At 38.8% G+C, this 72,089-nt stretch overlaps 2 protein-coding genes across 2 annotated transcripts in view; both read left to right on the top strand.

Annotated features, from left to right (window-relative positions):
- LOC139721805 (lipoxygenase homology domain-containing protein 1-like) overlaps window positions 1-16,146 on the top strand; it is a 63,193-nt gene extending 47,047 nt beyond the window's left edge. Inside the window, exons 37-48 of the mRNA XM_071633128.1 lie at window positions 533-636; window positions 2,246-2,429; window positions 2,986-3,146; window positions 3,781-3,867; window positions 7,879-8,011; window positions 8,671-8,898; window positions 9,558-9,731; window positions 10,737-10,875; window positions 11,602-11,769; window positions 13,254-13,360; window positions 15,196-15,348; window positions 15,892-16,146. Coding sequence (XP_071489229.1) covers window positions 533-636; window positions 2,246-2,429; window positions 2,986-3,146; window positions 3,781-3,867; window positions 7,879-8,011; window positions 8,671-8,898; window positions 9,558-9,731; window positions 10,737-10,875; window positions 11,602-11,769; window positions 13,254-13,360; window positions 15,196-15,348; window positions 15,892-16,115 — 1,862 coding nt within the window. The 3' untranslated portion in view covers window positions 16,116-16,146. The remainder of the gene's footprint in view (window positions 1-532; window positions 637-2,245; window positions 2,430-2,985; window positions 3,147-3,780; window positions 3,868-7,878; window positions 8,012-8,670; window positions 8,899-9,557; window positions 9,732-10,736; window positions 10,876-11,601; window positions 11,770-13,253; window positions 13,361-15,195; window positions 15,349-15,891) is intronic.
- A 39,851-nt stretch (window positions 16,147-55,997) lies between these two features.
- Window positions 55,998-70,286, top strand: LOC139721780 (b(0,+)-type amino acid transporter 1-like). The gene is made up of 11 exons (XM_071633103.1): window positions 55,998-56,217; window positions 56,810-57,055; window positions 60,150-60,275; window positions 62,385-62,490; window positions 62,928-62,972; window positions 63,757-63,880; window positions 64,452-64,555; window positions 66,456-66,552; window positions 67,434-67,583; window positions 69,101-69,269; window positions 69,991-70,286. Exons 1-11 carry the CDS (start codon window positions 55,998-56,000, stop codon window positions 70,077-70,079), a joined length of 1,476 nt encoding a protein of 491 aa, XP_071489204.1. The 3' UTR covers window positions 70,080-70,286.
- The last annotated feature ends 1,803 nt before the right edge of the window (window positions 70,287-72,089 follow it).

The following is a 72,089-nucleotide window of genomic DNA, read 5'->3' as shown; positions in this document are numbered from 1 at the left end:
AATGAATGCCTTTCTTCTGTGGAATTAAAAACATACAAAATTCGGCTAACTTGGACAAGCGCGAAAAATTACTTGTGCAAAAAATCCACTGTTGCAGTATTAAAGGGGCATTGATTCTCCAGTTTGAAAAATAATATGTGGGGCATCTAGAGGAGGATTAAATTCTGTTGCACTGTCAGGCAGCCAGTAGTCAAATCTTTAATCTTTCTGAGAGCTACATGTAAGTGTCGTAGATCCACTGACTTGAATGATGACCCAAGATTTTGTTTTGGGAAAGAGTGAGATTTGGTGTTACAACTTTCCCAGAGCTGTGAATCAATATTTTAGTGCAGAATAAATGCAAGCCAAAGCATGATATACCCATGATCCCTCACCAACCCCCATCAGATGCAGAAATGATGATTATTCTTATGACATGTTATTTGGCAAAGATGCAGTTTGACCATTGTCCTGTACCTTTTTCTGAAGATATGAGTGATAGCACTAGCACCGAACTTGAAATCACTCCCTGTATATTCTCTGATTTTTACAGGCAAGCTTCCCCTTCAGCTGGTTGGCAAGAAGTCTCTGGAGCCCTCATCAGTTGAAACTTTCTCCGTCGAGGCTCCTGATGTCGGCGATGTCCACAAAGTAGAGGTCAGTTTCCTTTGAGCATGAACTATTCCATGCAGTGTTCTCTAATAATGTGAAAGATTGTAGCTCCTTGTGTATTGATTTATTACCTCTGCCTAGGGAGGAGGTTATGTTGTCATTACCGTTTGTTTGTTTGTTTGTCCGTTGTGCACAGATTTGGATGAAACTTGCGGGAAAGGTTGAGAATGATACAAGGAACAGATGATTAGAGTTTGGAAGTGATCCAGAATTTTTTAATGGATTTTATGAAGGATTTTTGATATTTTGGCAGGTACATATTTAGGGTCAATGACCTTGGGAGTTCAAGCTGCACATTTTTGAGGTTTATAAACTTGTTCCTGTTGATATGGTTGGGTTTATGCATCTGATATTTTTTTTTTCTTCTTCTTCTTCTGGAAACTTATGTGTTTCACTTTTTATACCCCCGCCAAACGAAGTTTGAAGGGGGTATATAGGAATCAGCGGACGGTCGGTCGGGCGGTCGGTCGGGCGGTCGGGCGGTCTGTCGGGCGGTCGGGCGGTCGGTCGGGCGGGCGGTCCGTTGCAAATCTTGCGTCGCGAACTACTTCCTCAGTTTTCAACCGATTCCCATAAAACTTGGCACAGATGTGTGCCTTGGGTTGTAGATGTGCAAGACATATTTTTTGACAGTACCCAAAAGTACGTTGCCATGGTAACGGCATATTATGGGCAAAAATGGGTTCAAATCTTGCGTCGCGAACTCCTCCCACAGTTTTTGATCAATTTTTATGAAATTAGGTACAGATGTTCATCTGAATATGTTAATGTGCAAGACACATATTTCCGCAGTGGCAAAAAGTGCGTTGCCATGGTAACGGCATGTTATTGGTAAAATATAGGGCAAAATGCTTCATGGCAAAACTGCGTCATCAGTGTTCTTCCAATTCTCATAGAATTCATATTGAATGTTTGTCTTAGGATATAGGTCAGCATGACACATTTCTTGACAGTGACAAAAAGTATGTTGCCATGGTAACAGCTCACATATTATGAGCCAAAATGATGGAAAATTTTGTGTTGCAAACTACTTCCTCAGTTTTTGCCCAATTTCCATGAAACTTGGTACAGATGTGTGCCTTTGGTTGTAGATGTGCAAGACGCATTTTTCGACAGTACCCGAAAGTACGTTGCCATGGTAACGGCATATTAATGGCAGAAGATCAAGGAAAGATCTTTCGGATTTAACTACTTCCTCAGTTTTTTGACCAAAGCTTATGAAATGTTGTTTTGACCAAAGCTTATGAAATGTTGTTTGGTGGGGGTATAACCAGTCGCTGTAGCGACATTTCTAGTCTTTTTGTTGTGGAGGGGGTTGGTAAGGGAGAGCTAGATATCATATTGCACAATAAAAGCTGAGGAAGATCAAGGCATAGTTAGGAAACAATGTTCAAAAATAATCCAGATAGTGCTACAATTACCATCAATACAATATACAGTTGTAGGTCAGTAGTCCATCTATGGCAAACTCCAAACAAAGTTCAGACATTGTTGAGGCTTAATCCAGACTTGTTTGTTATAGGCCAATACTGGAATGACCTGCTAAAGAATCCCATCTTTAATGGATTATTCTCATTGTCTGTACCACTTTCAGATCGGCCATGATGGTGTCACTCCCCAGGAAGGCTGGTACCTGGAACAGGTGGAAATAGACACGCCCACCCTGGGCAAGCACTACCTGTTGCCATGCCAACGCTGGTTGTCCCGGGACAAGGACGATGGACAGACTTCTCGGGTGCTGATCGTCGAGGACGGCCAGAAGATGGAATACAAGCCCAGTGAGTGTCCAATGCATAGACAGCTCTGCTCATCCCAGGACAGATGATTGTATTCCATCCACTGAATGCTCCTTAAAAGTAATACTGTGTATCAGTAGCTGAATGGATGCCTTATCTGTTGCATTTCCACTTGTTCTAATAAAGACTGTATATAGCAGTTAAAATCCAAGAGATGTTACTCGTCTCTTCGCTCAAGTACTCCTTTATCATTATTACAAGTAAAGGTAATTATATTAATGAGGTCCCCCATAAACGTCCCCTGCTAGCAACTTAGTGTTCGATTGTATGTCACGGATTGTAGACCACTGTAGTAATATTAAAGTTATCTGGATTTCATTTATCTGCTTCATGTTTGCTATTGTGATTTTGGTGCTTGTAGTGCTTTTGATTGGATCAATTTGATGGGCTGTTGCAGGCAAATTTTGATAGCTTAACTATCATGTCTTGTCTTGTATGAGGTCATGCTGTATCTGATTTCTTTGTAGAGTGGCAAAGGTCAGGTTATTCAAAGAGATTCGCACTAAAAAATCATCATTTTCCTTTTTTTGTCTACTAGAAATCCCATATGAAATGACTGTCTTCACTGGCGATGTCCAGAATGCGGGGACGGACGCGGTCATCTCGCTTACCGTGTACGGCACCAACGGCTACAGTAACGAGATTGTCCTGGACAAGAATGGTGACCGGTTCGAGCGAGGCAGAGAGGACCTTATCAAGGTATAGACAAATGAACACGATTTCAGTCAAATTTCGTGTCATCCAAAGAAAGAAGATGAGCAGTTTACCAATCCCCCATGCTTAATAAAATTATTTTCGAGTCATGTGGTACTCATTTACACATACTGTATATTCAAATTTAGCAAGGAAAAAATTAAGCAAATACATATCCATTTACACTAGCACTGAAGCATAATAGTTGTGGGTATTTTTTTTTCTTCATATTGTTGTGTTTTTAAGAGTTTTTTCTAGAACATTATCAGCCACTTTGTGTGCTTTATTCACTGAATGGTGACCATGCTGGATTATTTTCTTCGTTGATCAGCACAAATGCCTGGAATCTTCTGCAGGACTGTCTAATGTAAAGAAATGAAATTATTAACCCGTTATTATAAAGGACAGACTGATTTTGCTACAACACGCATTTCCCATAGATGCTTGCCCAAGTATACATGGGTCTCGTCCTCAACGGGTTAATTAATTCCCCTGATCCCCTGAGTGGCTTTGCCAATCTGCCACTAGTTCAAATTTGCATTTATTACTGAACGCAGATGAGAAAGTTGGCAAACTAAGCTCAGTGTCTGAGTTTAAAAAGAGTTCAATTTAAGTGTATGAATCTTTGTTATCTGTGCAGTTGGAACTCGAGGACATCGCACCACTGAAGAAGATTCGAATCGGACACAATGGGAAAGGTAGCAGAACAGACTGGTTCCTTGACAAGGTGAGAATTAAAATTCTTAGTGTGTGTGTTGTATGTGTGTGTATGATTATAACATACATTTTACACATTTATCTACTTGTATTAATCCATCTGAGAGGTACAGAGAACTATGCATGTAACTGTTACCTTTATTCTGTCATGTTTGGTGGTTGTGAATTACAGATTTAAGGAAAAAAAAAAAATGGTTTCCCGCAAATCAATTTTCCATTCCGTAAATCCATAACAGGTTCCTTGGGTTGCCTCTGTAGTAACAAGGAAATAGTCAACATTCCTCTAAAGACATCTACAGCCGCAAAAAACAGACACATACATTTTTGAAGATACAATATGTACACAATAACTCAATTTCCCATGTATGAAGTGCTGTGCTGAATATTAACCCTAACTAGGCCGGGCTATTTAGGTAGATCATAGAGTCAGGGGGGCCTCCAAGGCCCCCCCTCCAGATCTCGGCCGTCGACCCGTGATCACGACGAAAATGACGTAATCTATGGTACCGCAAAGTTAAATTCTAAAAAAATTATTATTTATGCTAATTTATACATAATGATGCATGAAATCAGTCAATTTGGTATAAATCACTAAATAAAGCTCAAAATGGGCACATTTTTTGTGTAAGTATTCTTTTTAGTGTCCTGAGCAAATATAAGAGAAAAAAATTGCAGCGTCAGAAAAAATTTCCGAAGTATTTTATTGTTTTTTTAATGTTTTATGTATTTCTTTGTTTTTTCGACTTTATGTTTTTCATTGTTTTTTCGATGAAACTTGTCCGCGACATTGTTCCGAACAAGAAAATATGCTATTAATTGATTTTAATCAATAAAACCCCCAAATAATCATGCTTTTATGAAATTTGCCTGTAAGCACAGTTTGCATTGATATTGTACACAAATTCACGTTTTTGTGCAAATTTTGGTCTGACATGCACGTACATATTTATGTGCAACTTCAGAACCACGCGCCCGGGCATCGCAAATTTAGTGTCAAAAGATGCGGTAGACTCAAAAGAAAAAAGTCATGAAACATCGCGGCGATAGCTTTTTGCGTTAGCGATACATCGCGCGGAACGTCGAGGGGGGGGGGCTCAGAGCCCCCCCCCCCCCCCCCCCCCCCCCCCCCGGCCTCGTTAGGGTTGAGATTCTTTTTTATGCCTCCGCCACGAAGTGGTGCCGGAGGCATTATGTTTTCGGGTTGTCCGTCCGTCCGTCCGTCCGTCCGTCCGTCTTTCCGTCCGTCCGTCCGTCCTTCCGTCCGTCCGTCCGTCCGTCCGTCCTTCCGTCCGTCCGTAATGAATTTTGTGGACAGGGTAACTACCAAAACCGTTTGAGGTATCCTAATGAAACTTGGCATGTATGTGTATTAGGGGGTGAAGTTGTGCCTATCAACTTTTGGGTGCACATGCTCAAGGTCAAAGGTCAAAAGGTCAAGGTCAAATGCTTAAACTTTTACTATTTCCCCCATATCTATGCAATGCCTGAAGATATTTTCTTGAAACTGAGTGTATACATGTACTACCCAATTAAGATTCTCTGGTGAAAGTTTGGGGTCATGAGGTCAAAAGGTCAAAGGTCAAAAGGTCAAGTAAAATGTTAAAATTTCACTTTTTCCTCTGTATCTTGGAAATTGTTCAAGGTATCTTCATGGAACATAGTATATATATGCATCTACTGACTGGCAGTGGTTATCTAGGGAATTTAGGGTTCATGGGGTCAAAGGTCAGGGGTCAAAGGTCAAGGGCAATACTTCAAAATTTTACTATTTTCCTTATATTTATGCAATGCCAGCAGGACTTTTTTTTTAAAACTTGATGTATGCATGTATAACCCAATAGAGATTCTCTGGGATTTTTTTTTTTGCCAAGAAGGTCAAAGGTCAAAAGGTCAAAGATCAAGTGAAAGTGCTGAACTTAATTCTTTCTCCATATCTCGGAAGTGGCTCAAGTTATCTTGAAACTTAGTACCGTAAAGTTCCGTGTATAAGACGCACTATTTTTTCGTCGAAAAACGTTGAAAATCGGGGGTGCGTCGTATACACGGGTACAGTCGAATCACGGAAAAAAATCCGTCATGTACACTCAATTTTATAAGGCTAACTTGGGGCCATGTATGCCCATCGACGTTTGGAAGGTAAGCAATCACTAAAACTTACGGATAAAAGAGCGATCTTTCAATCTGGACACACACAAAAGCTGCAAATACGAGATAAACTTACATTGGCCTTGTGCAGTAACGATATGTCAATCTGGCCATAGACAACAGCTGTAACAGCACTGCTGTATGCTACCGATGTCAGTCTACCAAGCTACCAACAGCCAACCTAGTAGCTGGAATACGCGATGTACAGGTATCATTACTAAATTACCGATACCGTAAAACTTATCAATGTACTAGTATCAATATGGCCATAGACAAAAGCTGTAAAATACGGAGTAGGATCGACACTCTGTCACCGTAAATATGAACGATGTGTGAAGCATGCATGCATATCCATGTCGTTCGTTTGCTCTTCATTTCACGAGTGCGAGGCCAGCTAGGATAGCATAGCTACACTGTAGCTAGCTACTAGCTAGTTAGCAAGCCTTTGGCAAAGGCAGCAGCTGCAGAGAGGCTTTTTTGCAATGGACTCGCGTGCACACAGCGATCGGATCGAAGCGCGCTTGCCCGTTGCGCGCTGTGTGTGCAAGTCCATTGCTCTCTGTGTGCGTGTGCTGAAATTATAGCGGGCTGCCTTTTGCAAAAGGCTAGCACTGTGCATACAAGCATGGTACAAGAGACCAAGGAGTGTGTTTGAAGCTCCTTGAAGAGACACACATGTTACTGGTAACAGTGCATGAGTGTAATTACCGTACGCACCGTACGTCTTGCCGTATGATCCCTCTGCTACACTTGTTGATGTTTTTCTTATTTTTCGTTATGAACCTTCCAGTCTGACATGTGTCAATATGCGAGACACCCTCTGCTATGTATGACAGCAAAGATCGTACTGTACACTCATGAGTACGATATGCATGACACATGTACCACGATTGAAAGGCGAAACAATAGCAAGTGAGTACCGAGACAAGTCTCGCATTTTGCGTCTTCCATATTTTGTTGATGTCCGATGAATACCGTTAAAAGAAAATATAAAAGGAAACGAAAAATAGAGCAAATACATGCTACATTCTAGGGAAATTTTGAGCTGAAATAGTATGTATGACACACGCAATATTTGCGTGGACATTTTGGTGGTTTTTTTTTTTTTTAATTCTAGGTCCGAAATTAGGGGTGCGTCTTATACACGGGTGCGTCTTATACACGGGTGCGTCTTATACACGGAACTTTACGGTACATGCTGAATTTATGCATGTTCTGCCTGACAGTGATTCTCTTATAAATCAAAGGCCAGATGAAAATGATAACAATTTACTGTTCAATACAGAAATTGCACTTTTTCTCCATACCTTGAAAATTACTCAGTGCATAAACTTATGAAACGGTCAAAGTCAAGTTAAAGTTCTTAAATCCCCAAATATATGCTCTCCTATTCATCCTTGAATTAAACATAGGTCAAGGAAGGTAAACATTCAATACATTTGTGACAAACATGTCATTTTAATATTTTGCCAATTTTGTGAAAATGTAATCACACATTGTCCAAATGTACTATAGACCTATTAGGAAAATCATGCATTATGGCGGAGGCATACCAGTCGCCATAGCGACATTTCTAGTTTTTTTCTGTGTGCCAGAATAATTTTCTTAAACTAGGAGATGGATGGGTATTATCACCATTCCTGAACGACAGATCAAAGTGTTGCACATGACAGTAGCTTCTGCAAAATACATGCAATCTGTTATTCTGTAGAACAAGATACAATGTACCACTCCATTACTGACAGTGGTCTTGTAGGAATGCACACTGACAACCCTATGTAATCTGAGGAGAATTGTGTGATTGAGACGGCGCCCTCGCCAGTTCTTGACCGAACAGGAAGATTGCCATTAATGAGACTGGTACCATTTCTCACAGGTAACTCTGAGGAACATGGAGACTGGTGACCTGACCACATTCAAGTGTGAGAGCTGGCTGTCCAAGACCCTGGGTGACAAGAAGACGATCAGGGAGCTAGCTGCCATTGTGAAGGGGAAAGCCCAAGTCAAGAGTGAGCTGGATTTGAGTTTTGAGCACATTTTCATTTTGTGCCAAATGTGAAGTAATGAGTTTGGCTCCATGCATTGAATGACAGGCCAACATGAAATATTGTTTTGTAATATACATGTAATAGGTGTTGATATCTAGCTCACATCAGAGTGACTGAAGATATTTCCCAATTTGACATATGGTTTATTTTAGTGTAAGTTTGAGACTTTCCCAGTTTTAAATTACACTCAGCCGTTTGTTAGGTGACACCTACCGATTGGAAAATATTTTTTAGCCCTACATAAGTTCAAATGAAGCCATAGGGAAAATGTATTTGGCATGCATTGTAATATTGGCTAAAGTTCACCCCAGTTGAAAATAGCCTGGTATGAGTTTTAGAGCCACCCCACTGGAAAATATTTTCAGCCTTTATCACATGTTAAGATCTAGCTCAATGGAAGATATTTTTTAAGCATGATGCTATTGTAGATTAACCTCATTTGGAAATGGTAAGCCCAATATGAGTGGAGATTGAACCCCTTTGGCAAGTAGATGTATTCTCTTTTGAGTGTGAGATTGAGCCCAGTGGGATTAATGTCAATGATGTGCACAGTGTTGTTTTCCATCTACACCCTTTATTGTAACTTTCTTCAATCCTTCTGACTTTCGTCTTCCTTTCAGCATCCAACTACAAGATCATCGTCAAGACGTCGGACAAGCGCGGTGGGGGCACCGACGCCAATGTCTCCGTCATACTCTTCGGCCAGAACGGCTCGTCCGACGAGCTGAAGCTGAAGGAGTCGCAGACGCATCGCGACAAGTTTGAGCGCAACCAGGAGGACGTCTTCATCTTCTCCATGCTCAACCTGGGGGACCTCGTCAAGCTGCGCATCTGGCATGACAACGCTGGTCAGTGTTTACTGCTATTATCTGTAATATTATCCATATTCTGTGACAATTTCTTTCTGACTCTTCTTTTCTCCTTTGCTTCCTTGTCTGGCTTCACCACCTCTCTCTCCACTTTTTTCTTTTCTCCCACTCTCCCCTTCTCTCTCTTCTCTCTTTTCTCTATCTCTCTCTTCTTTCTTTTCTCTTCTCTTTTTCTCGCGCTTCTCTCTATCTCTATCTCTCTCTCTTTTTCACTCTCTTTCTCTCTGTCTCTCTCTGTTCAGTACAATTTAAGAGTTTTATTGCAAAACAAGCTAACTCCATTCTTGTAAAGTTGAGATATTTGTGATTAAAGATACCCCCAAAAAGAAAAAAAATAATGAGAAAATACAGGGTATTTTTAATCATTATTTCTAGAATATTCCTTGCTATGTTACAAGTGAGGTATTACTGGAAAGGTTACATTTTGCTGATGATGGACTCACTTTGAAATGTTTAAAAATGGCGCTTAGACCATCTTGCAATGGAACTCTTCAATTTATGAAGGATGGACCACCAAATGCTCTCCTAATTAGAAGAAAGGTTATTTTGCTTGAAAGCTAATTTCAGCAAGTTATAATTATTTATGGTTTGACTGGGATTATTGTATTTTTATACTCTTTTGATCCCACTCACGGCAGGCCTGAAGGCCGGCTGGCACCTAGACGAGGTGAAGGTAGTGGACGAGACGGCGGGCAAGGACTACACCTTCCCCTGTCAGCGCTGGCTGGCTAGGGACGAGGAGGATGGCCAGATTATGAGGGAGCTGCTGTGTGCCAACGCCCTCACCCCTAGAGATGACAAGGAGAAAGTCAGTGAGTATCACACCCTCCCCTCCGATTCACTAGGAGCACGCTGGATCACTGGCAATAAACACTTAACATGCTAAGCCACACTACGAGCAGAAGAGATTTTGCACTCAGCGGGCATTTGCAGAGACTCCAACCCAAAGCACCTTCTGATCTGGAGATTCTCCCGCCCGAAACCCCTAGCAAACGGGAGACTCCAAGTTGATGTGTGCGAAGCGCGAAGTTCCTAGGGTTCTATAGATGCTCTCTGGTGCTATTTAAGGCTTATTTTTTTCAACATACAATAGCAATAAGTGAGAAATCCTTTCCAACGGGAGACACAGAGCCAGGGCGGGAGAAATTAAATCTCAAGCGGGAGAACGGGAGATTTTGCAAAAATGGGTTTTCGGCGGGAGATCTCCCGTCAAAAACGGGAGAGTTGGAGTCTCTGCATTTGTACACTTTGCAAGAAATGGCTTAGCATGCATCCAGTAAGTTATCACTGTATGGTTTGCATCTGTGGCAAGCCAAAAGGAAATGCATCCACAAATTTGTCAAGCATGAGTAATTTGAAGCGAAAATAAGAAGAACAGTATAGATTTGCTTCAGAAATTTGGCCTCCATTCTATAAAGCAGATGGCCCACATGTCTTTTTGTGCATCAATGGGAAAAGTGTGCATAAGGGTGTAACCGACGGTATGAAATTGTTAAACCCAGGAGGTGCAAAATTGGAGATACTGGAGATGCTAATTGACAATCTCCACTGTGATTATTATGATTTCCTTTTGAATACACTTAGCAATTTGTCATAATGATAACCAAAAATCCCCCCCCCCCCCCCCCCGCAAATGGAAAAGTTTATTGTTTTATGTCCATTTGCATGCTGAGATGTCCTAAGTTGTGATGGGACTATTAAAATGAAGTAATTGTTTATGATAGATACATGGTATCGGGTAGCTAGCGAGAATGAAGGGTATTTCTATATGTGTCCAGTTTCAATTCTCCATCTCCATGTCCCCCATTCCTCCACAGCCTATGATATCTCCATCATAACGACAGACAAGCGCGATGCCAGCACCACACAGAATGCGTACATAATCCTAGAGGGCGACAGACGGACGTCGAGGGAATTCCTCATGGAGAACTCGCCCAAGAGGAAAATTCTCCGCAGGTGAGTGATTTCACCATCAGACACAACTGTTTTGCTGTAAAACTCATAGGAAGATGTGCATAGCGATCAGGGCTGAGTTTAGTAGATTTTTGCTTTCGCTAACCCCATTCATGTGGTTCTTTTGTGTGTAACAAAAGAGTTTGTGTGCCCATCAGCGCATGCTCTATTCATTCACATGTATTGTACCTCACACTCAATCGATAATTGTATATTTTTCATTGTTCGATGGCACATGTCGTTGACCATGGAAAGTGGGTATATGTAGCGCTTGACCACTTCCGCACAGGTGGATTACCGACCTGTCCGTTCTCCGTCGATCTGCAAAAGAAACTCATTTGGGGGCATTGAAGGCACTCAAAGAATTACGGGAGGATCGGGTTAAATTCATGATCATTCATCACACCTCTAACATGGTGTACGTCAGTCCAGTCATTGTATACTCTCTCTCACTATTTGCTTCAGTTGATTTTTACAATTTTTCTCTGGTTGATGCAAAATAGCATGACCAAAGAAAGATGATATCGCACTACAGGTACATATAAAGTAAGTCTCTAGCCCTCCCTTCGCCAATGGCAACCTGTTTTCAAATGTTTATCAATGGCATGTCTAGACATTTGTGCTGTGAGGATCAAATCACATGCCACATAAACACACTCTGGGATGCTGATAAACGGAACATATGTTCCTTCTACGTCTGCTTTCGTTCCTCTCCAAAATTTCTTCCAGGGGTGAGACAGACAGCTTCAAGTTCACCACGAGGACTGTGGGTAAGATTGACAGCATCCTCCTGGGTCACAAGGAGAGGGGTGATGGATCGCGACCCCAGGGTCAGGGTCGCGACGTGGACTGGCACTGCCATGAGGTCGTCATTACTGACACGAGTGACGGCTCCAAGTAAGTAGTCCTAACGTGAATTTTTACTTTTGTGGACAAGTACTTGGCCTGTACTTCATATGTGACCCTGCATCACAAAATGAACAAAAAGTCGCCAGATATGCATTTTTAGTTGAGGGCAGATCCTTAAAGAGCAGACTCTAAGCTTTAAAATGATGTATAACTCAACTCAAATGGACTCCCCTAACCTATCTAAATACTAGAAAGAAAGCACACACTCTAGAAATGTGTGAACTGAGAAAAGAGGCTCTAAAGTACAGGGTCTATTCAAGCGCTTAATCTTTACCAGCCGTGGGAGCTGTGCGATGAATGGGACAAAAAAACAGGAAGTAAACCACTAGAGCAACAACAATGAAGGGATTACCAGATTAAGCTGAAATTGAGCATGTTCTATTAACACATTCTGTCCATGATTAATGCTAACTTTCAAAGCAGCGGAGTTATCTTTTCAAAAGTTATTAGACTTGAAAGGGAAGTGTGTGTAAAGGATTTCAAGAAAGGAAAAGGGGACGCTAAGACATACAGTACCTGATCATTCTATTCTCCACCCAAAATGAGGACGGACTGATTTTGCTACAACACGCATTTCCCATAGACACCTGCCTGAGTATACTCGGGACTCGTCCTCAACGGGTTAAGAATAACGTAGAAGAAGGAAAGCTCTTTCAGAAAATATGAAAAACACCATATTGACTTGGTTGACCCATTTCACCTTTTTTGAGTCCTCACATAAAATCAAGGGGTGCGACTTTTTGTTCGTTTTGTGATGCACGGTCACATATGCATAGTGAACATTGAGCAGGTACCCCAAATGAAGTATGTGGGGCTGAGAAAAGTTCAAAAGGCACTGTTTGTCTTTTAATATGTTATCAAATGTGGTCTTGCATAAGAACTAGTTGCAGCAGGGAACACAGAATGAATTGATTACACTAAGAACTATGAGAATGAAACCCAAAAATAACCATGACAAAGAAGACATTCTTTGACTTCAATTATTGTGAGTTTGCACATAAGTTAAATACCTTTAGAGTGAATTTTGCATGATGAGGCTTGGGCATCCCCTCCCCCCCCCCCCCTTTTCCTCCATGATCTATCACTTGGTCTACTCCCGTTCACTTCGTCTAATAGCCATGTAGTCTAGTACATGGTCTATTCCCGATTCATCTACAACCAGTTCATGTAATAAGTAGTGCTGTTAGACAAACTGGCAAGTAGACCATCTGATAATAGACCAAGTGGTAATAAACCCCTTTTCTCCACATGGACCTTGTGCAATTTATTCATTGCATTGCAACTAATTGACAAATGGCCCTACATCGACGTAAATAAGCACTGAATCAAACAGTGTTTCAGTACTAGCCATGATTTGTCATTCAGTTACAATGAAAATATCTCAACTGAAGAATTTCATGAATTTGAATAAGTATTGCTTGCATGTTTTAGCACTCCCTTCACTTGCCTATAATGCACTGTTGCCCTGCTAGATATGTGTTTACATGCAAGAACTGGGTGACCCTCAGCAGCCGGAGGGAGGAGGCGAGACGACTCGTTTGCAAGAAGATGGAAGAAGGCAAGGTGGCCGCCATAAGAAGTGAGTAGTGGCTGGAAGCACTCCTCAAATTGGCAACCAGCCTTTATTTATATATATATATATATATTTATTTATTTATTTATTTATTTATTTATTTATTTATTTATTTGTTTATTTATTTATATATATTTATTTATTATTTATTTATTTTTTTTTTAAATTTATTTATTTATATATATATATATATATATATATATATATATATATATGTATATTTATTTATTTATTTATTTATTTATTTACTCAGTCATTTTTATGTTATTTCATATTTTTTTATTCATTTATTTATTTATTTTTTGCTTGCTTGCATGATCACATGATATTCAAAAGGATTACTCAGGACCTCCCAATTCTTATACAACTAAATTAGAAAACTTTTTAGAAGTCTTGCCACCGAGGAAATTTCAGCAATGAAAAGGTGAATTTCAAGGAACACATCGTGGCAGACATTTGAAATGGCATTGTGCTGCACATTGAAAGGTGTTATGGTAGACAAAAATTATGGCTAGCATGTTAGCCTCCACACAGTACTTTTATGCCTCCGCAACGAAGTGGCCGGAGGCATTATGTTTTCGGGTCGTCCGTCCTTCCGTCCGTCCGTCCGTCCGTCCATCCGTCCGTCCGTCTGTCCGTCTGTCCGTCCGTACGTCTGTCCGTCCCGTTTTGTTTTTGTCGATATCTCAAGAACCGTGTGGTGATTTTATATCAAACTTGGTATGAGGGTATATCCTTGGGGGATAATACTTTGTGTGGATTTTAGGGTCACAGGGTCAAAGGTCAAAGGTCACAGGTTATTTTGTGAAAAAAAAATTGAAATTTCATGTTTTTCTCCATATCTCGCAAATGGTTCAAGGTATCTTCATGGAACTTAGTATATATGCTTGTACCGATGGGCAGTGATTATCTAGGGAAGTTGGGGGTCATGGGTCAAAGGTCAGGGGGTCAAAGGTCAAGGTCAACTCCTCAAAATATCACTACTTTCCTTAAGATGCAATATGTCTGAAGGTTTTTTTTTTTTTAAACTTGATGTATGGCATGTATTACCCAATATATATTTTTTGGGAAGTTTCTTGCCAAAAGGTCAAAGGTCAAAAGGTAAAAGGTCAAGTGAAAGTGCTAAATTGCACTTTTTCCTCCATATCTCGAAAGTAACTCAAGGTATCATCATGAAACTTACATATTTATGCATGTTCAACCTAACAGTGATTCTGTTTGGAACTGTGAGGTCAAAGGTCAAAGGCGAGGTTTAGATAATGCTATTTTCCCATTTGATACTGAAATTATACTTTTTCTCAATGCATAAACTTATAAAAGGGTCAAAAGTCAAGTAAAAATCATCAGTAGTCCCCAAATACCTGCACTCTGACATTTTAATCATTCATCCAATTGAACCTAGTTCTAGGAAAGTGAACATTCAGCACATTTGTGTCAAACCTGTCATTTTAATATTTTGCCAATTGTGTGAAACTGTCATCACACATTGTCAAGACATTGTACTATAGACCTATTAGGAGAACCATGCATTATGGCGGAGGCATATCAGTAGCCATAGCGATATATCTAGTTCTTTTATTTGTTTTGTTTTGTTTTGTTTTTCTCTAAAAGAGTATACTGTATATCCCATATCTAGTGCATGACACATCTGTAATCTAAAATTTGAAAGAAAAATGTCTGTGAAGGTTTGAAAAGAAACATCCAGTAATTGGTCTAAGAGTGAAAGTAGAAGGAAAAAGGAACAAAAGTAATACAAAATAAAGAACTGTGAACTTGATGTAATCCACTCACCTTTCCTAAAGCAGATTACTAGCACTCATTGTCGCTTGTTTCATCCGCAGACTTGGCACCGGTCCAGTACGAGGTCATTGTTGTGACTTCAGATGAGAAAGGATCGGGCACGGACGCCAACGTGATGATAACGATTTATGGCAAGAACGGCGACTCTGGCAAGCAGCCGCTCAAGCAGCGCTTTAGGGACCTGTTTGAGAAAGGTGAGCAAAATGTTTTCTCACAATTTGCATAGCCAAAAGACAAATGTAACTCTGGTTTACAATACACCACTTTAATTCAGTTGAGTGTGGTCGTAGAGAGGACTGACTTTTTTTATGCCTCTTTAAGTACATTTCTCTTCGTGTGAAAAATCGAAATACAGTGGTTGAACAGTCAGATGGGTACTACTATACAGCTGTATGTAGGTCCTTTTCAATGAATATAGAATATTTGCAGTGTACCACTTAACCAGTGAAGCTTATGATAAGTGAAAGTTGGAGATAACACAATTTTGATTCCTTATTCATTCCTTCGTGATATGTATTCATGCCAGCAAATTTCCAAGAATGAGTGAAGGAAGGAACGTCGGAAATAGGGAAGAATGTGCTGGCTGGACACCATTGCACAGATTTTAATTAAATGGACCGGGCTTTATGAAAGAAGTTTGGGTAAGATTACTTGAAGGAGGAATTTGTCTTGGGTCTTGCCAGTAATTATGATTTTCACGTTTGGCACTCACTCTCTTTCATGTCTGCAACATCCAGGTCAAACAGACAAGTTCAAGCTGGAGGTCCTCGATCTCGGCGAGCTGGAGAAGTTACGCATCGAGCACGACAACGCCGGCTTCAATGCCGGCTGGCTGTGCGACCACGTGGAAATCGTCAACCTGGCCACGGGGAAGCGCACGCTGTTCCCCTGCCGCAAGTGGCTGGACAAGAAGAAGGGGGATGGAGAGCTCTTCAAGGAACTCTTTCCCGCCAAGGAATAGCGAGCTTTAGATTTGCAGCGCGGACGCTCGAGACGACGCTTTCGCTGGACGTTCTCCTCTCCCCTGCGTCGTGCTGAAAAGAAGCTTTAGATTACGCTGGGACGCAATGTGTAAAAAAATTAAATGACGCCATCATGTGATCGTTGCATGAAGTAGTTCTCAACGTCGCAAATTGTGCGGACGTTAGAATAGCCCAGAACGCGTAGTGAAAAACTCGGACGACGCAAGCTAAAAATAGATTGTCTTGACACGCGCTTCTGCGCACGCTCAGAACATGTTTTCTTTTTTTCCTCTGAACGTCCCCATCGCAAAAATCTAAAGCTCCCTAGTAGAGAGGAGGAGGAGGAAGAGTTGGGGAGAGGGGGACGGGTTTTTCGTGATACATGAAGAAAGGAATCATGGCCATCTTCTTTGTGTCAATGGAGCAGGGCTGTTCCCGTTCTTTCTCTCACAGAAATATAATTCCATGGTTCCACAGTATCATCTCTCTGATTTCTGCGAGGGAGAGATCACCCTCCTGTGCTGGAAAGAAATCAAGACGTCCATGTACTTTTAGGAAATGGGGGAATTTTTCATCTCATTTAGATCAAGGACAGTAATATATATATATTTTTTTCAATTTCATCGATATGTTTTTAGTAGTATTTGTGTTGTCTAGTAATTGTTTATTTGTATTTTTAAGGCTGATAGGGCTGATATGCACAACTTTATTTGATCATCAGGTTCACATCCAGGCTCTGTATGTTGCTATCTGGCTGAAACGAGTGTGCTGTCTCTGTCTTTATTTCATTTTATGTGTTTGTCTTTTAACCCGTTGAAGACGAGTCCTGAGTATACTCGGGCAGGTGCCTATGGGAAATGCGATTTGTAGCAAAATCAACCCGTCCTCAATGGGTTAATAGTCTTTTTTTTTTAGAGAGAGAGAGAGAGGTTAGATGTGATAGGGAAATCTACCAAAGTTGTAGTCATTCTGGTCTGCAGACACAAGTCATAGGCCTAGTAGAACTCCTTGGGCCAATATGAAGTAGAAGGGAGAGACTCAGGAGGCTGATTTTGTACAAGAGACAGTTTCTTCCACATTTATGATGTCATGCAGAGCCCCGCTGGGATGCATTTATGCAAATTTTTTTTGTAATGTGACCTATGAGAATCAAGTAGTTTCAGGGTTACTCTACTCTTTCTCGTCCATGCCAAAGTTTGTTTTGTTTGGTGGATCGTGTTTCATGCGGGAACGTTGCCATCACTCTGACATTTGGAGCCAAGACACAGTTCTAGGAGTCTTGTCATCTTCACTGTGCTAGTCAGACTTTGTGCAGTTTACGTGTGCAAGGATTCTGCGAACTTTTTTTTTGACAATTTAATCTAGAGTTGAAGAGAGAGAAGAAAAAAGATTCATGAAAAGGGCCTACTCCATTATGCATATGTAGGACTAATGTACGTCACATTGTACACATGAAGTTTGCTCATTCGTGTAATGAGAAGAGGAGAGATATAATAAATAAGAGGCTTATTAGCGATACATATCTCATGTTTAAGACGTCAAGCAAATGGCACCATTCCATTCTTCCCTCACTCATTGGGTGCATGATATTCCGGGTTGGTTCATTTAATAGCTTTCTAAGGATTTTGTATACATTTGATAAAATGTATTTCTTGTTATGTATGAAAATATTCAGTGTAATAGACTGTACATGTATATGTCTGATGACATATAAAGAAAGATATTGTTATAGGAAGAGAAATGTAAAGTAATATATGAACAAAAAAAGTATATAGTGTACATATTATGAAGAGATGCATTGTAAGTGCATAGACCCTGATGGAGGTTTGTTGTGTGTTGAGGAAAATATGCATAATTATATTGAAAAGAAAGATGCAGGCACCGAGAAGAATCTGTTGTGCAAGAATGGAGAGAAATATATATGTCATATAATTATTGTAGATCTAGTGATAGCAGAAAAGAATAGGTCTTGGATGGCGATGTTCAACAGTCAAAATACTTATTGGTGATTATGAGTATTGAGAACAAGCTTTTGAATCTACATGTATGTCATTTTCTGAATTACCATCAGAAGAAAAAGAAAAAAGCAAAACAATCCTTATTAAAGTACATACTCTGATCCTCTTTTTTCTAATGTAGGGTATCGGATTCAGTAGGCACCGTCAGACTGGCAAAAAGTCAACAAGTTTATGATCCCAGTCTATAAGATCTCAAAGTTTTGCCACTGTGACCACAAACTTCCCGCTACCTTCTTGCGTAAATTCCCACTCCAACTCGGGATATTTCCTCGTCCCCGCCTACTTCTCGATCTTTTGCCGGTGTGACCGCAGTTAGAAACTGAAACTTTGCAATCTTTGTCAAGTGACCAGTCTACCACCTGTTTGGGGACGGTGCCTCCAAACCGCACGGCTATTGTGTTGTACAATATTGCCCATTGTTACGTCACAATCACTATTAACCATCCGACAGCGCTCTCTTTCTTTTTCCTTGTGCATGCACACGAATGACCAAAACTTCTCGATCCAAAGATCAAGAAAATTGGCTGCCAGTTTGACCGGATGACAAAAGATCACAAAGACTTTGTGATCTTAAACTTCTTGACCTTTTGCCAGTCCGACCAAGTCTACTGACTCTTATATCATTATTTGGGCTGTCTTTTTTTCTTTTTTTTTCAGACACCCAACAAGTGAGAAGCCAACTAATGTTAAAGGCGTAATTTGCAGATGAAACAAAAACCCAGCTTTAGTGCTTTAAAATACGTGTTCTGAAATGTGAGTTAGGGATGGAAACAACCAATGTAAAAATTTGAATCAGTGTAATTAATGTTAAGTATTGGTTGATATATAAAATGTGGGCAATAGTTACAATAAACATTTTCTCAAATAAACCATCTACAGTTATGGTTTATTGAGAAAAAATAGCGATATCTCCTTATATCTTACGCTTTACTGCCAAACTTTTGCATGGTAGGATGTTTTGTGCTACAACTGACCTACACATATGCATCAAATGTGATATCCCGAACATTTTTTCAAACCACTGCTCCCAAAGGTAAACTGTACCTTCAAGGACAGACATATTTTTGTATGATTTTTCTCAGGGCATTTCTGTTTCAAATTTTGTGTGTGTATATACAGTATAAGTATGATGTATTCGAATGTGTATATAATAAGATGTATTCCAGTGTATATTTGGCGACGGTTAATACAATGCCTTTCTTTTCTATTCATTCCCTCATAATGCTAATGATTCATGTGGACAGATCAAAGCCTTGCTTAGTACAAGGGAAAAGGAATTAGGTGATTGAAGGTCATTGTGGTCTCTGTACTGCAAACACAAAATTTCGGATCACTGCAGCAGTACTGTGAGTTTCCATGGAGTGGATTTTGGTTAGTCAGTTATGACAGAGATTGTTATAAATGTGTGTAGTATGAAGTTTGTGTCTGTTGTAGAAATGCTAAAAGTGCTCTGCTAGGCAGCATGTATAGCGTCAATGAGATTTTTACCTGTCTTTAGCGTGAGGATTTACGTGTACCTAGCTTGCTCTTGTAATAGTACGTACAATACATTCTCTGTATCATAATATTGTGATAATGAATGATCAAACACATTGTGAATAATATTTATAGTAATATCTATTCCAAGGTATGAAGTATATAGTACAATACTTTCATATTAATCATACAGTAACTGAATATAGATATTACTTTTCAATGATGATAAAATTGCTATACTCTTAAACTTGTTGGTTGTAAGCAAGCTGATGTTTGTGCTATGGTAATAGCTCATATGATTTTCAGGTAGTAGAATGATAGTGTGTGGGGCCAGGCTGAATATTTCATTCCCTTGAGATATTGTATGCTTCTACTTCATGAATGGTGGGTTGTCTTGTTAGAAAAGCAGCATTTCCACATAAAATAAACAAACAACCAAATAATTACGCAGACCGAGAGTACCTCATTGTTTGCCACTGACCGACTATTACTTTAAAAGGACATACAGTTGGACCGTCAGTGGTTGGAATACACTTTACTGCCTTGGGTGCATCCATGAAGGATTTACCGGCATTCTGACAATCTTCATACAACTGTAGGTATTTTACATTAATTTTTTACACCAAAAAGTGTGTCAGCCATAATCTGTCAATCTACTTATCAAGTATAAACAATCTTTCTTTTATAAACAGAGAAAGTGCAATTCCTAAACATACATGTTTTTAATTTGTTTGTAAAAAACTAAGATATATTTTGTATATACTTTGTACTGAAATAGACTGTACTGTGATGTTAATGTTACATAGAAAATTGAAATCCTGTTGAAATTTATTTCTGCATGACAAGTGTATTGAATCAGACTGATACAAGTCCTGTAAAACATGATATTTCGGTGGCATGAAATTTTCACGAATTGAAGCCGACGGTCTTATTCGCAGCATGAAATTTTTGCGAGTTGCCTCTAACATTCAATGTGTATAGTGTAGACAAGAATTTTCACGTTCATTTTACGTAATTTCACGAATCTTGGCTCTTGCGAATTTCACGACATTAAAATACATGCGAACATTCCTCATTTTACAGTACTCTTGAGGTCACACTAGTTAAAGCGTAGTGGGAATTACACTACAAGAAATTATTATGCAGAGGCAAATTATGCAAATTCACAATGCAAAATTGTTAGCCCTTGTTTTCATAGCGAAACAGTTACGCATAACAGAAGCTTCGAAAGATATGTACACTATAATAGCATCCAAGCATATACTACGTAATATGATTTTGTCTGTCTTTGAAGCTGTGCGAGTTATAGACCAGCAGCTATTTCGCACTGATATGATATATATGCCTCGTTTTCAGCAGTTGTTGTATATTTGTTTCGTTTTGTTTTGTTTTTGTTTTTGCAGCTGATGCATTATTTCAGTTGAAAAGGGACAAAGAAAGGAAAGAGAATGATTTTTATTAATCCTTTATGCTGAAAGAAATCCAACCACTGTTCATTCATATGTCAAAATAGTGTGTTTTCTGGTTTCTTTCCATCACAAACTGATAGAATTCAAACGATGCTAACAGGTTTTGTGTGTATCCTTTGGACACTGCCGGGATGCAAGACTTCTAGTAACACTTGACACTTGACACTTTACACAAGGCAAACACATTATCTTACACAGACACTACACACATTCCACACTTATTCAAATTGCAAGTGCCCAACAGAAGTGCCAAAAAAAAAAAAAAATGAGATAATGGTCGGTGTAATCATGCCCTGCTCTTTTAATATAATGCACATATGTATATAATACATGTAGATTGTCATAGATATGTTGAAATTTAGATGTCTTGCTTTATTAGTATGTAGAAATATGAATATAATTCAATCATGAACAATCTTTGAGAGCTTCTAAAGTTGTTTCTTTATTTGTTTATTGTTTGTTTGTTTTGTTGTAACAAGACATTGTGTGGTGACATAGACTGAACTTCATTGAAATTTAGTAATATTTGATGTAATTTGTTGTAAATGATGTAATATTGTTCTGTCAGTCACTTAGATGACTGGGTGTATAGCTTCATCGTTTTAGAGGGTAAAGTTTGTAGAAATGTGGCTATTCATCTTTGAAATTGTTCTAGCAGTTGCGAGTATTCCGTGCAAATTGGGAAGATTGTGTCAAACTGTTCTGAAAACTTTGTATTCAACCCTTTGTTTTATGTGATAGTCATAAAGATTGTAGTATATAAAACTGAAACAAAGAGTATGTGCTGTGTAGTACAACGACAACTCAGGAATTACGACTTTTTTTGTGCTTTTATGTCATTTATGTTGAAAGGCAAGGCAAGGAAATGACACTAATGCTGAATCTTCATTATCATGCTACAAACATATCACAGGTTGAAGCTGAATGATATCACGCGAAGTGTAATTGTGTTAAATTCTCATCTTTTCATGATATGTTGTTCTTTTTTTTTAAAGAGCGCACTAATGCAAGGAACATCATCTTGCCTTTTGTCTTCTCCTTTCTCTACTTCTATTACTACAACTTCTACTTCTTCTTTTTCTTCTTTCTTCTTCTTCTTCGTCTTCTTCTCTTTCTTCTACTACTACTACTACTGCTACTTCTATTACTTCTTCTTCTTTATCTAATAGGTTTATACAAGCACACCATCAATATTTTCCTTTCCACATAAATGTTATTCAAAATAGCCTTTCGGTTCTTGTGGCTTAGTTGCCTCTGTTGCCAAACCTGTCATCATAATAATTCCCCTTTCCCATTATACCCAATCCCCCATGATAGTGTGCCCAAGGTCAAAAGTTTGTGCTTTAACAAACCTTCAAAAAGCCACTGCAAATTCTATGGCTCTGTCTTTATTCAAAGGACTTTTGTTGTCATTGCGAGACGCCAGACACGCTGAACAATATAGGGCCTACCCAAGCCATGGTGTACAACGTGTATGTGTCGTGTGTGTGTGTGTGTGTGTGTGTGTGTGCATGGGGAGGGAGGACGATTTTCAAGAGTTTATCCCATTAAAATTCTGTGAGAAGCAGATTTTCCTCGGCCCTGTGTAAAATATCAAAAGCTGCCGGCAAGTCTTTCAAAGAGTCGGTTAATGATCCTCGAAGCCTTGATATCATACATGATTGTATTCGGAGTTCGTATAGAGATGACGCCCTCTTTGTTCATGTTTGGTGACCTACTTTGATGATCGCGGTCGTCCCTCCCTTCTCTCTTTTCTTTTTCTTTTTCTTGTTTTCTTTCTATTTTATTCAGTCTCTATCATTCTTCTTCCTTCTTTTCTTTTATTGCCACTCCAAGAGTATACTATGTCTGCTGCTTAGCCTGCTGATTTCGTCACATGTAGGTTTTTAGTCAATATTTGTTACTTCATAGAGCTGCAGCTACTCGAAACGTTCTAGTGAGTTGGTGGACAGACAATTTACGCAACTCTGGTGACATTTAATATTTAAATGAAAAACATGTAGCGAAGTACATGTATCTCCAACAGTGAAGCTGCAAGTGCGTCACTTTAGTTCTATTCGGGCGATCCCGATTATGCATGTAGCTGATGTGGGTCTCGCGTAGCCCAATAGCCAAGTACTAGTATTTCTCCTTTGCAAATATTATTTTACTGTGAGGACAGAAGTGGATGTTTTACAGTGTATAAAGACCGGGACGTTAACGAGTTGTAACCGGTGTGTCGAACTTGCGATCATAAAAAAATTACGCAGTGTTCACTTTACTTCATTGTTGTCGTTTTACAGCCTGGGCCGATATATTGGACGCAATGTCAATGAATGACAGTCATAAGCAGTAAATGCGGTTTGGAGACTGTAATTATCATTGTTGGTCTGCTATTATTATGCGATCTGCAGCTTATTGTACCCCCGCCAAACGAAGTTTGAAGGGGGTATATAGGAATCAGCGGACGGTCGGTCGGGCGGTCGGGCGGTCGGGCGGTCGGGCGGTCGGGCGGTCGGGCGGTCGGTCCGTTGCAAATCTTGCGTCGCGAACTACTTCCTCAGTTTTCAACCGATTCCCATAAAACTTGGCACAGATGTGTGCCTTGGGTTGTAGATGTGCAAGACGTATTTTTTGACAGTACCCAAAAGTACGTTGCCATGGTAACGGCATATTATGGGCAAAAATGGGTACAAATCTTGCGTCGCGAACTCCTCCCACAGTTTTTGATCAATTTTTATGAAATTAGGTACAGATGTTCATCTGAATATGTTAATGTGCAAGACACATATTTCCGCAGTAGCAAAAAGTGCGTTGCCATGGTAACGGCATGTTATTGGTAAAATGTAGGGCAAAATGCTTCATGGCAAAACTGCTTCATCAGTGTTCTTCCAATTCTCATGGAATTCATATTGAATGTTTGTCTTAGGATATAGGTCAGCATGACACATTTCTTGACAGTGACAAAAAGTATGTTGCCATGGTAACAGCTCACATATTATGAGCCAAAATGATGGAAAATTTTGTGTTGCAAACTACTTCCTCAGTTTTTGCCCAATTTCCATGAAACTTGGTACAGATGTGTGCCTTTGGTTGTAGATGTGCAAGATGCATTTTTTGACAGTACCCGAAAGTACGTTGCCATGGTAACGGCATATTAATGGCAGAAGATCAAGGAAAGATCTTGCGGATTTAACTACTTCCTCAGTTTTTTAACCAAAGCTTATGAAATGTGGCACACACCTTGATCTTGGTGGGAAGATGTGGAAGATATATTTTTCGGACGTGTCGGAAGCTACGTTGCCATGGTAACGGCATATAAATGGCAGAAGATTAAGGAAAGATCTTGCGGATTGAACTACTTCCTCTGTATTCGACTGAAGCTCATGAAATGTGGCACACACATTGGTCTTGGTGGGAAGATGTGCAAGACATATTTTTTGGACGTGTGGGAAGCTGCGTTGCCATGGTAACGGCATATTAATGGCGGAAGATCAAGGAAAGATCTTGTGGATTGAACTACTTCCTCAGTTTTTGACAAAAGCTTATGAAATGTGGCACAAACAATAGTCTTGGTGGGAAGATGTGCAAGACATATTTTTCGGACGTGTCGGAAGCTGCGTTGCCATGGTAACGGCATTTAAATGGCAGAAGATCAAGGAAAGATCATTCCTTGGGTAAGACTGTCGTCACGGGGCGGGGGTATTAATCACCTTCAGTGATATTTCTAGTTTTCATCGGTATAATAATTTTATCCCGTTTCCACTCCGGAGATGCCTGCGTGTAAATTTTGTTTTCGTTTGTTCTTCTCAGCTGAGACTTGTTTACATCCATTCCTCTTTATGAAAAGTAGAACGGTGAAAGAATTTTAGACAGGTGCCCGTTTTAGCCGAAATATTGATTTATGTGTTTTTCATGAATAATGCATCAGTTGTGATACGTTTATAGTAAAGTCATGGGATCTGCACATTTATGAAATTTATTTTTCTTTCAGAAATGCTTGTGTGTATTTTTTTGTTTTGTTTTCATGCATTCACAGCTAAGAGTTGTTTACAACTTGACCATTCCTCTATGTAAAGAAATTGGAAAAGAATTTTAGACAGCTGCCCGTTTTATCCAGGATATTGATTCTTTGTTTGTTTGTTTGTTGTTGTTTAATGAAAGCTGTGTCAGTAATGCATATCATATATTTGATTCGTGTACAAGGGCAACGAGAAAGCATGTATAAAAATGAACAACGTCACAACGTGCAATGTGTTTGGCTTTGATATTCAACGAGATTTGGATTCTGTGCTATTTTGTCAATACACCAATATACCCAGTTGCCCGATATAAGGTTTGAACGGTCACGCAAGGAAAGAAGAATCGTAATACTTACTATACATCATAGGAGTCCGCAACACACACGTTTTGTGTTTGTGTGTATATAGTCCTGTGTATGTTTGTTTGGTTTTGATGATATGTATCGTTTCAATTTGTAGGGCTGCTTATTTTTCTGTTTAACTCCGGGTCTTTTGTTGTTTTATTTGGTGTTCGTGTTTTTTGTTGTTGTTTTCTTCACATTTTTGTTTTATTTATTCAGTGCGCTTGTCCTCACACAGTAGGCCTATATAGATAGGCTGCATCAGCAGCTTGGTTGTGTATTAATAATGACGTTGACGGTGTCTGTTGAGTAGCGTTTGATGGTCGGAACTTCGCAGGCTTTGTAAATAAAATCGGGAAATTCAAAGACATTTTGCGCAGTGTATTGATGTGTGAAAGCAAAGAAAAGATTACAAATCTGCCATGAAAGTAAAGCGTGAAAGATGCGTGTGCACTAGTAATGATTATGGTGTACCGTAATCGGTATTTATACCAGTCTGTGCCAGTAGATGTCACAATATTAGCGATTGTAGTAGTAATAGCAGTAGTAGGAACTTGAAGCAGCACTACCAGCAGCTGAATGTTAGGAAGAATATACCCAGAATTTTGTGTATTCTTTGTCACAATTCTGTTGTCACTATCAACAGAAGCAGTAGCATAAGAATGATTGGTATATATAGATATATATATATATATATATATATATATATATATATATTCCAGAACTAATAGAAGTACACACGTTTATACCTCGACGTCTAACATTGAAAGGATGGAAAGAAAAATACATCCTTACAGCTGCAACGAGTCAGCCAATACACCTGTTATTACTGATTTACATTTCCACACCGATCCGTGTTGTTTCCCATAGCGTGAACATCAGACATGGCGATATTTTCATCCAGATGAGATTGTCGCCAGGGCCTACATGACTATATAGGGATCATTTTTGTTGAGATGGGGAATCCGATTCGAACTGTTTGCGAGATTAAAAAAGAACAACAAACAAACAAACAAACAAACAAACAAACAAACAAACGCTTAAAGAGCACCCGCGATTCTAAAAGAAATTCGAAGTTCGTTTGGCTGAGATTTATTATGCAAAAAACAAGCAGTCCTATATGGTAGGACCCATCCTTTCGCAGGACCATTATAGGAGCGCTCGTTTGCCATTGTTTTGGATTCCTCGACCATTTCAAATTAAGCTTAATTTCATAAAAGTGGTTTTCAATTATCTCGCCCCAAAAAAGTTAAAATCTGAATCCCCATTTCAACCAAAGTTATACATCATCCCTTTAAGTCACAACCAGAGGTAAAACTCATAATTTGATAACTTATTGCAACAAATAATGCACATAAGTTTGTATAATTTGTCGTTGAATTTATTACCGTGCCATTTGCAAAGACCATGCAGTTCTGGCTCATTCCACGAGACCATCACCCACGAGTCATAAAGCCCACGAGTTTGATGTTGGTCCTTGAGTCATAGGGATAACAACCCTTAGCCGCCAGTCACACAGCCCACGTGTCCACGAATTCGACACCACGACAGGGGCTTAATGTGTCGGACTCATGGGCCTTATGCTTAGTGTCGAACCTGTTATCATTGTCATTACTATTATTATTAGTATTATTGTTATTATTATTATTGTTATTATTATTATTATCATCATCATTATTATCATTTTTATCTTCATCATCATCATCATTATTATTATCATCATCATCATCATCATTATTATCATCATCATCATCATCATCATTATTATTATCATCATCATCATCATCATCATCATTATTATTATCATCATCATCATCATCACCATCATCATCATCATTTACCCGGAAGAGGTGGTAGAAAAAAAGTGCGGGGATTTTATGTTTGTATGTATGTATGTATGTATGTATGTATGTATGTATTTCTTGCTTAGTGTGCTCAGTATTTATTGCTTCCGTTAACATGGCTTCATTTCCTGACTGAGCGGCATATTTCGGCGTAGAAGATACTCAACACTACACAACTATTATATTATGTAGGTCTGGTATTGGCAGAGAATGAAATGCTGGTAGGAATACAGTTTGGCTGAAGAACCAAATTCCATGTATAGGGCCTAATATTATAATAATGATAATAATAATGTATACTTTTATAGCGCAACAGTCCATCAAAAGATGCTCATGGCGCTTATATAGGTGGGATTATTATCTTAATATACACGTACTAGTCTGAAACAATGGTGGGAGATTGATTCCTTTATATACTTGTCATAACGTTTTATCTGCCTCGTAAAACTAGGCAGTTAATTCTTCAGTTCATAGGCTATGGCTCAAATTCATGTGACGTTAAGATTGTGCTTAATGCACCAGCATACACCGCATACAGTGTCTACTACCGGCCAACTAAGGAAACTACACCATCATAGCGTTTCTGGGCCCCGTTGCAAGAAAGTTGCAATCAATTGCAAATAATTGCTAATTTTGAAACAACCATTGTGATTGGATCAGGGTCTGCCCTATTAAGAAGACATGCATGCAACAATGATTTTGATTGGCCAGTGACAATCAGTTGCAAGTTGCGTTTAAACGCAAAGTTTCTAGCAACGGGGCCCTGGTCTTGCTGCAAGAAGTGCTGTCGGCTGCTGCAAATACAACCGAGCAAAGTGGGGGTATAGTGAGAATGATGACACCACCTGTCTGTGTGGAGAGGAGCAGACTATGCAACATCTCCTGGTCTGTCCACTTCTACCAGAGCCTTGCACACAAGAAGATCCGGCAGCTCTAACGCCCTGTGCCAGGCAGTGCATCCAATATTGAATTGGAAGAATCTAACGTTCCATTCTGCGTAGTGACTCGAGAAGAAGAAGATGCACCAACAAGTCTCTTAATCATCCTTTGTCCAAAATTATCAGTATATGATATGTCTTTTTTTCCTTACATCATTTGAATGGGAATGAACTGAGAGGTTTATTTCTGTTCAACCAGTTTTATAGATTTGAGATAGTAGAGATTGATGCTGCTGGAACACGAAGAAAGTAATTGCAATATGCAATAACTTTCACAATAGCTTTTGTTTTTCTATTTTTAACGAGTTCAGTATCAATATATATCTATATATTTATTTCTTATTCAACACAAAAATGTAATGTTAATGGCATTTATCTGTTTGTTTAGTTTTTTTTTTTTCGCTAAAATTCTGCAGTAACATTCTCGATTTGTGACGACCAAACATGCATGCATGAATAACAAGTGTAACGGAAATGTGTGGAACTGTTTCATGATGTACTTTTTCTTTATATTTCGTACTTATTTATTTGTATTTTTTTCCTATTGAATGATGCAATTGTAAATTCTATTCTTTTTTTTTTTTTTTGGGGGGGGGGAGGTTTCAATCCAAAGTTGACATAATGTTGTCATACAACTATCATCTCATCCATGAATTTGCCTATAAACCGGTGTTACTGATTGGTTCGTAGAAATATGTGCAACTCTCTTCTTCTGTAACTTTTTCCCCTTAATTCCCTAACCTAAGATCTTCTTAACATTCCTTTAAAACAAAGGGGGGGGGGGCAGAGTCTGTAGGTAAATAAATCCGTATAAATTGTAGTCACCGAAAGCGTGAAATTATGAAGAGTAGACTTTATCTGATCGTGAAGCTATGCATCATAAACTTTTATTAACCAGTGGCACCTGTTAATGTTTCATAATCAATCGTACCGCCAGCTAATTACGTCATTCCAGAATATCCGATGACCCTAAAGTTAAATCGCAAATGATGCATTTTATCGAATGGGCTCTTACAGTTATAAACACCGCCATGTTTAATGCACTGTGAAATAGTATAATAAAAATGATAATAAATACCGTTACCTTTTCAATACTCGAGCACGCATGACGCGTTTGTGCATGTTGAGCTCCTGACTCCGTCTACCTGAAATGAACGCTCCTCGTTACACATCCATTGGGTTTGAGACCAGCCACACTCATGCCTTGATATACTGAAAGTTAGATTTCGTAGTTTTCATATTGTCTGTTATAGGCCTATACACGGCAAACTTGGATATGGGAATATTATTAGTCGTTTTAATTAATCACTTCATTCATTTATCAATTAGTTGACATATTCATTTACTTATCTATTTATTCATGTATTTATTATTTGTTTATTTCTATGTAAGCCCTTTATTTTTTTTTTACCAGGTCATAATGGCTATACCGATATTTTTTATACATCTCGTTATTGAAATTTTATAATTATCTTTTGAACTCCAAATCCGACTTGCATGCATTATATATATATATATATATATATATATTTTTTTTTTTTTTTTTTTTTTGCTAAGGAATTAAAGTAGGTGGCAGGACAAATTTTCAGGTTCTTCCTCAAAATCGTACATTTTCAGGGTTTGCATGAGATTTTGAAGACTTGACACCCCACATCTGACAGATTCCAAACTGGGAATCTAATTTTTACGGTTCCGAAATGCGCCGCACTAAATGCGTGCACTGTCTGCGTTCAGTCTCGTTTGCGTATTACCTTGACAGTTACTGTAGAATGGAATTCGTCGCATCGCGAAAACACTCTATTTTTCTGTAGTGACCTATACCAAGCTGCCCTGGTCCTCATGCGCAGTACATGCATTATACACGAGTTTGCGTTTTGATAGATTGGATAATAAAAGCAAATTATATGTCGTCACTGTACCGTACAGTTTGGTCACCATATAACAAGTTACGCCTTTGTGCGTATGTCCACGCAGCATACCTGATATACTAGTATTTTTTGTTTTGTTTTTGTTTTTGTTTTTCAGCTATCGAACCGTTTTAGTCAATTGCAACCACAATCCGTGTAACCGAAACGTTTTAATGCATGGCTACCCCAATCTATTATTGTATGCATGTCTAGGCCTAAACTATTATAGCCTATAACAAATGTGTCAGAATTTAAGACTTGCGTGTTGGGGGGGGGGGGGGAGTTTGTCTTGTCACCACAACCAATGCCAACAGTGCCGTTCATTTCGTCAGTGCATGTAATTTTGCGTGATCACGTAATCTTCCGCTCCATAAACTTTGTAGGCCTACTTAGTCGAGCGACACCCGCGAAATGTGATGAGACATAATATCTCGCGATAAGAATGTTTGTTCGTTTATTTGTTATTTGCTTACTTTTATTTGTTTGTTTGTTTACGTAAGATTAATGACTCTGTGAAAAGATATTCCATCCATCTGTACATTTCTATGTAATACATTTACATATACATTTCTTACAATTCTTGGAATGCATCAATTTTTGTTTTATTTAACGAAACAAAAGTTAGAACTTTCGCAATGAAAGTTTGTATATTCAACTGAAAATGATATAGACAAATATAGTCATTAGTATAATGGACTGTTGTGATATACTCTTAAGCTTGGCGCAACGATAATCATGCACTTGATTGCGGATTTCATCTCAGGCATATTTCCATTCCGAACTCTGCAATCCTTTTATGCATTCCCGATGACTTCTTACCGTGTGCAAGTTGGCATTGAGAACATCAAGTTTAAAATGTATGATATGCCTACACAAGTTCGAACTCTGCTACAATTTCTTATTGGAGACTAACCATTACATCGTGCAAATCGGGAATGATCAGTATGAACTGCTATACTATAATGTGCCTTAACACACGCATATCCATAGGATTCTTTTGGCATGGGGCTTCTCCTACTCTATGAATTAGTGACGTTGGTCAAATCAAATGTTCATTATCAGTGTTAGACTGACATTCTGGCCTGGTGAGGGCATTCCGCACATTCTATTGTGACGTCAGCAGTTACCCGAGTCAGATCGAGGGACATTGAGAGAAAGGCGAGACTATTACTGCATCTACTGCATCTTCTAAAGTGAGGAGAAAGTTATCTATTAGAATTTTGTCTTTTATCATTTACAAACTATACGCCTATTGGTTGATAATCTGTTCTTTCACTCGTTCAGTAAGTGATCAGTACGGTTTTCATGCTTTTGTATAATATACACCTAAATATAGGCCAATATATACCTCTAGGCTATGTGCATTTCCTGTATAGATATTCATAAAGATAACGTGTAGCTGTCTGTTCATCGATCTGCTACAGTGTTTCAGGCTTACTTTCAAATACCAACGAGTTTTATCATGATAACGATCATAATGAGTAACGTTGGTTATAAGCCATACATAGGGCCTAATGATGATAGCGCTATTGAATCAAGGAACTTTGCAATAATTATCACTGGAGATTATACGATAGAAATATTACATCCAATTACGGTTATCGTTTAAGTCTATTACTATCATTTTGATAAGGCTCAGTTGCATCACTTCTTCTGATTCTGCTATTAATATTCCGAGTGTCACATATTTCCAAACTATCAAACCTGCGTCATTATGTTTTGATGGGGGTGAAAGAAGCGTGTAAATGGCGTTTCGTATAAGCGACGTTCGCGCAAAACCGGCAGGTTCTTGAGAGGAAGACGGGAGAACGTGACGTGCGAAAGGGAGTGATTATAGCGAGTCATGAATTATTCACTAATCCATGAATCCCATTGCCAAAATGCGACATATTACGTTCGACGATACAAAAATTCGTCCTCCTTCGGGAGGCCTCTGATACTTCGAATATCAGTGCACCACAACGAACCAGCAAGGGGAAAACAAGGAGGAAATAACAAGAAAATCATGCTAAAATAGCTTAGACAATCAGTTCCTGTGCAAGGAAGATGAAAACAACGCAGGCGAGTCTAATACAAACCTGTCAATGTAACAAGAGACAAATCCAACATTTCCTCATTAACGCACACTGTAAACAGTAAACAGTGAACATGACATACTGCAAAGGATAGACAAGACGCTCCATTTCTTCTCCATAAAATAGATGCTTTGTTCACCAAAAAGAAAAGCAAACAGCTGTCGTTGACACAATCTAATGACATATTTGACAAATCGCAGTAGAGCTAATTTGACACCTGCCATAATCGTTTAATGGAGCATGGAAATTGCCACTTGACACTACGTTACAAATGAGTAGCATTATGTCATAAACTCAAAACATTGCTGAATGCGCAAGACTAGCTAGTCATGTGACGCTCACCCGTGACGCCAATGTCGCCGTGGTGACGTCATCACTGCCTAAGATAGCACGTCGATGGTGAGTCTCGCAGTGGAGCGTGAGTATACGCGAGGTGGGGGTGAGTATATATGGCGGGCGAATAGGTAGACGAACTTTTGCTGCAATTATTCAGTCTGAGGTTAAATATTCCAAGTCAACTTTATTGCTTGGATTTTAGCTGGCACAATCATGTCACGATCGTCTTTATTACCCAAGACAGGTATAAAACATTAATTCGAAACAAAACGTTTAAAACTAGAAATGAAGTACCAAAGCAAAAACGTAATAGTTATCCAGTGGTAATTTCATTTTGTCGTCTTGCATTAGAATGTCTTCTTTCTCAAACCTTTATCTGACATAATTATATTCAAGACTGGGCACTACTGATCGATTAATTCATAACTGTAACCCTGTATGTCTCCATGTATGGGGTCCTATTTCGATTCCTGTTCTTTCACATCGTGCCGCATATTATACCCATCTTATAACTTGCATGATCTGACTTGCATAAAAAACATTAACTAATATCATCGATGCATTTTTTCTAAGGCATCTATAAACCAAAGAGCAGAGATTTTTTGTATGCGTATGTGTATGTGTATGTGTATGTGTATGTGTATGTGTACGTGTATGTGTATGTGTATGTCTGTGTGTGTGTGTGTCACTGTGTGTGTGTTTTCCTCATTAGATTAAAATACTGTATTGTATGCTAGTGAATTACAAATACTAAAAACCAAGAAAGAATGAAAGAGAAACATTGGGTATACATTGTTCAAGCACCGCATACTTATAGTTAGCTCAGTGGTAGTGTCGCTGTGGGTGACGCGGATTCAAATCCCAGGTTAGCTCCTTCGGTTTTACTTGATGGGTATATGCATTATAAATCAGATCGACCTTACGATCTTACAGAAGTAAAACAACATCAATATATATATATATATATATATATATATATATATATATATATATTATATCTATATGTGAAGAGTTTGTTCGCAAAAACCGATAAGTCCATTTTTGAAGATTTTGAAGTACGGTCTCTGTCATAAAGTACAAAATAATACATTTTAAATGATACATTGGTCACTACAGATAAAGGTACATTTTTGAAGTTATGGTCAAAAGAAGCAAAAATTTTCTTATTATTCTCTTTATTTTTCTTGACCTTTAATCTCAAATATCTCCATTTATTATGGCAAGTATGGACTTATCGGTTTTTGCGAACAAACTCTTCATGTATATTTCAAATCTGTAGAACTACACTCTGCCCAAATTAAGACTCCCCCTTTCCTGAGCTGACAAAGAGTGTGAATCGTGGTATAGCATCGATTTATCCCCTTTCCCCCACGCCATCAGACCGGTAGCTATTATACCAGCTTTGATTCTCAAGCTCTATTTTTATCTTCAGTCAAGCACCTCTTAACACGCACTTAACAACGCCAACCACTGGTTCAGCCGTAATTATCAAGTATCGCTCGGAACCATCCACGTAGTGATTAACATTATATGTAGAGTATACAGACACGAAATGCACACACAAACACACACACACAAACATTGAAACTAATGATCAAATTTGAATTTAGAAGACATTGTGTTTTCAAAATTATACTCTTAGTATACAATAGGGAAATGTTCCCCGCAATAGATTTAGTAGCGATGATAGTATATTTTGCTGATGATGGTGTATGGTGATTATAACATTAATGATGTTGTCACTGGATACATTAGTAATGTTAATAATTAGTTAACAATGATTACATCATTAATGATAACATTTATCGTAACAATCATAAAAGTGATGGTAATTATATAAATCATAATCAACAATATCAATAAGGTTCTCTTAGACTGCAAAAAAGTCCGGTGTTAGATATGAAACACCGAGCTGGTGTTAAATTTCCGTGCTCATTCATAGTGTTAGATTAACACCTCCGGGTGTCATTTCAAAATTTAAAATTGTTTTTTGAATAGTTTCTTAGTTACTGCACTTCTTGTCAATTTTGAACTCCAACAAGACGATAAAGAATTTTCCGATAAACTACTTGATTTTTGATAAAAATGTGTAAACAAATTTGCACCGCAGTAACACCAGTTGGTGTGGTCCCCTATTCTGAAGCTGGACGAGTGTTATACCATTGCAATTAACACCACCAATATCAAAGCAACACCATGCGGTGTCATTATTGAATTAACTCTAGCGCAGTGTCAAAAATATCACCAGCCACAGTGTCAAATTAACATCACGAAGTGCCAGGCGAACACTTTTTAACACCGTCACAATACATTTTCAACACCTGTGGGTGTGGTCCTCCATTGAAGTTTGATCGGTGTTAGATTTAACACCCATGGTGTTAAAGCTAACACCGATGTTTTTACAGTGTATGTTCCGCATAATTGTCATGTTGTTGTTGATAGTACCATTATGATTATACAACACAGAATGCCATGAAATATAGAGCGGGTAATAAGAGTACAAGGAGAATGGAAAGATGCATACCGCTCTGTTATTCATGGCCATTGTAAATATCCTTAACACACACTTTGATCCCGGAGAACTCTCCCCATCAGTATAATTATTTCATCATTCGTGTAAAAATGAGGAAAACAGCGGCAAAGATAACGCTTTGCATTGTTGCAAATGGTTCTGTGAGCCTCAGCCATTTACTACGGTACTATCAGGGATGTAAACTTCCCTGATGCTATATAACTGGGATAATTAAGTTTATTCATTACAGCATGAAGCTTCGAGTAGTGCCGTCACCATAAAACATTACTGAGTCGCTATCAGTTGTGAACGTAACATTGACCCGGACCCTTCGCCTTGTACCCCTAGAATTTCATTGTTTCCCCAGCTTCCGCACACACCGTCCAAGAAATGCATGATCTTGCTTGCCTCGCCTAGACATGGAATTATGTGCGCTAGTCTTCAATTCGTGACTTAACCAAATTAGATTCATCTTCGCCAAGTGAAACGACGATGTATATTTTGTGGTGTCCAAGGAAGGTGCGGCAAAAAGAGATTGCATACTAAGTTAATTAGAAAGCAAGCTATTATTTATCTTAGGCTTGACTGAGCTCGTGTTCAATTCAATTAGGTATTAGCAATAGGGCCTAATGCAATATCATTGTATTGCAAAGAGTGTATTCACGTTCTGTGGCTTACCATACGTTGCCTATAATGGAGAGCAAAAATCATGTATGGCCTATAATGCATCATTTTGATAGGCAATTACCGTTCTCCCGAGTCTCCGTAGATTACGTCAACGTCTTTATTTTATTTTCTTTATAAACTATACTTCCTGAAATAAAAAAGGCCTCCGACAGCTTTCTTATTTTAAAACGTTCCTAGTGCCGGGGTTCTCTGGAAGTTATTCTTGTTGTGGGTTTACATGGATAGGCGTATCAAAGTGTTAGCGAGATGGTACATAAGCCCGGCACGCACCATGGTTGAAGTACATCTCATTCGGTCTGAATGCAAGAGACCAGCAGCCATACCGGCGAAATCCAGATTGTCGATTTCCGGTAATGTGTTGGCGCGTGCAGTCAGTGTATGAGTACGAATCGTCTGCCGTGCGGCTGCGGCAGCTATGATCTGTTTAGCATCTCCCCTTGCTCGTACCGTAACTCCGTACAGCCTACTTCGGTGATCGCGCATGTAGTGACCGCGTGTTATGTTCAGCACTGCAACAAAATACTTCTCCTCAACGAAGTCCGACAGGTTCATTACTTGCATTTTTTTAGCATTTTGTAAAGAAACTGTATAGCTCGGTTTGCACTTTTCCTTAGTCATTTCCAGGTGGGTTGCGTGCACGCGAGGATTAGTTAGGAAGCAATTGATTATCTGACTATACTCATCTGGATCGAGTCAGTTTGACCAATGTTTCGACCAGGGAGGTGGCCTCTCATCTAGGAAGGGGCAACGGGATGTATAGGCCTAAACGAAATTGGATGAGAAAGCAAGAATTCGCTCACCTTTCTCCAGATGGATTATGTGATGATATTCTCTGATCACTATAGTAGGTCTGCTATACTGCCCTACTTTGGCAAAAGGAAGCAAGTTACATAATAATGAGTTTCTATGGTCACATCAAAATATCAAAATCACCATATGACTTGCACGAATACCGACATTATTTCTCTTCACAAATGTCCATGTTGAAGGGCCTACCCCAAACATTTATTATCTTCATTTGTAGCATTTGTACTCGATGTCACTTGCTTCCTTTTGCCAAAGTAGAGCAGTATAGTTTTGCTGGTCATCTTCTTTCTGAAATTAGCTATCTGTTATAATGTGTATCTATAGGGCTATATCGACCCGTTACATATATATATATATATATATATATATGAGTAAAAGAATTAGTAGAAGAAGAACGCCGTAAAAAAAATAAATCATAGATCTTGAAGATCTTAAAAACGGAGCATAGCTCTCAAATACTGAAAGGCAAGGTCACACTCTTCATCAGTGCCCATGGTGTGACAGCTTAATCAAACCCGTTTCTGAAACAGACATGAAAACACGTCTGATCATGGGCAGACGGATTTTGAAACTCACCTTTCAAAGAAGTCACCGCGCTAAACGATGGAGGTAGCGCGCGGTGTCCATAGTGACGCATCCAATATATATATATATATATATATATATATATATATATATATATATATGTATATATATATATATATATATATATATATGTATGTATATATATATATATATATATATATATATGTATATATATATATATATATATATATATATATATATATGTATATATATATATATATATATATATATATATCGATCTGTTCTGCATATCCATCATTCTACCAAGTGTCTGGGTCTGAGATGCGCTCGCGCACACGCATATATATATATATATAGATATATTTACACACACACACACGCACACACACACACAAATACATACATACAGAGAAAAGAGAAGAGAAAGAGATCGGAGGAGCGGTCGATACGCGTAAGTCTTTCGTTATTTTCAATGTAGCCAATGTATGCATTTTATGTAACTCTGTGGTTATTTTCTGGAAGTTGTAGAAGTACAATATTGATGTTGTGAAAACATGCGTCAAAAATTAAAGTTTAGTCAATCCGTGAAGGTCTATAATGCGGCCAATTATTATTCTATAGGATGCATTTACAATTGCACATGATTCAGTAATGTTTTCCTCATCACGAAGACAAAGAAATGGCAACATCATTATTCTATTGACATGTGCAGTTCACCAAAGCATCGGCCTCAAAGATATCTAAGAAAATAGCTGTTCACAACAAACAAACCATGACTATAGGGGAACTCACTACCATACAACCATATGAGTTGTCTCAATTATGTAAGTTTAAACGTGTTTGATCATTGTACTGAGCGCGGAGGATGGTGAAAAAAGGTAAATTGTTAAAAAGAGGTCTTTCGTTACTAGCCTTTGTCAAACGCCGTCTCGCTTTTATCGGTGATACTATAAAGCGAAGCGAGTGGAGGTCAAGGTCGTTATGCAAGACGGAGCCAATTAAGCAAATTCCATCAGCAAGCGGGCCTTTGAAAACTTGTTCCGAGTTTCTCAACTTTATACCCTAGCATTCGAATTATTAACATTATTTTCCGAAACTCGGCTGTAAGATGAATGAGCATTTCACCCACGCTGCATGGTGAATTTTATACCTTGGAGCTACACTCCATGTACATACTATGTTAGTAGTAGTAGCTCCGTGTTCATACTCGGACAATAGACCGGTTTACTATCATAATTATTCAAATTGTATGTATGCTTTTCTGACAACAGTAATTCTGCTTTAACAACCTGAAAGCTTGCCTGAGGTTTTTGCCCGGCGTAGCGACAACTATGTATACAAAGCGGATACCGTATTAAGAAGTATTTTGTGTGTGTGTGTGTTTTAAGAAACATCTATACATTAGAATATCTCCGTAAACCGGTCTGTTTGCCCATTGATCGAAATGACTACACAATGCATGTATTTCTACTACTGTATCACATGATTTCCGTAATAGTAATCAAACTGAAAAGAAAGTTGACACTCCAAAAAGTACTCCATGTATTTGCAAATTGACGTCACTTCTATGACGATATTTTGCAAATGGTATACTATTTGCAAAATGATGTCACAAAGCAATTCCGAAATTGTGCGCAGCTTTGCACCGTCACTCTGTGAAATGTATCAATTTCTAGCAACACAATTGTGACCCCACAAAGCAATTATGACATTGCGCACTGTTTGTACCGTCACTCTGTGAAATGTATCAATATCTAACGAAACAATTGCGACGTCATAAAAAAACAATTCAGCAGTTCTGACATCGTGCGCAGCGACATGCTTCTTACGGTATATACGGTCAATGTAGGATCCATTCACATCATCACATCCACCTTACGACTTCTCGCTTTGCATTCACACATTTCCCCTTCTGTTGTTGGAATTTTTGATCCAAACTGTAAAACAGATATACTTTGCCTAATTTCGAGTTTCTTGTTAAAACTAGAGGCCTCGGTGCCTCAAAAAGAACTATTCACTTCGGGGCTACGCCCCTCAGTGAATGGAGTCACCTCTGCTCATAGTTTTAACAAGAAACTCTCAAGGCAAAGTATTTTGTATATTATTATACCATGGATTAACCGATATACGGATCGCTTCCATCGCCGCCTTTGTTAATGGTACGATCCACAGCCCCTGCGCTTTATGACTTTGACAACAAATGACATAGAATGTACAATGGAGAATGAGATGTTTCATTGTGATGGTTAACCAGAAGTGAATATAGATATCGTAGATACAAAATACAAAGAACAGCAACAGCAACAAAAATCTAACAAACACACATTCACAAACATAAGGACATACACACACACGACATTTTTTTTTTCTCTCTCTCAAAATTCGTTACCAGATTGGACATCCTTTTTGAATTTCGTTCGGGTTATTGGAATTAATATGATGTGACAAATACAATTTGTATACCTACCCTGAGAGATGGATGGAGAATAGCAAGGTGTCTTATCATAGAATTATTTATGACCCGTCTCATAATTTCATCACAGTCTCTTTTGTGACTCGCTGCATTGTTAAATAAAACATGTAATAAAGCATGATACCAATAGCTGATCTATACAGGATGCTGATCTCAAGAAACTTAACCGTCAACCATAAAAACATTAGCAGTTTCATTTTTACTCATTGCGCTTGGATCAAAGTGCAATCGAGCCGGAGATCCTATGTACTTGATATTTTCAGGAAGTAACAGTATAATATGATATCTTTTCTCTCTCTCTCTCTCTCTCTCTCTCTCTCTCTCTCTCTCTCTCTCTTGGATGAGTGGCGATGCTATAAATATATAGTAGGTAAACGTATAAAACAATAAAGGCATAATTTCCTATTTGCAGATGAAACAAAAACCCAACATTAATGCGTTGAAATAGTTCTAAAGTATGAGTTAGGGATAGAAAAAACCAACGTGAAAATTTGAACCAGTATAATCAATATCAAGTATTTTTAGATATACGAAATGTGAACTACAGTTATAACAAAAATGTTTCCAGACTAAACCATCTACTGTTATGGTTTAATGAGAAAAATAGTGATATCTCCGTATAATTTACGCTTCTTTGCCAAAATTGTATATACTGATCGACACATAAACATCAAAAGTGATATCTTGAACATATCTTACTCTCTAAAAAAAAAAATCGAGTGGAAATATTCACTCTTGAAGGAGTGAATACAAAAAAGAGTGAATTTAGAGTGAAATTGGAGTGAATTCTGAGTGAAAATGTTCATTTTCACTCATTTTGTTGTGACCTCAGGGATCACTCGAAGATTTTGGAGTGATCCCTGAGGTCACTCTAAAACGAGTGAAAATGAAAATTTTCACTCAAAATTCACTCCAGTTTCACTCTAAATTCACTTTTTTTTTGGTATTCACTCCTTCAAGAGTGAATATTTTTACTCGATTTTTTTTTAGAGAGGAAACTCACTGCTCCCAAAGGGAAACAGGACCTTTAAAGACTAAGCGAAAGTTTTTCCTTGCGTGAATGAAATGAAGTTGAAGCACGCAAGCATGGTTGGTGCAGTTAACAAAAGGGGAAATAAAATATGTCCTGAAGTGTTTTATAAGTATAATACAGTCAAACCTTCCACCTGTCTACAGAGGCCAACTGCTTATAGCTGCCACTGGTAAAAGATCCCCCGCACAAAAATTGCTATAAAAAGACCCCTTAACTAGCTGTCACCTGCAACAACAAAAAAAGAAGAAATAATAAGATAATATAAAAAAGTAACTGTCCCGTTAAATCAGCCATGATTGATACGTTGGCTTTTACATTCACTGTGTGGCTTCTGCCGAGTCTAGCTCACAATCACACAGACATTGACAAACGCTGCAGCTTCGCCGTGAAAAGCCATCTTACTACTAACCTGATTAGATTGATGTTTTAGTAATGTCGTGATGCTACAAAAGGCAAAGACAGCTCCTAAATTACATCTTAGAATTTTATTCAAATGCCTACTAATAGTGATTAAAACCCCTTTGAATAATTACAAAGGATACTTGTCTGACATGGGTATATATTCTTGTTGTTGTTGTGTACGTCAGCTTCGCACACAATCCCTCGAACACGCTTGTGAACTCCATTCATGCAAAACCATTACAAACCAGTTCCTCAGGCTCAAAATGCTTGTAAAAAAAAATCAAAAGAACAGAAGTCGCCTAAAAGAAATTAAAAATTAAGTAAATTATACCAAAAAAATCCCCATATAATAGCTGCTCATACAAGCGCATTTGCTTTTTAAGAATAACACGCACTCTTTTATGCCATTATAAAATACAAGTGTTGAAATTCAAAATGGCCACCGACCTGCCTATAACAGCCACCTGTCTGTAGTGGCCACTTTTGTCAATTCCCTTGGGTGGCTCAGTGAACGTCCTCAAGACAACGGGGTATTCTTTTCAAGGTATATCTTACTCTTGGTAAATTCCATATCTCGCCCTCTTCCGAAAACTCTGACAGTGCGCAGACAAACATAACGATAATGTGCAAAATAATGATATAAACACCCTCCTTTGCTACAGTTACTTCATTGCTATTGCAGAGTTACTATTATTCCGTGCACGTGCTTGCAAGCGTGATGGGTGCTCGATCAAGTTTGATATACTCGACAATGTCCATGAAGTATTTAAGACTTAAAGGAAACCCAAAACCCAAAGAGCAATGTGGATTGAGTGAAAGTATATACCGACATGAACAGAACACATCAGTTAAAATTTTGGTGTTGGAGCCGCTAGATAAGGAGAACTTCAAGAGTTCCTGACGTCATGTGTGAACAACAATATAAAGAAAATAAAAAGAGAATTCCACACACACAAAAAGTAATTTTTCATGAAAATTAGACATACCATCAACCAGCAGCCATCAACTTGATATATGAAGAGCTAGCTTCCAAAAGACCCTTACCCATCATTTTCATTGGATTTAGCGCCTTTTGGAAGCAAGCTCTTCACTGACATCATTCTTATGTTAAGGGTTGCATTATAATCCCCCTGTTTTTTGAAAGCCGTTAGTCAAGTGTTCTTTCATTAGGTTAGAAAAGTGAAAACATATTGAATTCTCTTTATATTTATTTTTTATATATTATTGTCCACACGTGATGTCATAAACTCAAGTAATCTCCTTATCCAGTGGTTCAAACGCCCGGCAAAACGTTATGTTCATATTAACTTCTGCATCGATTTACCTTAAACTTTTTAGGATGTGTTTTTCTAATGTTACTTCTTTCACGAAATCCACTGTATATCCACATTTCTCTTTGGGTTTTGGTTTCCTTTAAATCATTACTAGTTCCACTGAACATTCATAATGGATTATCTCTGTCGCATCCATGTTCATCGTAGTGGTCAAGAGAGTGCACACATTTTCACAAAACAACGACAAACCTTAACCAGACACAATTACAATGTACCCATGCAGTATTCAATAGGCTTCAACATAGGGAGATATTATGTACACGTATCGAAATATACCATCAAAATTGTGCCTGAAAAAATTAACACTATGTTTCGTTTGGTCGTTTAGATATTTTTTTTTTCAATTAGGGCCTACCTGATACATTACGTCGCTCTCATGCCAACCATTCTTCGTTTCCTAATGCCAGTACAGATGGATTCGAGAGAATAAAAACAAAACAAAAACCAAGTTACAATGTACTCTAGAGGGGAAACCCCCGGAATGTGTTTCCTCAACATGGTGTCGCTGTGGCCACCATCTCCATGTGTTGTTTCCTGTCTTCTTCTGTTTTTTTTTTTCTCTCTCTCTCTTTGGCGTATGTTCTACTCTACAATCAGTACAAAAAGAAAAGAACAAAAAGAAAAAAAAACACATATAATTTAGTTTGTAATTAGATAAAATGAATATTTCTGATTACGTAGAGAGATGGCGGCATCTGGGCCGCCGAGCACCAAAGACACCAAACAATACATCTGTGTATTTCATTTCATTTCATTTCATTTTATTTATTTCTTCTTCTTTTTTTGCGTGTGCTTCTTAGAAAACATTCTGATCGATTGAAAGTGATGACAACGATAACTGTAACAATGATAAAAAAGATCGCAAAGTGTATACCGAACTGATAATGAATGATAAACATTGATACATATTGATTGAATTGCTCCCCCACAGACAAACAATGTATAGGTCAAATCAATCGTTCAGCTTTTGACTATGGGAGACTACAGTGTTTAATGCTTTATTCAGCTTTAATTCAGATCGTTTTGGAATAATGCCAAAAATGGGGGGAAATACAATGTTCTGATTAATGAACACTTTCTCATATTTTAAGAAATAACGAAGCTGCAGGTATAGGTCTAGGGAATATGTGTGTTTCGGAATAACGAACTTCAACCGAGAAGGTTATCTCTAGCGCATATATCATCTACACGACACATGAAAGAATGTGGCTATTACTTCTCAGTTGATTGAAAGAAAACATTAACATTAGAAAACTTAGAAGATAAGACTTTGTGCATTTCGATTTTCCCAATGAACTGTATTAGAACTAAGAGAATTAAAAAAAGATATTTTATAAGGTATATACTTTTCTCCTTTGACTTGGGTAGACGTAAAATGCATGACTGAATGGTCCGTGTATACACTTCAGTCGAAAGTGCATACGAGCATAAAAAAACAACTACACAGCACTCCCCCAGCTGCCCTTGAGAAACGCTGAAGACTTCAAACTTGTCCTTGACAACATTGCTTTTTGTTCAAGGACCAGTCGACATGGAGGAGAGAGAGGGAGAGAGCAGCCAAAATACCAATGAGTCGGCAAAACATCCTATAGCTGCCGCGAACCACGCCTTCGTCGGTCATTTCGGGTCACGCGACGGGCACGGAATTTTTAGTCTTTTTTTCAGACACTGTTTTTTAAAATATCATCAAAAGGCACTACTACTCAAGTAGCTACGCTGAAATGATTAAACTGAAAGTATTGAAATGAAGGGATGGTAATAAGGCACGTCTTTGAAACTGATCATAGGTCAAGAGTTTCCTTAAATCAAGAGCCTTTAAGCCTCAATTCTTTTTAAAAAGCGACATAAGGACTCGTTAACAAGACTGGCGCAGGGAAATACAAGCGGACTCGCGGAGAGAGACGATGGAAGAGAGGGGAAAAAATAGTAGTAGAGGGAACGAAAATGAAAATACTTGCGCGCGCCGCCAGTCAATGGAACCGGTTTCATCCAGTCCCGTTTGCCGGGAAGACAGACGTAGATTCCATATTTGGTAGGCGCAACCATTTTCTGTCGTCTGCGCAAGTTGACGAGTTTTTATGTTTTTCTCACACGCGATCGAACCGGTGCGGTTGTACTACGCACACCTCGTGTTTACAAACATACACGAGGACGCAGGGATAGTAGCAAGCAGGCTGAGTAACTGGTCGTGAGAAAAATTTCGCCCTTGATCCGTACCATATTTATTGCAGCAAGTTGGCCGTCTTACAGACATTTTACAACACTCTAAACTTCATTGGCGAGAAGTCATTAAGGTATGTGAAATTGTTTAGACTATTCAGTTGATTTCTATTTGACTGTTCGAATGAGCAAAGTCATTTAGCTAGTTAGTTCGCTTCGCCGGCCGGCCTCACTTTATTCATTTTTTTTTTTTTTAAATAATAAAAATAAAATCGGGGGGGGGGGGGGGGATATGTAGATGTTAGAATGTGGTGTGGTGGTGCTGGAATAGTAACTACGTTGACGAATAACCTTGAAATGCGGGTGCGGTCAAAAGGCATTTTTTCTTTTTTTAAGAAGACATAGATCTACTCGTTTCTGAACACCGTTGAAATATATGTCCCTGTGTTCGTGTGTGAGAAGAGAAAATACATTTATATTGTTTGGTAAATTTGTGCATCTCAGTAGAAATTTGATTGATAAAGCCTATTAGTCTTTACCATCATTTTCGAAACTTGCCGTTGTCATAATTTTAAAATGCAAAATCATTTGGTATTATTATTATTATTATTATTATTATTATTTTCATTGTTATCATTATTATTATCATTATCATCATTATTTTCATTGCTGCTGTTATAAACAATCAAACTGGAACAAGATAAAAACTCTATCATTATAGTTTGTAAATAAAATGTGGCTTTAAGACACATTTTGCGGCAATCACCTGAAAAATAGAGAGGGAACTACATGTAAATTATGTCCTCTCCTGATGTGTTGAATGACAGCCACGTTATGCTCGGTAGGTGACAAGAAGAAAAAAAAACTGATTTGTTCTAGTTTGCAAACGGTTGAAAAAACAGACAGATCAATAAAAGTCAGGTTCATAAGAAAATCACGATGAACGAGGATGATGACGCAGAAATATGACATCTTCTGTTTGTCGAATCAATTCCAATCTACTCCTCTTTCAATAATACTTCGATAAGATCAAGATGCCAGCATATCGTGGCGTTGCTCCTGTGCGTTTTTGATTATTTTGGTATAAAATAGTTCCATAGATGTTTTTTTTTTCCTTTCAGTGTTCTACCATGAGAAATGCAAACAGATTAACACATTATTCCTGAGCCCAGTATGGTTTGGATCGTTGAAATGATGTGTGAGATGTACACCTGCCCTGGTAAGGGCTGTTGCGGCGGACACAAAATTTTGTGCGAGTCTGCGTAGTGAGTCACACAACGTTGTAATGACAGGATATCACCATAATTCGCGCGGGCAACAGTTGGCGAGGGGATGAGACTTAGGTATGTTGTCCCGTCTCCAACTGTCTGAATGAAAATTGACACATTCACCTGATTCAGTTATTCCGTCAAGTTGAGTCACGGATTGTACATTACCAGCGTTGGTATGGAGACACCCTTCAATTATTGCATTATCGACCTTCAAGATCTGTTGTTGTTATTGTTGTCGTTATTTTGATAATCTATCGATAGTTTTGCTGAGGTATTCCACTCGCTAACACTCAGTCATCGGCGTATAATTGATACAGTACATAAACCCCGACGCCCAACCCGCACTAGATTTTTTGTTTGAGTCAGCAGCTCGAAACGAAAGCAAAAAAATAAACATAAATTAAAAAAAATAATAATAATAAAGAATGATGCACTATAAAACAAAACAAAACAAAACAAACATGTTAATTGAACTAAGAAATTACTCATCAAGGCCTTCCAGATTTTGTTCTCTTTAAACCTCCTCTCGTCACCACCCACTAAAGATACTATCATAAACAGATAAATGATGGCAGCTGAGCGAACACCTAAACAGATATATAACGTAAAATACAAGGAAACATAATTACAGTAGCATGATATTAGAAATGATATGAACAGATTGTGAATGACACTGAATGTTGAAAAGAGAGAAAAATAGATGACGTGATAACGTCATAGTATGTAGACTGAAAAAAAGTTATAAGGGAAGAGCTTGGGGTCGGTTGAGGAGGAGGTGGTAGATGGGTGAGTTGGAGATTGTGCAGTTACAGCAAAGTACTTACAAGTATGATACTTTTATGTCATTCCTCGTGATTCGCTGAGCTATGATTTCCCCCTCCCCCGAGTGCCCCCAGCCTCATGTTATTCGATATCATGCTGACGTGTGTTAGCCGCGCCGCGCCTGCTGTTTCTGCATTCGCAGAATGGCGCACATCATTCACGTCTGCGGTGGCACATGTTCTCTGTGTGCACGAAAATGTGATAACAATATTCTTATGATAGCAAGCGTTTGCGTACAATATTAGCGTCATAGCTTAAAAATGAGGCGGGTGGAGAGAGAGAGAAAGGGAACATTAGAGATGTTGGCAACTGTCCAGATCTACCTTGCCTTTGCTACAGTCCATAGAACATGGAAAGAAAATGCGTTGAACCACACATTGACATTACAAAATGCAGAGCTGCATTCCCCTGGGAAAAAAAAAAATGCATCGACATTGGATATTCAGAACGGCGCCGCGATGTGTTGAAAGCGAAGTTCATGGGTAGTCTTCATTCGCAGACCTCTTTTACCTATTTGAAAATACACATTCAGCATCCTGCGCCCATCACATCCAGGGGAATTATAGTACGAATTCCTTCCCTATTTCTTGGATCTTTATTACTGAATATCATGGAGTGGACGGTTTGTTTCATTTTTTTCCAGTGGTTAGGGCCTACTATCTGGACTAAACTCGTGTATTTAGAATTCATATCCGACTGTCAGTTTGCCAAAATTCTATTGAGCATTGAGCCTTGGGTGGAATGAACACTTGTCAACTGATTTGGGAACAATAGGCGTTTTCACATGATATCAGCCCGATGTTTCGAAATAGTGCGCTATTTTCTGACTTGGGAAATTGGAAAATATCTCGAGCTTGGATTTTTATCGGGCTGATGTGAAAACGCCTATTGACTTTTTCTTTGCTAAAAAATATGTATACTGCATGCATACATTCATACATGCGTATACAACAACAACAACAACACACACACACAAGCAAGTACAATATCAAAAGTGCAAGCGTTTTTGTGCGTGTGACGATTATTAGTGTTTACGCGTACCTTGTACAGCACGTATTTAGTAATACGAGAACATATAAAGATGGTATATATCATGCGAACAAAATCGAGACCTTGTAGGAATACATTATAAAGAGCACATTGCTTGCATCGGTCCATGGGACCGGCCCTGCATTAAATGCAGAAAGGTTACCATGTTTACGAGAAATGCCTTTATGATAACTGCACGTAAAAGATGTCTGTGTGTGGGTTTTTTTTTCCCCTTGTTGGACCCCTATGTCTAAAGCATTCATCATTCCCAATAAGAACTGCACAGAAGAAATTCAGAAATTTCACTAGCAACACGAAAGCTTGGCGCCGTGGCCATACATTCTACGCATAGTTGAAAATATTGTAAAATAATGAACGTTCTACCTTGTCGGCAACGGGAATTTGGTTCGGAATGCGACTTTTGTACAACAGACACTGCAGTGAATAGACCGGTTTACTACCATAATTCAAATTTTATGAATGCTTTTCTGACAATGGTTCTTGGCAGGCCTGAGAAGTTTTGCCCCCATTAGGCGTTTTCACATCAGCCCGATAAAAATCCAAGCTCGAGACATTTTTTTTTATTTCCCAAGTCAGAAAATAGCGCGCTATTTCGAAACATCGGGCTGATGTGAAAACGCCTAGTGTTTCCCCGACGTAGCAACGACTAATCAAGGAGGTTCGAGAGATGGAGTGACAACTGACTATGATTATTCAATCAGCTGTCAGTTTTCTATGGATGGACAAAAGAATTCCACAGGTGCATTTGTGCCTTTGATGTATGATGGTAATTGAAGCCGCAATCTCTGAGCAATCTGAAGATTCATTTTTAACGCTAACATAATATCGGGTATATGCTGCTCGTTTATATATCAAATGCAATGAAATTTCACCTAATGATAAAGCATATAAAACAAAAGTCAATTCCGTTCGAATATTATGTGCAAAAGTGTAAATCTGAGCTGTATTTTTTGAAAGTGTTTTAAATTTTACCCTCATGGAAAGCCGGTTTTATCACTTTTCTCCTTATTTCCGCCAAATGAAACTAATATGGTATCATCTTCAAGTATAGTTCTTTATAAATTAATATGTCAGATTAGCGTACAGACACGTACAGTCGAGTACTTTTGATACCTATTTCAGCAATATTTGAGCAATTTCTATTCGCTCACCCCCGTGCCTTTACCATTGTCTACCGCCCATCGTTTGTAAGTAGGGATAGCGAAAAGTAATTACCATCACAAAGACATAATACCTTGGAAAGTGGCTGGTGATTATGCAATGAGATACGAGTCAATTGTCTTCGTATCTGAGCGGAGATCCAGTTTGACACATATTTCAAATATTTTTGAGTGGCGGCTTCCGAGCATGCTTGTGGGATCAAAGCGAATAAGACTGTTGTGACGCCATTTCTAGAACCTCCTTGGACTAATAAAGTGTAGAAAATTAGAATAGCTCATCAATATCAGTCAGGATAGTAGAAACATGCATAAATTCGAATGATTTTTATGTTAATGCACTGGTTTATTGGTCCTATATTTTACTGCAAGCGTCTCCACTGATCAGGCTGTGCTTATAGCGAAATCTCATACGTCAGCATAGTATGGTCATGGTACAGGATATAAAATCTCAAGTCGTGTCCTGTATACCCATACAATTATTCGTTGTTCGTGCAATGCTATCATCCTGTAATTGAAAGAAAATATTGTACGCTATCAACAATGGTTCAAAAAGACTAGATTTTCAACACGTACCATTTGGGCATTGGGTATATATGCACTATGGACAAACAACTACATTAAAAGAAAAAATGCACAAGGAAACGCTACATCAGTCTTCGGCATTATAATTTTGTTCAGGTTATTCAAAATATTATGATAAAAGTAGTGACGCGTGTTGAAACCAACCAAACAACCTTAACCAGAACGAAAACCTATTGTAGACCTATCTTTTATGAGTAGCTCCCACAAAGTGCCTGCCCTTTCTAAGTTTTCTCAGAATTATATTCGAAGTCACATTTACGAGTCTCGTCAAAAGTGACAATGTACACCATACAGTGGTCCAGCATCTACCGATAGCATGGACTGTTTCGCTCAATGATCAGATGATCCTGGGCTCCATTCCACATATACGAGAGTGGCTCTGCCCCCGGGCTATTATGCATACATAGCCCCCCTATAAAAGATTTAATCATGCGCTGTTTTGTTCGTGCTATATGCCAACGTTCAACCTCTATCTTATCGCATTGTTGACTGCGATATAAGTTTGTCTGCAGCGATTGGAATAATTTGTAGGCATATTATTACTTGAGTGTTGCCAGACTGGGCAAGAAATAGTCTCTCTAAACCACAGGTATAGGGTTTCAAAATAACACAGATTTACTGTAACAGGCCTTAACAAATGAACGAACAGCATAAACCAATTTCATTTTTACATGCATTGAATATTTGGGGGTCGTTTTTATTCATTATGTATTTCTGTGAGTGCGTTTATCATGTTTATGTATAGGTGCATGTTTCTTGGTGCGGGAATAGAGGTAGGGAGAACAAGTATTCCAAATAACATTAACAATATGTAAAGAATTATACAAGTGAAACATTGTTATCGAGAGAAAACAGGAAGTGTTTAAACGGACCCATACAATAATATATAGTTAAGACTTGATCGTCATGCCCCACGCACACCATTTTCCTGAAGATCATCGCGGCATCTATAATGCGGGAGGATGGGCTGGAAGGGTATGAAGTGGTTGTGGAGGGAGACAGGTGTGTGGATGAACTAGTAGACAGTGGAGGAGGGGAATTTTTATTTATTTATTTATTTTTTTGGTTGGGGGGGGGGGGATGATTAATAATTCCAGCATCCTCTCCAGCATGAATCAGACACGAAATATAACATGACCGTGCCCTTTTTCCCCCCTTCTTAATTTCCTTCGCAAGCTTTTAAACGTTTGCTCGGCTCAGTGATAATTGGATTGTCACCTTCGAGTTCCTAATTAGCATAGATGCGTTGCCATCTGTCCTTTTTGGGTCTCTTCCGGCCCATCTCCCTGCTCGCTGTTTGCCCTTTCCTGACTGCCCGGGAAACACCGAACAGCCTGCGTGACTAAGCAGTGTCTGGGTTTAATGTTTACCGGTAGTGGATTTGGGAGTAGAGTTCAAACACAGTCATGCTGAAGCTAACGTAGACGACATTTATTGGGGAGGGCCTTTACACCTGGCGGGGAAGATCAAACCTCAAACATTAAACTGATGACAAGATAAATGGTGTACAAGGAGGAAACACTACAGATTTCGACTTCAGCCGCGATTCACGATACATCTCGGAATGCCGCGTGTTTAGGAAGGACACTGACTGATTTAAATAAAAAAAATATGGAAACATGATCGAATACGTACTGACAAATATTAATACAGTGCTGATTATGGGCGGGTCAAACCAGGGAGGTGGTCCCACCTCCCTGGTCAAACTATCCCCTCCCCTCGCTACTGCATTTCACTATTTCACACCCGATAGTGGACTGTTCCGAGACGCCACTGATGGTCAAACAGTCTGACCAATGCATTCATGTTCTTCGGACACCTCTCCACTCGAGGTCAGCTTACCGAGGGCTTTTGTCCAGGGGGAGGATAAGACACAATAGGGGGAGAGGTTTTCTCCTCCCGCTGCTAAAATCCGTGTGACTGGCCGAATCAATACATCCTGTATGTTCTGCCAGGTATAGAGAGGCTATTATCGTTTGTAAAGAATGACGGAGTTACGTAATATACTGGCATATATTATGTGGATACTTCTGCCCATTATAGGGCATAGTAACAGTTGGAGAAAGCGCATCGCAATGTTAACAGACATAGAAAACTATATGTTTTGCAAGTCATGCCGCATGCTTACAGATTAGTCTATCTATAGCAATGCGCAGGCCCGGTCCCTAACAATTTGAGGACCTGGTCTATGCATGCCACAAAACCCTTACTGCAGGCACGTGGAGTTTCATTTTTTTTTTTTTTTTATTTATCATGTTTTATCATATCATCCATTATCACAACACACACACTCACACACACACACACACACACACACACACACAAATTTCACTCATAGAAACCGATTCCGGCAAAAAAACAAACAAACAAATATATATATATATATATATATATATATATATATTATGTACATATAATGTGGTAGGTAGCAATAATGTACGAGTATCATTGAATTATGATACAACGAAAAACAGTGACACAAACCATCGCTGGTTAGGAAGAGGTGTGGAAAATGTCCACAAGTATACAATTAATTTGGTAGGTCTGTATAATATTATAGTCACGTTACTTGCATAATTACTATTGTGCGCCTGTGCATATGCGTGCCCACCGCAAACGCATTGTATTATTTCTATGTTTGCATGGGACGAAGGGCGGCTTCGATTGAGATTCTTGTTAATTCGATCTTGAAGGTTCTTGGTACAAGTCCAAGTTAAATTCAATTCAATTCAATTCAATTTTATTTGTTCAATTCCACCAAGAAAACAAATTATAGAAATTGCAATATTGGGTGGAGACAAGAAATCAACGATTAGACAAACATGACAGATAGCTAAAAAGAGTTAACATTATGAGTATATGAATATAAGAACGACCCAAGTCCATGGAAGACCATTTCGAGTAAACTAAAAAAAACTTCATATCTTTTTTGTTTGTCCAATAATATTCTATTTAACTGTGATGGGATGGCAACATTGTATATACAAATTAGAACATATACTATTATGACAATTTACATTAACATTAATTGTGGAGAGGCCATTTTGTGTGATGGACTTGGGTCGTTCTTTGATTCATATACATTATATTCTGCTATAGAGATGAGAGAAGGAAGAGAGAGGGCGCTATAATATGAATGTTAGAATGACCCAAGTCCTTCATTCTTACATTCATATAAGATTTAACTCATTTATTTCAGGCACTTCCGGGGGTAATTAGGATTTATCATTTATACACAAGATGAGTCCATGCATAAGCTACAATTTCCCATGTCAAACTGAATTTGGCCAAAAATTGGACTTGGGTCGTTCTTATATTCATATACTCATATAATACATGAGGTGGAAAAGATAGGAGTGATAGGAATGATGTAGTTTCACTTGGGCTGGGGAATTTAGCCTTAACTTTTTTTTTGGCGGCGTAATTCGAAACTCTTATAATATCATTAAAGACATACAAATGGGATATCAAAGTTTCTTTGGTGACAACGGAGGTTTGAGCGGAGATGATAAGCCAAAATGGAAACAGAAAGTGGAAATAGTTATTACCGATAGGGTCTGTTTCATGCAAGTGTTGTGTAAACGTTTCGCTCATAAGACACACTTATGAGTTTGCTTATGCTCTTTGAAAGTCCCTCATATACACTGTACCTGTAGGTATATCAGGGACTTTCAGAGAGCATTAGCTTTGCCCATTGAAATTTTTATACCCATTATTATGAAACCCATCTGGGCATAATACATCTCACCCAAATTGGTTTACCCATTTATTTCACATGTGTAACCCATATGGGCATTTAACAATCTTACCCACGTGGGTTTGCCCAGTTCATTCCCATTATGATACCCACATGGGCAGTCCCATTTAAAAACCCATATGGGTTAACCCATATGGGTCTGATGCTAAATACATATGGGATTCACCCTAGCCCAGATGGCCCTTCGTGGCCCGGAGTATGCCCACATTGGTCTCATATGGGCATGTTACCTGGGTGCTTTAAGCGACTTTGGCCATTCTGAGATTTATGTAAAGATTTTTACATGATATCTTCATGAAACAGACCCCTGGCATGATGAAATAATCGTAATAGTAAAAAGTAAATAGCAGAAGAGGAGACTAATCATTACTTTGCCTTTTTTTCTATGTGTAACAAATTCACAAAACACACACATACACACACACACACACACAATATAGAACAATTCATTTAGTTGTGTAATCATTTCTCTATAGTAATGTAATAATCCTCTATAAATTTAAATATTACCATAACACACAAATGGTACTGTATACTTTTCTGTATACTTCTGTGTGAAAAGAACCAAGTATATTCATACACATAGGAAGAGAGAAAGCTAAACATATGTCATACATATTCCAAAGCATATATACTTGTCGAGGATGAATACAACTTCCTACCAAGGACAAACACTAGCATGTTTCCTTAAAGGGTGGGAAAGAGAGGAGGGAGGAGGGGGAGGAGGGGGGGGGGGGATAAAACGTCAGGGAACAATCGGCAAAAGCTCGCCCCCTCTATTGTTCGACCATACCAACTGTGGACGATGGTGCTCCCGTTAGAACTTCTTCCAAGCGCGACGACAATAGTCCCCTCCCTCCTACCGTAAACGAAGTCCGGACCAGGGGTGCTACGCCCCACATCGATAGCACTATTGTTGAGTGACCTCCTCAGGTAAATTGGACGCTACCGAGTCAATGACTTCCGCTTCACAATGGTATTATGAATGCCGCTTCTTCTCCCATTTTATTTTCTTTCGTGTTATATAATATTATGTTTATGTGTATTTGTTTGTGTGTATCGGTGTGTGTTTGTCTCTCCCTCTCTGCCTTTCTTTCTTTCTTTTTTTCTCACACTCAGATGTAATCCGTCTGCTTTAATCTCTTCGGCATTCCAGGAGTCGTCCCATTTTCGAGGATGACCCCTAAATCCTCCTCCGGTCAAACTTTTCTTTCATCAGCATTTGGATTTTCATACTAGTATTCATTTGTTGTATAGCTGTTTTCAGATGCGAGACTTGAACGAAAGTTGCAAGCACTAAATCTGCCCAGGCGCGCCCTCCGTTTCTTTTTCATTTATTAGATTTTCTGCCGGTAGAAATGATCCTTAGAAGGATTCCCTGTACTAACAATACGAATGAATGCCATCACAGTATTCATGGGCAGCCTATAAGATCGTCCGGAATGCGCTGCAAATCCTTCAAAGTTCACATTGTCGTATGACAGCAGCGAGACCTCTTCCTTTTCCCGCGCTTTCTTCTCTCTTTTGTTAAACCTCCCCCCACCCCACCCCACTCACTACTTTTGCGTATTTGAAGAGCGTTGTTTGCCAATACGTTTGCAATCCACGTCGAAACACACGAGCTCACTTCCAAACCTTGAAGTGTTTCCGCACTGGATATTCATACTGTAGTTATTACCGGCTCAGTATAGATAATCGTTGAGAACCACTATTTGCATGTTTCTTACACACAACGTCACATATAGGAAACAACAACGCCGTTTGCCATTTGACTGAAACATCATCATAATCGTAGCCTTTTTTTTTTTTGTATGCATCGTAATTCCAAAACTACTGACTTCACACTGCTAGTCATGCACCCATAGTGAAAGAGAAAAACAAGGAGAAAAGCATCCAAAGATAATTATCTTGGTCGTTCTTCATTTCCATTGCATGCGGCAACCAATTTGTATCACGGTCTTATCTGTTTATTGTGTAGTCCAAAATGTCAAGTTCAGGAGGTAAGCGACCGTTTTCGCATATGAAAAAAATGAGGTATTAGCAAGCGTGTCTAGCCGGGAATTATTCTATAATGAACCTTGATTAGTAGTCTGGGTACGATGAAAAAGGTCAAGAGTACATTTTCGTATTTTCCTAAATCTTTTCTCTCATTCTCTTTTTTTTCATGTTACCGAACAGGTCACAGACAAGACGACAAACGGGTATCGGTGAAGATGCGCAAACCTGAGAAATTGCACTGAAGGCAAAACGGATTCTCTCGGGGTTGTGGTTTGTCTGTGGCTGATAAAGCCCAAATTGTCGGAGGGCTAGCAAAGCCTCCACATAAACACGCGTCGCTTCACGTCACTACACAGTAATTAACCGCGTTCTCAATTTCGTGCAAAGTTAGACAACGAGAAATGTTTGTCCGCTGAGAAATAAAATTTCGGATTGGTTAAATTTCCTGTTTTGCCCGGTACACAATTCCGAAACGACGCTGGATCGAGATACCGATACAATAATTTCGTGATAGATTTGGGCAATCTTTTATCATTTCATAGTGAAAAAAAAAGTTTTTGAAAGTTTTGGCATTGGAGAGATCTTGACTTACTTGTATATCTTTCTTCGACAAAAAATGAAAGTTTAACTCTTTAACCGAATTACAGAACCGTGTGTATTCACGTTATATGTATTCACTTGGACAAAATCAATCTCGCAGCTGAAGAGAACTATAATAACATTGCAGAACTTTAAGCAAATTAACAATACTGCATGCTTGCAACAGCCAGCGTTGGCATTTGTCAGACAAAATCCACAATAAACCTAAGCGTCAAAGGCGCTAATAGAATCGAAAAAACGTTCGTACAAGTGTGAAAACGTAAACGGTAGCGTTCGGCAACCATGTCGCTGAAGTCGAAGCCTTCCAGCACTGACTTCCACGACTCCAGCGGTGATGTCAAGCTCAAACGCGAAGTCGGCATCGTGGGCGGGATCGCCTTCGTGGTCGGCGGGATGATCGGTTCGGGCATCTTTGTGTCGCCGGTCGGTATCCTTAGGGAGACGGAGAGCGTGGGGATGAGTCTCATCATTTGGCTGCTCTGCGGCTTTCTTGGGCTTGGAGGTACGGAATTCATCGCGTATACTGATATGCTCTGACTCCCCATCTTTCCTTCTGTATCCCCCCCTCTCTCTCTCTCTCTCTCTCTCTCTCTCTCTTATTTTCTCGTGATTCGTGTCATAGATTTGTATGATGATTCTGACATCAGATGTTTATTCAGGTCAAAACCCCCCAAATAATAAACAAGCATACATGTTCAGTAAGATGTGAGAAAGTATGTTTTATATAATATCAGCATTAATAGCATTAGTGAGAGGATTCCTTAAAGAAATGAAGGAAGAAACTCAGAGAAAGATTCTCAAACGTTTGCTTCTTAACGAGTTGAATGTAATAGATGAAATCTCTGTTGCAATTGATCTTAAAATCAAGCTATTGATGTGTTGCTATTATGATGTATCAGTTATTTCAGTTTGGCTTAACTTGTTATGGATAAATCTGATAGGGTATTGTAAGATTTGAGGTGGTGTTTGTAGTATGGGTATCCTTGAAGTTTTCTTTAGAATAGTCAGCCTTGTTGATATCAACTTCACCGTGTATTATAAACTGTTTTGGTTTATTTCCTATATATCATTCGATCTTTCCCCTTCTTGAACAGGATCGCTCTGCTACGCCGAGCTGGGCACGATGATCCCCAAGTCGGGGGGTGAGTACGCCTACCTCTTGGAAAGCCTGGGCGAGCTTCCCGCCTTCTTGTTTGGCTGGACCTTCATCCTCATCATCCGGCCCGCCACGGTGGCCATCGTCTGTCTCATCATGGGCACGTACACGGCCGAGTACATCACGCAGGGCGACTGCACGGAGAACGACGGGGTCGCCAAGATCTTCGGCATGCTAGCTCTGAGTGAGTCGCAGAGTAGATGACCTTTGACCTATCAGAGAGGTTCCGGTTAAATGTTCTGTTTACCTTTGGAAGCAGTGATTTTAAAAATTTTCGAGTTATCACAATAAGATGCTTATGTGTAGGTCATTTCTATAACAAAACATCCTATCATATAAAAATTTTGCAGTAAAACCTAAAATATAGGGAGATATCACTGTGTTTCTTATTAAAACATAACTGTATAGACGTTCTAGTCCAGAAACAATTTTATTATTCCTATTGTTCACATTTTGTATATCTAACAATACTTATCATTGATTATCCTGGTTAAAATTTTTACAATGGTTGTCTCTATGCCTATTAAACTCACATCTTAGAACTATACTTGAAGCACTAAAGCTGCCTGGAATTTTGTTTCATCTGCAAATGGTAAATTATGCCTTTAAGAGAACAAAAGCCTGTAGGTCTTCAGTGCTGTGCCTAGTTTCTCTGGTGTGTGCAAATCACGAGTCTCACCTAGATTGTGGTTGAAAGTTTGGGATACAATATTTTGATGGTGATATAGATTATACAAAAGCCTATTTATAGGAAATGTAAAGAAAATGAAGCAATCAACGTTACGCGCGACTCTGGTATGACATGAGATCAGTACTAAAGCTTCTCAGACGTCACTGTATAGGTGATATTAGGAGAATCAAGCCGTTTCCTGCATATCATAAACATGGAAGAATTTATCTTAGTGTTTATAACAACTATATATTTGCCCTTGGAAAGTAGATTTGTACACTTGAATAGACCACACTCGCTGAATGTCATAAAGAAAACAATAATAAATTGATGAACATAAATGCAATTATTCATTAATAAAGAAATGCAAAGTTATGAGTGACAGGATTTAACCATACCTAAGTGATTACAAACCATTGTAGAAAGAAGCCGCTTAGTGACCAAAATCTGAGAATGAGCTGCCCGATGTCCTCTTCTAACAAAAAAGTTTGACAATAGCAGCATAGGCGCAAAAAGATTTCTCGTGCCCGAGTTTTTCCTCCTTCTTTTTGAATATCATTATGTAATTATTGACAGTCTTGTTATTTGAGCCACCATTTTGTTAAACAGTAGCTTGAAAAGCGCCACATTCTTAAACAATCGCATACTAGGAAGAGCATCATAATTATGTGATTATTTACTATTAAGCACACTGCGGAGTGCAACATACACTACATACGTGATTATATATTTTAGCTATATATAGCACACGGTGGAGTGCAACTATTTAGCTATGACGGAGTGCAACATGCATGAATGTCAAATAACAGAGGAGGGAGTGCCACGTTTATAATGCCCTGGCTTAATACTGGGGTCTTTATCTCTCAATAATGACCTTGAGGGGATGTGTATTCATTTATTGTCAAGACGACCTTCAATTTATGTCAGCACATTGATGATATGCTTTTATGGAGTCATTTGCTTCTATCAAAAACCGAAATGTGAATATCGTAAGTCTGGGCAATAAATTCCAGTCCGTGGAAGGAAAACATATTCACAGTGCTAACAAGACATTAATCATCAAGTAAAAAAATGCAAATTATGTCTCAGCTCTGTAAAATATTGCATGAAAACAGTAACATGGTAGAGCTTTAATCATTACCATTTTCTGTACATGAGAGTATTCATACTCACAATATTTACAAGAGTATCCCCACAGATATAAAAATTGAACTGTGACTTTATTTTAACACTATCATACATGCTTGCTGGACGTTTTTATTGAATAATATATGAACGATTGAATAGAAAAAAAATGATGAAATCTATCTATTCCTGTCCCATTACGAACTGCAATCAAAGCCTGTATACCTTTGCAATTTATCTTTATAGTCATCAGAACGTCTTCCTGTTTTTCGCGCAGGATCACAATTGAACCAAACTCTATCATGCAAAAATCAATATCAGAAAGCATAAAAGCGTGACTGTGTATACATATTCCTCGCCGACTTAAATGCAGTAAAGACCTTGGTAGGACAAAGACATTACGATGGAACTGATAAAACCCACCTTCCGTCAAACAAGAAAAAGATCAACATGATGAAAGAAAAGGAGGGAAGAAAAATAGCATTAGCATTGATTCATATTCAAAAAGTTTGACAAAATCAGGAGTAGTAGGAGAATGAAAACATAGAAAAAGAAGTAAGTATATAATGAGAATGAAAATAGTAGAAGAGTAGTAGTAGAAGTAATAAAACAAGTAGGAATATAAGTAGGAGTAGTAGTATAGAAGCAGCCGCAATATGAATGACGTAGTAATAGTCATAATTAGTGGTAGCATTAGTAACTAGTCCTGTGATAGTAGTAGTAGTAGTAGTAGTAGTAGTAGTAGTGGTAGTAGTAGTTTTAATTGCAGAAGTATGTCATGTAGTGATATAGGGAGAAGGACAGTTGATGATTGAAGGGAGAATAGGCCTAAATGAAAAGGGGACAGGAAGGGGGAACCATACCGCATCATAAGCTCAGTATAGTCATAGTGTACAGCAGATGTGTTTTAGACTTATTATGAACAATGTATTTCTACGGGTCGACTCTCCACAGATGCGTGCAGAAAGAAATCAAGTTTTAACAATTAACACATTCTATTTTGTACACATGCGTAAACGCGGTGTGTAAATGGGTGCTTCACAAAACCACGCAATACTAGGGTAGGAATGATCGTCGTCAGGGTTGTAGGATCCACTGTCAAAACAGAGGTTACACTGAAAACCAATATTGATTGGACTTGCGATGTGGGTCAAGAAGGTGAAGATACTATGAAGAGCTTTTTCTCATTGGATAAAACCGCGGATACTCGGTCGCAAGGTCCCGGCTTCAAGCCCCAGTATCAACAGCAGTTGTGCCCTAAGGCTGAAGGAATCATATTGCTGCCTTTGTGACCATGTTCAGTAAGATGTGAGAATGATATGTTTTATATCAGCATTAATGGCAATAGTGGGAAGATTCCTTAAAGAAAAGAAGGACGAAACTCAGAGAAAGATTCTCAAACATTCGCTTCTAAACGAGTTAAATATTGTAATTGATGAAATATCTGTGTGTTTGTTTGTTTTTCTCTTCTTCCCTGATACAGTGACGCTGACTTTCATCAACTGTTACAGTGTCAAGGCGGCCAATCAGCTTCAGATCGTATTCACGGTGGCCAAGACACTACTTTGTGTCGTCATCATCGCCATCGGGTTCGTCAACATCGGTCGAGGTGAGTGAACGAGCCTCATCCTGTTCCTATGTTCTCTGTACCAGTAAGTGTTTAATGTTGTCGTGAGATAGGTGTTGGCGTTGGCGTCATCTAGACTATATTAGGGAGCTGTAGATTTGCGGCGCGGACGTTTGAGACGACGAGTGCGTTGGACGTTCTCGGCTCATTTTTTTTCCCCTCTGAACGTCCCCTTCGCGAAAATCTAAAACAACCTACTAATAATGGTCTGGCGCCTGTGACTCGGTGTAACAGTGCTTGTGTCAGTGTAGATTATGTTCCTATGATTGGTGTATAGTTGGTATCAAATTTCAATGTTGTCACTGGTGCTTTTCCAAGTTACCTAGAACCCATTTCTACCACGAGCTACAACATAAGTTTTGTGTATTGTAGCTCCACGATTCTGCAGTGTTTTTGGATTCAAAGTGGTCTGAGTTATTTTCAGTTACGACTGCCATGCGCTACATCCCTGCAAAGTCCTACCCGAATGCTCCCTCTACTCCTCATCCTCCTCTATGTATGGAGTCTTTACCACTCAGACCACAAAAGCTCCCTCAATCGAACACCTACCAACACACACCTTCATATGATAACCATCGCCGTCACACCATCATGGAGTTACTCTATAGTAGCACCATGGTCACACCAGTATCCTCGTATATCTATGGTTACAAATGTACACACTTGTAGATTTCCATACACACCCACACACGATTTACACACCTGTATTTTCTCAAGTATGAACGCTTGCGAGATCTGCCAACTTCAGGCTACACGCACTATTAATCATCTAATAGACCGTAACCGGGCTCCATTTCTAACAGCACTCGAAATAAATGCAACGATGGCAATGGCTCAAAATGGCAGAAAACACACACACACACACACACACACACACACACACACACACATTTTTCCATTATCAAAGCTAAACAGGACTACAACGAGACGGTACGATTTTTTTTTCTCAATTACAAGCCGAGTCTATGGCATTACACTGATATGAAGTGTAAATATCAGAACACTAACTTGTTAAATTCATCCAAAAAATAAAGCCCATTTCAAGCATAACAAAATTATAATAGAGATGTCGCTTTTTGGCAAACGCGAAAAATACTAGTGGACTTGACATGCCCCTGATATGAGCTCCAGGCTCCCCACCTTCTCCCCCTGCCACCTTACTGCTCCACCCCACTCCTCGAATGGGTGTGACCATGCATTTGTACTATGTCCGCATATTAGTATTCATTAAAATACAAAAAAAAATATCTTTCTAAAGAAGCGTGCGAGAAGCAATCACTTTTGCTACATTAACGTCTGGAGAAGGTTCAAGTTTTAATGCAATTAATGTTTCCTTTCTGTTATTATTGTTATCACTGTTATTCATATTAGTATTTTGTCATTTTCATCTTTTTCCATAATTATAATTATTTTGCAATAGCAGTTTGATGTTAATATCATTGTCATTACTACTGTCATTATTTCTGGTATAACTTTCTTTAAAGGGGCATTCCAGACGATTTTCATAATTTCACATCATGTTGTACACAAATCGACAACTCCATGTATAGATTTGTGGAATTGATTGTGGTTCATAAGCAGAGAAACAATGCTTTGAAAAACCTTAAACAAATTACATTGAACAAGAATGATGACATAGGAGCCTCACATATTTCAGAAATGTAGCAGTGTAATTCCATTACAATACCGCTTGCTTGCGAGTTCACCTGTGTATAATCTATGCATGCCTTCTTCTTTTGTTCTGCTTCCTTGAGCCCCAACTCATGCATTCTTATGGTGACTCTGCCACGTCATCATCCTTGTTCACTGAAATTTGTACTACATTTTGAAAATATTCTTATTTTTCATCCCATTTATAATAAATTCTGAAACTCTGTCCTCGGTAAAATTAATGTATAGTTGTTCAAACGTAAAAATCAGAAAATCATCCGGAGGTCTCTTCTTTTTCACTTTTATGAGATTTATTATTGCCACTGGCAGAGTTTGGAATGTTGTTTATATCCTTTGAGAGAGAGGATGTGATTTGGGGCCATTTTTATTCACTGTATGATTATCATTATTTACCTTATGATTACTATATTATTCTTTCAGGTAAAACTGAATTCTTGAACCCGGAGGAATCTTTCAAGGACAGCACGCCGGAGGTCTTTTCGTACGCCCTTGCATTCTACCAGGGACTGTGGGCCTATGAAGGATGGTATGCCAACATTTTTGGGACAAATAAATTTTGATCTTCAATAGATTTTTGAATGTTTATTGATAGGAAGCAACTAGACACATTGTATCAAAGTTTTGACGAATAGACACTTTGTTGTTGTTTTTTTATGAAAAAGAAAGTCTGAATGATTTATTGAAAGAAATGAGAATAAATTCGTTAGAGACAGAGTAGTCAATTCTCTTTATTCTAATCGACACGATAGTCCCACTTAGTCATTATCAAACATTAATGTCGACATTGTGGCAAGGCATGGGTTTGTTTGATTGAGAGGTGTACTTTTAATTCGTCATTTGTCTAGAGGGCATTTACATTATATGCACTGTTTAAGTTATGTACAGTTTGCATTCTATATGATATGTGTTCGTGACTGATCGTCATTCAGTGCTACCTCTTTTATTATTTCTCTTTGTACACAGGAGTTTTCTCAATGCCCTGACAGAAGAATTAGAAAATCCTCGAAGGTGAGAAATGTGAAAATTTGATAAATAATTCGAAGTATTGTCTGTTACATGTGTGTGTCGTCGTCTGCTTTCCTGCCGCTGTCTATAGCTTTTCTTTGTAATTTCGGTCATGCACGTTTGTAGTTGTATCATAATTATGATTATGATTATGATAAATTATGATAATCATAGTATATACGAATATGCATATAATGTATGGCCTAACGATTATCAGTGCAATTAGCCCTGAGGACAATTGCCCCTAAATACTGGTAAGTGATAAGGTTAGAGTAAAGATTAGGGTTAGGGTTAGATTTAGGGTAAGAGTTTGGGTTAGGGTTAGGATTTGGGAAAGGGTTCAGGGGTACTTGCCCTAGAACTATATATAACTATGTATTTGCACAGCTTTTGTTTCTTTTATACTTATGTAATTCCTCTGTCATATTGCAAAGGCTAGTGCAGAGGCAGGAATGGTAGATATTGAGATTAATGTGAGTATTATTATCTGTAGTACATTATAGAGAGAGGGAGAGAGGCTGAGATGCTTCATTTATGGCAACGTGTATCTACCCCATCCACTTTCTTTTTTTTTCATGTATTTGTTTGCTTGTTTATTTTGCTCAATTATGATACGGGGGGGGGGGGGTGCTCAAATTTTATGACAATTCGTTATGACATTATGTATCAATAACCATTACCATATTTTGCGGTTTGTAGTACATGTATCTGCACAGTTGCTGGTGACCTCACAAAGAACTAACTCAAGTAACGCCAGATCGAACCAATATGTCACCCTTTATTCCAGGAATCTTCCACTTTCACTGATCGTCGGTATCCCGTTTGTCACCATGATCTACCTGATGGTTAATATATCGTACTTCACTGTCATCACACCGGCGGAAATGCTGGCATCGAAAGCGGTGGCCGTGGTAAGATCCCAAATCTTGTCGCAAGAGGGCGTAGTAGCGGTAGTGGCCGAGGCTGTTTTTTTTTTTTTTTTGGAATTTAAACACTGATAACTTTAACATATTGCATCATTGTTAGATAGCACTGGTATAATGGCCTCCTCTCCTTCATTCAATGAAATATTGATATTGATGCTAGGTGCAGCTGCAAGTTAGAGTCTTTGATCATCAGAACAAAATAATAGTTGCTAGAATCAATGTGAAGTTGCATTTGTGTTTTCCCAGTAGAGCAGCCATAGACAGTACATGATGCTACACAAAAGCAACTTGATCATAAAGAATTTGACGCTGGAAAATATGAAAATTAGATGGAAAACAGGTAACAAAAATGCAATGTTACGATATGTCAGGGAATTCTTGATTTAGTACTTTGTGACCACTTTCATTACTTAAAGGTATTATATTTATTTTGTGTCATAATGGGTATATTATTCACAGATGATTCATTTGCCTATTCTGTTCTTAACCTTGTGGTGCTAAGGAATGTTTGACCTGCTAGTTAATGCGAGGAGTTTGTTTTTGTTTTTTCCTTTAGACATTTGCCCAAAGGACTATGGGTGTTTTCGCCTGGATTGTGCCGTTGGGTGTATGCATGTCCACTTTCGGAGCAGCAAACGCCAGTCTATTTACAGCGGGCAGGTAAAATGAATATTGCGGCACACTCAAGCTCACACTATATACTGTGACTCTGAATCACAAAACAAACAAAAAGTCGCCAGACGCAGATTTCTAGTTAAGGGCAGATTCTGAAAGAGCAGACTCTAAGCTTTAAAATGATGTATAACTCGAATCAAATGGACTCTCCTAACCTATCTAAATATTGAAAGAAAACACACACTCTGGAAAAGTGTGAACCGAGAAAAGAGGCTCTGAAGTACAGTGTCTATTCAAGCGCTCAATCTTTACCAAACCGTGCTGGCTGTGTGATGAATGGGACAAAAAACAGGGTGTAAACCACCGGAGCAACGACAATGGAGAGATAAACGGATTACGCTGAAATTGTACACCCTCTATCAACACAATATGTCCATGGTTAATGTCAAATTTCAAGGCAGTAGCTTTTTTTCTTCAAAAGTTACGAGAGATAAAAGTGAAGAGTGTTCTAAGAATTATCAAGAAATGAACAGGGGCCTCCAGATCTCACTACTCTACAAAAAAAGGTAAAAAAGTGCTGAAAATGCACTTTCCTATTCATTTTATGATCCAAAACTTACGAATAATATAGAAGAAGGGTAGTTCTTTGAGAAAGGATGAAAAATCCAATATTGACTTGGTTGACCCGTTTCACCTTTTTTTGAGTATTCACGTAAAATCAAAGGGTGCGACTTTTTGTTCGTTTTGTGATGCACGGTCACACTGGTCCAGACGTGTTACTTTTAGTACGATTACGAGAAGTCACATAATTTTGTCCCCTGTCGCTCATATGTGTTTTAAAGTTTATGGATAAGGCCCTTTTGCACCCCTGCTGAAGTGGTCCAAACATTCCCACACCAGAAAAAGGGTGAATGATGTCGACCCCCCGCCCCCTCCGCCCCCCCCCCCCCCCCCCGTAGGTCACTGGCATTAATTATCAGCAAATAGTATCAACTCAGCAAATAGTATCAACTCAGCATATGCCATACGAAGAACACAGACAAACAAACAACAATCCATCATACCATAAGTATGCATGACTCTTGAGTATTATTTTCGAAACGTGTAGAGTTGAAAGAACAGGTATGGCGATACACTATGTATGCAATGCCCTGTATAATAAAGTGTTATCCTGAAGTCTATAATAAACCACTAAGTGTTATAATTTGGTACATTGTACTCGACCTTTTTGCATTAAGTACCGAGCATAAAGCAGCATAAAATCTCCAAAATTGGAAGGGTGCAATAGCCATTGAGAAAGAGAGTGGTTTTACAGCCAAGAAGAATTCCCAACGGCTTTATGTCTTGAAGTTTTAAGGGGAGCCCTATACTCGACGGTACTTAAACTCTTTACGATGACTCTTTAAGAAGCAGCCAGCCATTCAATGCGATTTTATTCCTTCCTCTCTATTGACCTTTAAATCCCTCTCCCTCTCACAAAATCTTTCTCTACACTAATCTCTCACTCATGTCTGATCTTAAAGGGTGTGTACAGTTCTGGTCGAGGTGAGAATTTAGCTTTTAACACTTTGCGAGATAGTCAGAAACCACTCTCTGAGATGTCACAGAGCATGCAATTCTAAGGGGTATCAAAAGTTTATTTGATGAAGATCAGTTTTTAAATGGCTGAGATATCCAAAAACAAGGTGGAACAAAGAGGTCCTAATAAAGTTGTGGCCTGTCGCCTTTTATTACTATCACTTTTTTGGATATCTCAGCCATTTGAAAACCGATTTTCATGAAATAAACGTTGAATCCTTCTTAAAATTACATGCCCTTTCATATTTCATAAGAGGTTTCTCATTATCTCACTTTGGAATTTTCAAAACATGAATCCTCACCTCAACCAGTACTGTACACTCCCTTTATTAACATATCTCTTCTGTCTGTTTATCTTCCCCTACAGACTGCCCTTTGTCGCAGCAAGAGAAGGTCATATGCTTCAAATATTGGGCATGGTCCATGCCAAGCGATGCACTCCACAGCCCGCCATCATGTCTGTAGTAAGTATTGGAGGTGTGAATGATACAGTTTTCTTTGGGACTATAACCATGCAGTATTATACGACACACTGCTTGCTTGTTTTTCATTTCCTTCCATTGTAGTAGTCAAGTAGACAAAAAAAAAAAGAATCACAAAGTGTGTTAACTTTACAAGAGGCTTGAGGTTAAAGATGACCTTTATCAAATTGAGCAAGAATCAAAACGAACTTATATATTATAATGTCCTTGGTAAGGAGTTTTAAAATTCATGAAACATTCAAGATTTACAATATTCTTTGACCAAAATCAGATATTGTGCTTAGTGCCATGAATATCTACTGCAAGCTTAGCCTTCATCAAACTTAAATGCAACATAAATCATACTTCCATTGGCTTGATTGGAAGATATTCAAGTCAGCCTCAAAATGATGACAAAACTTTGAAAAATTCAATGCTTGGTGTATGATTGGTCTTTATTTTCTTTTTGACTTGTTCACAGATGGAGGTCTGCTGAACATGTGCATGAATAAAAGAGATACATTAATGTCTTATTTTAAGTACATCACACATTCGCAGATAATACTTTTAGGACATTATTATACTGTTGTAATATATGCATGATTGCGCATTGTAAAAATGAATATAACAATACCATGTTCATTATTCATGTCCAATTGTAAGCGCATCATACTTATCCATAAACCTAAATTATGTTTGTATCTTATTTTCATGAATATGCTTTTGTATAACACGTGTATACACAAATATGTACACCTGTGATGCATACTCAACATGGATAGATTTATGCGTATCACACTAATATGTTTTAGACGTAATGAATATTCAAATACATGGAAATAGGAAAAGTTGAATTATATTGTTTCCTTCCATTCTAATTACAGTCTATAATCGCAGCTACCCTAATAGCCATTGGAAACTTCGACTCGCTCCTCAACTACTTCAGCTTCGCTGTGTGGCTCTTCTATGGTCTTACCGTATTCTCCCTACTTCTCATGCGATATACGCACAAGGATTGGGAACGACCCATTAAGGTTTGTATGGACTAAAATAAAGACACACATGCACACTATACAATTCATTTATTGATTTATCACTTTCACTCAGTATAACATGCCTACAATAGAAATGTGAGGATAATATATTAACAGATACACGCGCAGCTGGATATGGGCTATCCAGCCATCTTCTCAGATGGAAAATGAAACAAAGAAATGGAACAGAAATAAAACTAAATGATTTGACGTAACAATGGGGCAGATAATGCAAAGTTATACACGTGACAAAAAAGGGTTAACGAGAAGGCAATGTGGCGTTATTGAAACTTACCCCGCGATAGTAAATGCACTGGTTCGTCTTTTCTTTCTATAACCTACATATTATACATATTGGTACACACCCAAGCGCACACGGACATATGCATTTTACAACGCAAGATGCTTACATCAATAAGCACGCCCCCGTTGTGATAATCTCATATGAATTCAGTTTTGAATGGCAGTTTGGGAACACTTCGCAAGTGATATATAGCCTCTTTAAAAAAAAAAAAACCATTTACTGTATCATTAAATTTGACGTCAATAGGTATAAGATTCCAGATTTGTCTACATACACATATACACATAAAACAATCATTAAAAAAACCCCCAAATATACAAATATTACACGATTATATACCAAAATACATGATATAGACAAACACGCATTATGAACATATAAACAACACATAGGCCTACATGTTCTTACAGCGTCGTAATGCCTGCGCACCAATTTAATACAAAAAAGCCCCAAACAAACACCAACTTCCCCACCCTTATGATCATGGGATTATACGCTACAACAGAACGTAAAAAGGAAAATGATAATAATACTGATTTGGGGTAGATTAACATACGTCGAACGACTATAGCAAGGTTCACACTCTTTCGAAATCCCTGCTCTACGCCAGAGCAAACAATATTGTACTTGATTGAGCAGTTGAAATTCCCGTGAATGTTGAGTTTCGTCCGCACCCGCAATCATAGTCGGAGTAGTCGCACTAGTCTGAAGCAAAGTTTGTTGCTTCAGGCCACCCACCGAAATGTATCGGATGGCAGTCTGATAAATCCGACTCGTGTTGGTCGACCACTCGGGTCAGTGTCAAACACGCCGGGCAAGATCCGATGAGGCAAGGTCCGGTGAGGACCTTGACACTGACCTGATAGTCGACCACCACAAGTCGGATTCATCAGACTGTGATCCGGTACACTTCGGGTGGTGGCCTGAAGCAACAAACTTTGCTTCCGATTAGTGACCGATGGGAAGAAATCTCTGTTGAACGAGGGTACAGTGCACTCCCATTATAACGAACATGGTTATAACGAAATTCCAGTTGCAACGAAGTAAAAACTCAGGCCACAACATCATCCATTCGAATTATTCTATTGTTTATTTGTTCGGTTATAACGAAAGAAAACTGCCGGTTCCGAGGACTTCATTATAACGGGAATTCCACTGTATAAGCCTTAGTGATACCAGTGTCATAACGTGCCCGCGTTCTTCCATCATTCAGGTTCCTATCTTCGTCCCCATTCTCGTCTTCATCGCATCGCTGTATCTCATCCTCGCTCCCATCGTCAGCGACCCGGTGTTCGAGTTCCTCTACGCCTTCCTCTTTATTCTCTCCGGCGTCGTCGTCTACTTCGTATTAGTCCGGCACAAGGTCTCCTTGAGGTGCATGAGTAAGTATATACCCACTTTTTTTTTTCATTTCCCTCATTTGATTTATCCCTACGTTTTCCTCGCGATGTCCTCGCGATGAATATAGTGAATTAAGAGAAATCATAGCTTCCGAACAACTGGAGCTTATAACGAGGAAGTGGACGTTATGCTGAAAGATTTTTGTTTTGTTTTGTTGTTATTTCATCACTGAAATAATTAAAACAAGATTTTATCGCCGAGCACAAACTGTTGTTGTGTTTGCCTCAATATAGTCACGTGCCAGATATCTGTTGTAGTAGTATCCATTCATCTTAAACGAATCATGAGGGGTGTTGTACCGTGGATCGACGGATGAAGCCAGATACTACCAATCTTAATTGTCTGTTGAAGATCATTCCTGATCAATATGCTTTTGGAGGTGCCTATGAGAAAGGCGTGTTACAACAAAATCGGCTCGTCCTCAACCTCGCTACGGACCCAAACGCCAGATTTTGCTCACAGCAGCCGAACTGCCCGTACAAGACTAATTTTTCTTGAATACTCTTAAATAAGACTCGTTTTTCCTTGAATGCCCTAAAACAAGACTCATATTTTTCTCACTCCCTCTGTTTTTTGAAAGGGGAGGTACAGGTGGCCTCGTAAAGTAGGCAAATTGATAGGAGCGAACTCAACACATATCTCTCAAAGTTCGTCTTTGATGATTGATAGTTTGGTTGTCTTCTTCTTCCACTACTCTCCCAGATCCCATCACACGGTTCTTCCAGGTGCTCCTTTTCGTAGTCCCCACCTCCTACAACAAAAAGGACGAGGAGGAGAAGATCCAGTTATAGGGTCACCGACAGGGATCACTTCATGTGTGAAAATCATCATCATCATCATCATCATTAACATCATCGTCGCCATCATCATCTTTACCATGATAATCTTCTTCGATATCTTCGTGCTCCTCCCAATCCGGATAACCATCGCAATCAAGACCACGTCCCTCATGAAGAGCAGTGGTATCACCTCTGAGAAGGAACAGGGGTCCAGGAGCGCATCATCCCGTCAGCTTCGGATGCAGCTGCTGACGTATGCATGTGGCGCTGATGGTGGAAAGATGCCTGCTGAGAAGACTTGTAAATTCTTCGCCTACCAGCGTGTGGTGATGGAAACTTACGGTTGAAGAGTTTATCTTTGGTTTTGTTTGCCACATCCATTACTGCGGCTGGTGATACAAGGAAGAGGTCTGACTCAAGCTGCAGTCTCCTCCCCCCTGTGGATTTGATGGTGAACAAAAATATTTTGATCTTCCCTCCACGTCTGTGGTCGTCATTTATTAAAAACCCTCGGATTCACAAATCTCTCCGAGATATGATAGAAGACGAAATACCATAAAGAGATTGGAAAGTGACTCATGAGCTGATAGGTCACGTGACGGTGCCATTTATTATTTTGCTTGTGTTTGTGCATTCCATTCTCCCAAGCGCTTCCATAATGTTAATGTCGTCATTGATCTTAAGAGTTGCTGTAGAGGAATTCTGTATCTCTCTAATCGAGAGTTCAATTTGTACATTATTACTTCATTTCTGTATTTGTCTTGCATTGATCTCCGTCCGTCTGCGAGACTGATGGCCGTTTTGACCTTCCCAAGACGCAAAGGTCAACATACCGAATGTAATCATTCCCGCGAGAGTGTGCCTGAAGAGTTAGCCTGTAAGAAAAATGAACAGTGAGACATGAGACAAGTCGGAAGGGATGTTGTTTTAGTTTATAGAATAGAACACGCTCCTTTTGATGTATGTTGTCTTTCTTATAGAGGATCGTTCGGACAAAGATACTGCCTCTTGCCTCAGTGATATCTACAGTCACACAGGGCTTTTCTTCTCGCAGGGGTGATAAGGAGACTAAAAAGAAAATGAGAATAACTCGAAACAATCAGAAGAAAGTACATATCCTAATGATCCTCGTAAACAACGAAGTCAACTGCGCACAACCATAAAACTCATCGGCAGCGCATCATGATATCATTGGAACTTAAATTTCGAGAATGAGCATGTCTTGTGGACGATGGTTTCCCGTTGGAAAGAGCTTTTACCGTTCATAATACAATTATGCTAAGACACAGAACAACAAAATAATGACGTCTTTGCAGGTGATGTCCGTCCCAGATGACTCTAAAGCATGTCAGGTGTTGGAACTGAAGATGGTGCATTATACTGCATGGGCGTGACTGCAGTACGTCAGAGGTGCACGTGTCGGCAGGAGAAATCTTCATCATAGTTCGCCAGTAGCTGTGCGAAGTAGAATGCAAAGTCGAGCATCCTCACAGCTGATGTGTGAAATGGAATAACGCTACCACACAATTATGGCCTCTGTGGGGTTCAGTTTACACATGGGAGAACTTTCTATGCATGTGACATTGTGGCAATACTGATAAGGCACGACGACTGACCAATGAACATACCGTCCAGTTCAGTCAGTTTGTTGAAATGGTATGGCATCTACTGCGTAGTCATTGTACAGGGTCGACGCCATTTTGTTTCATGTTATCTCATCCTCAAATCCCCCGGGGCCAACCTAAAGCGTTCTGTTATTGCCTGATTCCGCGTGTTTGTTGGTACCTATGTCTGCATAGTATGTGTTGTTGTTGTTGTTGTTGCTGTTGCTGCTGCTGCTGTTTTTGATGTGTCTTGGAGATGGAGTTCGGAACTGCTAAGCCTCGAGCGCAATGTGATGGACGAACGTGCGTTTGCTCAATGACAATATCATTCAGATGTAAACAGGGTATTTGACGTATTTGAAATATTTGTTATGGGGAAACTAGTCGAGGTTGTTATTCTTGTTCTTATCCATTCTCT

The sequence above is a fragment of the Diadema antillarum genome, unplaced genomic scaffold (genome assembly GCF_040938485.1).
Source record: "Diadema antillarum isolate AM-2024a unplaced genomic scaffold, OU_Dant_1.0 scf00000150, whole genome shotgun sequence".
Lineage (NCBI taxonomy): Eukaryota > Metazoa > Echinodermata > Echinoidea > Diadematoida > Diadematidae > Diadema > Diadema antillarum.
The sequence above is the reverse complement of the archived record's forward strand: the minus strand, read 5'-3'. Positions and strand labels throughout refer to the sequence as shown.

Coding starts and splice junctions, on each gene's coding strand:
- LOC139721780 (XM_071633103.1), top strand. CDS start 55,998: ATGTCGCTGAAGTCGAAGCCTTCCAGCACTGACTTCCACGACTCCAGC. Junction 62,491..62,927: donor CTGTGGGCCTATGAAGGATG/GTATGCCAACAT, acceptor CTTTGTACACAG/GAGTTTTCTCAATGCCCTGA. Junction 69,270..69,990: donor GGTCTCCTTGAGGTGCATGA/GTAAGTATATAC, acceptor CTACTCTCCCAG/ATCCCATCACACGGTTCTTC.